A 72,089-nucleotide genomic window follows, 5' to 3' on the forward strand; every position below is an offset into this window, starting at 1 on the left:
ACCCATCTATAATGTATAGACAAGGGATAAGTCGGTTGTAACCCATCTCGATGCTTAACCATAGAATACATTTGACACACATAACAGATTTCAACAAAATGCGCTATGTCCCGATACATGTTTTTTCACCAATATTTTTCTTTGACTTTACTAAAGGTTCCCCATATGCCTCTATAGCCAGGCTTTCATGAAATTCCTTCATTACCTATTGTTGCAATCTTTTGTTACCTAAAACTCAGACAAGTGCTCCTTTCTTCTTCTTTGCGTGCTTCTATAGATGTCCTTCTTTAAGAAAAAATCCATAAGCTTTCCTCTTGATATGCTTGAACTTCTCATCAGTCCAAGTCTCCTTCTTCTTCATTGTGCTCAAATATTGGCCGATCTTCAGCCAATCTTCTTCAAGGAAATGAACTAGAACTTGAACAATGCAATGAGCATGCTGGCTTCTAGTTGAGCATCCTGCTGTTTTCAGCTTTGGACTAGTATATGTAGTAACTGAAAATGTATTTTTAGTAGCCATGGAATGAAATTCAGTAAGTATAGATTCTTCAGCTTCATCTTCTCCCATCAGCTCTTCTTCATTGCCATATCTTGCACGTGATAGCATGTCAGAAACTAGATTCGCCTTTCTTGCAATATGCTTTAATTCGGGGTTGAGAGACTTAATATATGCAATCCATCTTAGCATAGCAATGTCGGGTGTAGAGCAGTTGGCAATCATGCCCAAGAGTGGAAGACAATCAGTTTCTATCACTACGAAAGCACCTATAAAGTATTCACGATCACACTTTAATGCTGTTACAACTCCCCACAATTCCTTTTTTACTTGTGCATACCTTCTTTGACGTTCATTGAGAACTTTTGCTCCCAAAAAAATTACATATTTCTTACCTTCAAGATCCTCTTGGCCAACAGCCCATCCTATCCCAATGGGACTTGCATCCACAGTAAGGATGATGGGTTGACCATTTAAATACTTAGCCCTTTTTAGAGTGGGGGCTAAAATTAACAGCTTTTTTAATTTGCACATAGTGAGATTATTCTCTTTATTCCAAGAGAATATTTGGCCTTTTCTTAATAATTGATAAAGATTTTTGACTACATGAGAAAAATGTGGTATCCATATGAGATAGAATACACATGCGCCAAGAAATCTTCTCACCTCTAAAACATTTGTGCATTTTTCTTGCATTCTGCTAATGGCATCTATCTTCATTGGAGAAGGTTTGTGTCCATAGAGGCCACATATATAACCAACCACTAGGACTTCTTCTACTCCAAAAATTGACTTAGCTCCAGAAAGGGTAAGATGTACCTGTTCTAGCCTTGTCCAAATCCTATCACAATCATGAATATGGTTAACTACAAATGTCATGCAGCCATCTTTATCAAGCTCCTCATTCTTTTCATTAACTTCACATCCCTTGATAGGTACATCATCAAGAAATGGAAGAGAAAGTTGTGGAGCAAAGTCCCTTAACACTTTGTGTATGGCATTCATCATATGGGCTACGGAGTTTGTTGCACCTTCTGGTAGAGTGCACATGAGGACCAATCCAAGAGGTGTCTTCATTGTGGTAATGTGTTGGCTTTCTAATGAAATTTAAAATTGGTCATATCCTGAATATAGGTCACCCATAGAATAAATTGCTCTACCTGCAAAAGCTTCAGCAAACTCATCAATAATTGGACCTGAACCAACATTTTGGATTGTGACACGATTAATAGGTTGTAGATCTAAAATGAATCGTAAAGATCCATTTTTCTTGGGCACGGTAAACCATCGGTTTGAGTAGGGCACTGAAGAATGTTCTAAAATCTTCATTCAGATCTTTTCATTTAGAAGTTCTAGTAAGCTATGCAAGTGTGCCCTTAGAAAAGGAATAGGCTTGAGGTTCCAAGGCACATGTGGGACCATAAAAATGACCATGTCTCCACTTGTGCTTCAACCTTGTTGAGTAAACCAATGTCTTCCTGCTCAACAAATTCTTGAATTGTTTGATAAAAATCCAATGTACATACTTCTATGGATTGATTTTTTGCGTGATTTTCTGCATGAGCAGCTGCATATATTTCAGCCAATGTGTCAATAGTAATCAATCCAAAAAAAATGCCTGAAATATCTTCATTTTCAGCCATCATGTCATAAGCTTTTAGCTCCCTTTTTACATGACATAAATATTTTCTTTCAGCCTTAGTCATGGCCGAAAGAGACTTATAACAACCCATACTATTGGCTGTACATACATATAAATGTGCTAGAGACATAGTTTTTGTTGCATTAGGAGATTCAATATTTTTACATGACACACTACCATAGCCTCCTTTTATAGTAGTGCAACCCGAAAACCCTTGAATTCTTGGGCATTAGGAGGCACAGGATAATCACGTAGTCTGTAAAAGAGTAGGAATAGATGGGTAGGACACGGATTAGCATGGGAATACCCTGTTATATTGATAGGGTATATAAGGTGTTAAGAGACCCAATTAGGGCATCAGTGTATCAATAATCAAGTCTCTCTTTTATCCTTCCTTCTAGCTTCCATGGCTTCCCTCCTCTTTCTCTCCATTTTCATGTCTTTCTCTCTCTTCTGCTAGTCTTTCTCTCTCATCTTCTTCCTCTTTCTCTCTCCTCTCTGCAGTCTCTCCCTTCTCTCCTTCTCTCTCCTAGGTTTCCTTCATTACATATAGGTACCCATGTGTGTGTATGTGATTTATATTTTCTGTTATGTTTTTAATATGCCTTGATGTTAATTCCAATTATTGTTATTTTCTTGCAGAGATCATTTGGAATAAGCACTGAAGATAGTGATCTCTCTCTCACTCTCTAATTTTTCTTCACTATTATCTTTTCAACAAAGCATAGTGTTGGTTTTAATCCTTGTTGTTGTCTTATGATAGAGATCATTTTGGGTGAGTTTACATAAGTGATTGCATCTCTCTCCCTCTCTCTTTTTCTCTCTCTATATTTTCTACTTTTCTACTTTTTTAAAAGAATCTTTCATGTAAACACTAACACTTGCTATTGTCTTTTTTCAAATATCAATTTGGGCAGAATTGGATAAGTACTCATTACTCTCTCTCTGATTTACTCACACACATACTCTCTTTGTTCCTCTCTATGTTTTCTGTTTTCTACTATCTTTATAGTAGTATTGATGCTAGTTTTAACTCTCGAATCAATTGTTATTGGGTAAGGTTTAACATAAGGTAGACTAGACATTCGATAGCTCTAGATTTACAATAGGTTTTTATTTTTAAAAAATCAATCTTATGTTTATCAGATCAGCTTATAGATAAACTCACTAATTTTGTGTTACTTTCATTCATGTAACTATCTAGATATTTTTTTTAATGAATTTATCTATTAAACAGTTTAGTCATAGTTTTCTCGTATCTATGATTTTAATAGGCTTTGATGATCATAAGATTTTAATCAATTGTTGTTACTATAATCAAGAGAGTAGTATTGGTATTCTACCTTGTAGGTAAATTCTCTTTTTTATATTGCAAGAACTCATGAATAATTAGATATTTTGGCTATTATTGAAGTGTTATGTTTCTACAACATATAGGTATTATGCAAGGTCTAAGTAAAGCACAAGTTCAAAAATCCTCTAATTTATTGGTCCTATATGTCCATTTGGATATCCAAGCCAATTGGCAAAGATCCTTGAAACTCTTATATCATATTATCCATATAATATACAATGTGTTTAACAACTACTCTATAAAATTCACATTTCTATGCAATTTATTGAGTTAGAGCATACTTTTATTCATTACTATGCAATTTTTCATGCAAAATTCTTTGAGTATTCTTGTACTATATTTTTTATTTTATTTCACGTAAATGGTATAATTAAAGTGATGCCTTGAAATTAAATATTTAAGTGGTGTTGATATAAATATCTATATGCATTTTGATATCAATATTTATGTCTATTTACAAAAGTATAGATATATCTCAGTTCTATGTTGATTTTTATAGCATTTTGATGATTACTAGTTGGACCTAAGATGATAATTATTCAGGGTTTAAGACATACATCTTTGCATCTATTGCCTAGGTTATAATGCCTAAGAGAAAAAAAAAAGCATTCTCTTAATAGAAGTACGTAACACAAAAGATGAACAAGGAAATAAAATCACTTGTATATATCTTTGCTCATCTTGGATACATATGTGGTATGAAGAGAGCTTATAGATTGAAATCATATGCACTTATAGATATATCAAAGTGGTAGAAGGGTAAAATTTTAGCTCTCAAACAAAGAAAGGTTGATTCTTACCTTGTAACAAAGGCATTGGTACAATATTTACTTGTGAAAAGGCTAATACATATTGCACCTATTGTAACCATTCAAGGAAATATTGCAACTAGTAAGCCGAGAGTAAGCCTTTGTAGCACATTGAGAATGAGTAATTTCATGATATCTATGTAACTAAGTGTTTCATATTTATAGAAGTGTATCCTCTAGATTGTTGTGAGTCGAAAAATGTTGAGAGTTTCAAAGGTTCTTTTAAGTGTTAGTAGCTCAAAATTGATAGATTGCTCTTTGAGGGAGATGCAACCAAGAAACTCATAAAGAACCTTATATTTTTCATGACTCCAAGTACATGTTGCCTAAGGGGGGTCAAGAACATAGAACCCTTAAGTCTATACACATACCAAATCTCAATAACATAGAATAGCCATTGTGTATAAGTGATATTTTGCACGTGTATAACATAAATTTTGGTAGATATATTGAACTCTATTAAGCTAAGCATTAGGTCAAAGAGTGTACACCTAAGTTGTTGCTTATTAATAGTAATTTTTGCATATATATTCAAGAAATCTTAGAGCTTGACATGTACCAAAAATATATACATTATAAAGAAATACGTAGAGGAGTATGCAACAAGGACTCTTTATAAAACTTGAATATCCAGAATCACTACTAGTCCTAACATGGTAGAGTGTCTAGTCACAAAACAAGGCACATGGCTTTCAAGTAAAATTACTACTCTCTTGGTTGAATATTTTCTTACTTTTGGATGGATCAACTAACTTTCCTTCTTAGTTGTAGGTGCTTTTTCATATGACAGACTTTATGTCTAGTGCTCAAGTATTGTAGATGGAGGAGGCTCAATGGTGAGTGGTTGTGCCTTGATCAAGATATATATAAAAGCGTATCTATGGATGTTACTATCATCTGTGAGGTCTAGGAGCCCCAACTGTTTGAGATGGAGGATGATTGGCCCTTGAGTATAATGCACCACAAAATCACAATGTTAATACTAGCTTCTATTTTAAATTAGATGGACAAAAGGTTTGAAGTCAAGTTGAGGATACTATTTTGATTAGAAAGAGTGTGGCTCCAAGTATAATAGAAATTATAGAGTCTCCTAAAAATTATAACTCCACAAGTTGGAATATCTAACATTTGTAAACTTTTGGAATTTTTTGGATAATGGAATACTATCTCTTTGTAAAATCATACACTTGCAATATTTTAGATTTTTGTTGTTCTTTATCTTTTTCTATGTTTATGCAATCACATTGAAAACTATTACAACAGTGTATGTGTATAGGTACATTAAAATTTGAGATAAGATGTATATACCTAACTACACACTAGAAGAGAGAAACACCTATCCTAACTTTGATTCTTTTGAATATACACACATCTTTTTATCGAGATAAGATGCATATATCCAAGCATCCACTGGAGGATGGGGAGATGGTGCCTCCCTTCCAATGTTATTTGATAGAGTGTGTAATTATTATTGTAATTTATAATGAAATTTTTTAGCATACATAACACCTTTTTGTTGACATATGGCATACATGTGTATACCTATGTAATGAGGAGGGAGGGGGCTCCTTCTAGATCAAGGTTGATATAATGTGCAATTGTCATATCAACACATCTACATGTGCATTTTAACTTTACAAAATGTTAAGTAAATCTAGAAGTAAACATCCTATATAAATAGTCCTTTAATGGTTTAAAACTTAGGGTTTTTAAGGTGGAACCACCTTAGTTCTTGTTTTATTGTTTTAATTTATGCATTCTGTCTTTATCTTTTTACATCTACCATATATGTCCTCCTTGTTGGAATAGATGCTTGTGTACACTTTGATATGTGGATTTATGAGACTTGCTTTACTAGCTAAGGTGATAAGATCTTTGAGATATTCTCAAAGAACTTTGACCTTGAATGCATACTCTCACCATTGGATCTCCCCCTTTAGGACTTGGAAAACTTTTTGAGTAACATTGGCACAACTGGTGTATAATTGATTGAGGGATATGCTATGACTTGGTTTCTCTAGAATAGCTCATGGTATTTTAAACATGGAAGAATTACCAAAAAGTGGTAAATAGGCGTTTTGTCCATGTGGATCTTTCACACACATCATGCACTATTTCCATGGGTAGTATAAAAAGTACAATACCTTTGGACCTCATGGGATGCGATTGTGTGTTGGTGATTTACCTCATTGCATTGGATACACCCATATAAGAGGACAACAATGAACATACAATTGCATATATTATTTCTATCATGTACAAGGGAGAATAACAAATTAAATAGCTAATAAATATTCAAAGAGGAATGTTAAGTGGTGTCAGAGCAAGGGTTGGCTCTTACGGTGCCATCCTCTTTTAGAAGAGCCATAAGTTAAGTGGTGTCAGAGCAAGGGTTGGCTCTTACGGTGGCATCCTCTTTTAGAAGAGCCATAAGTTAACAAATCCAACCTTGCCTCCTTGATGCCCATTGAAATATATGATATACAGTACATGCTTCTATTGGACATACTATCATACTTTGAAATGAAGAAAGAAAAGTTATTCTCCACCTTGATCATGGATTTGATGGAAGACCTCATTGATAATGATTACGTGGATGTGCATCCGATGCTAGTGATAGATGGTTTTTGACACTGAGAAGTGCTTAAAAATAGCCAAAATTTTTGAATTTCAAAGGAAAATAGACTTCGTTAAAGGCGGCAGCTACAATTAGTACAATTTTAAGTGGCAATGCCCAAAAGTGCTTTAAAGACCCATTGAGCGGCAGTTGGGAAATTTTCATAATTTTTGTGACTATAACATGAGACTTCTAGAGATGCTTGAGAGTGGGGGACTTTGAGACAAATGCTCAATATTTTTCAGTGGCCAAATCCGAGGTCAGATGTGGGAGATAGGCCGGAAAGGAGGGCCAAGGCCAAATGGCCAAGTGGAAATGGACTTTGGAAGGGCCAAAGGATGTGACTTTTGGGGGGCCCTTAATTTTTTATTTTCGTGGGGGGAGCTATTTCTTTTTTGGCACAGATCAAGAAAACACCATGGATGACGCGATGTTTTTTTTGGGAGAGGGGTTGTAGACCTTCAATGCATTCCCCCCAATAGATTACATACCTGATCTCCCTCTTCTCTACGCTTCCAATCGCCGGTCTCCGCACATGACATGGCTGCCTAGATATGGAGGATGAAAATCAGTCTTTCTCTCTCTTCCCTCTCTTGCTTCCAAGAGGAAATTCATGTGGGAAGATCAAGAAGAGAACCAGTTGAAGAATGCTTGTCCGGCATGGTACTAGATCACCCTCGAATCGATGGAGGGCTAGAGTTGGCTGTTTAGAGGTGGAGTGAGCCTTGAATGAGGGCTAATCTGTAGTCCTGCATCAGATTTTAAAACCCGCAAAGAAGGAAAAAAGTGGTAACTCTATTTTACAAAGGAAAATTACTTGTTTTTTATATTTGATTAAGCCAATGTTATTCTTATGGTGTGAAAATTGGTAGACATGCTTTGTAGTGTTTGTTCTATGCTTGCATAGTGAAAAAATCAGAAAATATAAAGTCAAAATGGTGGAAATAATTTTTAGAAACCCGTAAACCACGGTCTTTATGAGAAAAATGAGGTTTTTGGTGTTTTCAGGTGGGATAAACCAATATACATGGGATAAAATGCCAATAAAAGCTATATTTTTGGTTCATAAACACTTTGGTAGAAAGAATATTAACATTGAAAAATGTGTTATCCTTCAACTATTTGTTATGGAGTGACCCGTATAAGGTGGCTTTCGAGGATGTAAAGCAGGAACTCGCAAGAGCACCTGTGCTAAAAGCAACGAAAAGGGGCGAAATTTTTTATATCTTTTTAGCAGCTACCATGTATAGCATTAGTTGTTGTTTAGCACAGATGTGGGAAGAGAAGTAATATTGTCTGATTGCTTTTGCCTGTCAAAAGCTTGGTGTATCCAAAATTAATTATACTTATATGGAAAAGTTGTGCCTTGCAATGGTCTTTGCGACTAAAAAGTTCAGGCACTACATCCTTTATGAGAAGGTTGTCCTTTATACAAAGGCGCAAGGGCTATGACTGCTAATGAATAAGCTACAACTGCCCAACCATTTGGCAAAGTGGTTAATCACTTTGCAAGAGTTTGACTACGAGGTTAAGAGCAAGCCAGCTAGGTTGCAAGGTATTGTAGAGTGCCTTGTGGACTTTGGGGAGCCAAAGGAAGCTCTAGCTAAAGGTAGTGACTAGGACTCATTGTTCAAGATTGACATGGCATCTATTCTCTCCTGTATGCAGTGATAACGCATTAATTGTCGATGGGAGAGACTGGAGTTGGTCTATCAAAGTCAAAAAAGTAAAAGATTAAGCAGTAGGATTTAAAATTCACAGTAATCGCAGGCACGCTGTATCGACAAGGGGTAGACGATATCTACTACCGATGCAGAAGCCCTGACAAGGTCCCTTTCATTTTAGAAGAGTGCCATGACTCTGCTTGCGGATGCCATTTTGTTGGTTGACTAACTGCGCAAAAAGCCTTAAGGGCAGGATATTGGTGGCCGGCCATCTTCCAAGATGCATTTGAGTACATTAAAAGATGCAATGTGTGTCCAACGACATGATGACCGAGAGAATAGAAAGCGACCACTCATTCCTATTATGGTGATCCTTCCGTTCGAGAAGTAGTGGCTCAATTTTGTGGGCCCTATTACTCTGTCGTCTATTGCACATAAAAGATATATTATCGTAGCGACTGATTATTTTACTAAGTGGTTGAAAGCACGTGCAACATGGAAAGACGATGCAAATGAAACCACCAATTTCCTATTAGAGAAAATAGTATGTCAATTTGGTCCACCAAAAGTAATAGCATCGGACCGCGGGACGCATTTTTTGAACAAAGTGATAAAAAGCCTAACTGAGGCTTGGTACATCAAGCACAATAAAACAACCCCTTATAATCCACAAGTCAATGGGTAGGTTGAGAGTATCAACAAGCAGCTTGTGAGCATTCTGTCTAAGGTAGTATCGGAAAAGAAATGAGATTAGGACATGAAGTTGTACATGGCAATGTGGGCATACAATGGGCATACAATACTGTTCAAAGTTGAGAGAGAGAGAGACAGGGAAACTCCATTGTCATGAGCCTTCAGGCTCTCAAAGTCATTTCTTCATGTTCCACACTCCAAACTGAAAAGCACACACAATGCAAAGATAAAGTGACCTAGTGTAAGTGTAGACTAGATAGACTAACTCTAGCCAGGTCACTAACTGACTACTAACCCGACTTATTTAATGTAGTCAAGTGTAGACAGCTGCACACTCTAGCTGTCATAGATGTCGGTCATAAATAAAGACACACTGACGGTGAGCTTGATTTCTAACACTCCCCCTCAAGCTCAAAAACAAAACTCAAATCATTTGCATCACTCCAAGTAGCTGTCTAAAGTGAATGAACTTATCTTTACCAAGTGATTTGGTAAAGATGTCTGCTACCTGGTCTTCAGTCTTCACATGCTCCAAGTCAATCTGATCTGCTAAAACCATTTCCTTGATGAAATGGTAGTGAACCTCAATGTGTTTTGATCTTGCATGATAAAAAGGATTGCTTGCTAACATGACACTGCTCAAATTGTCACAGTACAGCTTGACTTTACTGTCCAAGTGTACTTCCAAGTCATTCAGTAACTTCTGTAACCACTTAGCTTCAGAGGCCACTAAGCCCGCACCACGATACTCTGCTTGCGTACTGGACAATGCAACTATAGGCTGTTTCTTACTCTGCCAACTGATCATGCTACTATCCACTCCAAATGCATAGCCACTGGTTGACCTCCTGTCATACATGCAACCAGCCCAGTCAACATCAGTGTACCCCATCAAGTCAAGGGGTTTCCCATATGCATAAAATAGCCCATGATCTGTAGTACTCTTTACATATCTCATAATTCTCTTGACTGCATCCAAGTGTGGTTTCCGAGGCTTTTGCATGAGCTGACTGATCAGCCCCATAGCATAACTCAAGTCAGGTCTAGTGATCGTGAGATAGATCAAGCTGCCTACCATCTGTCTGTACATAGTAACATTCTCAATCTCTGTCCCAACATCAATCTGCAGCTTGACATTCTGCTCTAAAGGTGTATCCATAGGCTTGCAATCAGCCATACCATATTTCTGTAACATGTCATGAGCATACTGCTTCTGTAGCAGGCATATGACTTGAGGTGTAGAGACAACCTCAATCCCCAAAAAATATTTCAGCTCTCCAAGGTCCTTGACCTTAAACTCAGCCTGTAAACATGTCTTTATTTCAGCAATCCCATTTTCATCATCTCCTGTAATGATTAAATCATCAACATAGACAGCTAGGAAAACATAGCCACTATCTGTCTTCTTCACAAACAGACTATGATCATCAGCATCTCCCAATCAGAAACCATGTTGCTGCAAATAACTACTGATGCGAGCATTCCATGCTCTGGGTGCCTGTTTCAGCCCATATAATGCCTTTTTCAACCGACATACATGTGCTAGAAATTCTGGATGTACACAACCTTCAGGCTGTTCCATGTAAACCTCTTCCTGTAATTCTTCATTGAGAAATGCATTCTTTACGTCCATCTGCCATAGTTTCCAGCCTCTAGCTGCTGCCAAAGCAATCATTGTTCTAACTGTAGCCATCTTTGCTACAGGGCTGAAAGTCTCCTCATAATCAAGACCATACTGCTGCGCATACGCTTTTGCAACCAGCCTGGCCTTGTATCTTTCCAATGATCCATCTGATTTACATTTCACCTTATACACCCACTTGCATCCAATAGGTGTTTTGCCCTCAAGCAATTGTACCAAATCCCATGTACCATTTTCAGCCAAAGCCGAATATTCCTCATCCATAGCAGCACGCCAATTCTCATCTTCAACTACTTCATCAAACTTACTTGGTTCTCTAAAACCTGTTACTTTTGTCATGTGGTTTGACGCTCGAGAGTCAATGTACCATCTGTCATCTCTATCATGTCTCAATACATTTCTGGATACATGCTGCATGGAAAAGAGTCTATCAACTGGCTCATCATGAGCACCACTGGAAGATGCATAGTGCCCATGCTGTCTACCCTTTGCCTTCATATCTCCCTGCTTCTTGTAACAATCCTTTGCAATATGCCCATACCGGCCACAATAATGGCAATCCTTGTCCTTGTTGGATTGATCAGATGACTGCCATGAACCAGATCCACCACCTCTACCTCGGGGTGATCTCCCCCTACCTCTAAACCCACCAGATCCACGCTGGCCTTGTGTATTTGCACCATGCCAATTACTCTGCTGCTGCTACTGTCCATAAGCATTACGAGTGTCACCACGACCTCGAAATGAACCACGACCTCTAGATCCTCTGCCACGCTGGCTAGAGTATAACACAGTGTCTCTATTCTGAGATGCACTGGAACCTGTATTCAAACCAAGTTTGACTTCCTCATGCAGCAACAAGGCAACTAGCTCTTCCCAGCTAGGGGGCTCTTCTCTGAACAGAAATGGAAGTGTCAAAAGCTTTTTACTCTTTGCCTAAGCCATTCAAGGCAATAGCAATCATATCATCTTCTGATACACTTGAGCCAATGGTAGCAAGTTGATCAGCTATGGTCTTGATCTTCGTGGTATACACCTGGATGCTCTTGCCATTCCTAGACATGTTGTTGAACTGCTGTTTCAACTGGATCTTCCTTGCATGTGTCATGGTTCCATAATTTTTCATTAGTATGTCCCAAGCATCCTTCGAAGTCTCACATCCAGTGATTTGAATTACCATAGCATCAAATATACATAAATAAAACCAATGCAGCACCTTGCATGCTCTTTCATTCCATAGCCTATAAGCTCTTTTCTGTTCATTTGTTGGATTGTGTGCAGGCAACTCAGGAGCAGCCTCATCTCCTGTACATAGATCCCAATAACCTCTGCCAACCAGAAAGTTTTTCATTTTGAATTTCCATAATGCAAAGTTCTTGTTGCCCAACTTCTCTCCAACTATCTGAGTGATATTGTCACTCCCATGTGCATTAGCCATGATGCAATAGACTGTCTATCAAGTGCCTGACTCCCTGCAGACCAATAAGTATGACTGACCAAGTTCAGTCCGTAATAGTTTATGACAGTTTTCTGCACTAAATTTTAGAAAAAAAAAAGGTATTTTAGTCCACTGACACCCCCAAAACCACCCACAAACAAGTGGTCTCAACTGTAGATATAACTGTCAATACATAAGCTATGTGTTTGCTTCAGCTTAAGCTTCTATAACCTCACTGCCAGGGTACATACATGCAGTCTAAAAACTGTAAACTGTGAGTAACCAGTAGCAATTTCAAGTCCAAAAATTGAGTGGTAATCATGTCATACATGTTCCAAAAACTCCCCGATAGCTGCTAGTACATTTGGCAGTCAAGACATGAGCATAGAGGCACAGAACAGTGCATAACCAGCACATATAAGTGTCAACAAATTCAGTTGCAGGTTGTAGTCAACCAAAATTCAGCATAATAGACTCCACGCAGCTCCAAAATGTCTTCCAATCATGTCATACATTTACTTTGTAGTGGCAAGTTTAATACATGAGCATCTGAGTAGGCAGAGACAACCTGTCTTCGTTGAGACCAATGGCATAAAATTCATGAACTATTTGTAATTAACCAAGACAGTGTGACTGCATTTACTTCAGCTTCAGAATTCAGTTTTCAATGATTCTCATTGCTTGCTTCAATCCTCCATACATTCAGCATGTATAGGCCAGTTCATATAGATGATAGAACCCCCAAGATGACCTGTATTGCTTCAGTAACACACAATGCTTGTCATTGACAGTGTATGACAGTTTTCAGCCACTAACATACTTCAGATCTAAGTGATTTCAGTGAGCAACTTCAGCTCAAATGCATTACATCCGGTACATATGGCTTCTTGACATACATCTTGGTTCCAGTGATGCTTCTGGGTATGTATGAGTGCTTCAAGCTCATGCCAGACAAGTGTATATGCTTTGTACTGGCTGTATACAGTAGGCCACTGTTTATGAAAGACATGTAATCTCTGTTTTCAGCTCATAAGTGAGCTCTCACATAAGCATTCACACCTTGTACTCTTCAAGTACTTTCCACTAGTCTCTGTCAGGCATTTATCCCACTCATATCACTTGCATGTGATGTTTCCAGCCCACAAAGATGTCTGCAGACTCAAGCGCAATTTGCACAGATCTATCCTCTGCTCCAGCAGATTGATTTGATGAGGTTGATCCTGATGGAGCACACACTAGTGCTTAATACCCCCTTCACAAGGCTCTAAACAAGCCACAACTTGTAGCTTGAACCATAGAGTAGGCAATCACTCAATGCATACCTTCCAGTTTACAATGGCATTCAGCCTGTTTTACAAAATGACACAAGTCTTCAACTCTACAGATCATCTTCACTCCCTCCAGCTCCAAGAGCTCCACCAATTCAAGCTGTGATACCATGTTCAAAGTTGAGAGATAGAGAGACAGGGAAACTCCATTGTCATGAGCCTTCAGGCTCTCAAAGTCATTTCTTCATTTTCCACACTCCAAACTGAAAAGCACACACAATACAAGGATAAAGTGACCTAGTGTAAGTGTAGACTAGACAAACTAACTCTAATCAGGTCACTAACTGACTACTAACCCGACTTATTTAATGTAGTCACATGTAGACAGCTGCACACTCTAGCTGTCATAGATGTCGGTCATAGATAAAGACACACTGACGGTGAGCTTGATTTCTAACAAATATGACATTCAAACAAGCTACTAGTCACACCCCATCCAAGTTAGCATATAGAGAGGAGTGCATCCTACCTCTAGAGATCGAGTTGCCGACGATAAGATTCACGATCAATCATTCTTTGGTTGACAGGGATGCTCTCTTAGAGCGCTTTACGACTCTGGCACCCCACCTCAAGGAGATTAAATTTTAGAGCTTGCTACATCAGGAGGTGACCAACCGCCGGATGAAGCAGCTCCATGACCTAAAAGCAAAGAAATACACTTTTAAGAAAGAACAGCTAGTGTTGTACTATGATGCGCATAGAGAATTATTTCCAGGAAAGCTGGAGCCCAAATGGGATGGTCCTTATAGGATTGTCAAGATCAGGAAGAATAAATTCACAGTATTATTGGCAGATCTTGAGGGTGTGGAGTTTAAGAATAATGTTAATCTTAATAAGATTAAACCTTATTATTTTTTGACAGCGCTAATGACATAAGTGCCTTGCAGGTCTATGCATGATTATTCAGACATCTGCAAGGAAACATCGATAGAGCTTGATGGGTCGACTGATCCCTTATTTGGAGCACTCGTACTTAGAGCAGCGATATCATCAGGGAAAGCTCATCTGGTGGAGTAAAGCTATAAAGTGATTGAGCAGCAAGACGACAGGACATTTATTTGGGAGATTAAGGTCTTCTATCATCACTATTTGCAAATTTTTACAAGTGTATAGGTAGTTTTAAATGATGAAGGTGGGATGGAGCCGTTAGTTCATCCTCTCAATATGTTGAACTTTGACTATCATAATTACGAATAGGGGAGTTCTGGATGGCTGGCTGTGTAAACCCATTGTGGGCATACACATTATATTTTGATGGGGTGTCCAGGGGCCCTAATAAAGAATGGAGTATTGGTGTAGTTATCGAAGATCCCCGATGTAGAGTTATAATAAAATTAGCTGCTTATCTCAGGGTAGGACTCACTAACAACATGGCGGAGTATAAAGCCTGATTATGGGACTGAATATTGCAAAGAAAGGTGGTATTCGGCAGTTGTTAGTAAAAGGGTGATCTTAAATCCACTCAATGAGACATATACAATTTGGAATCCTATTCTTCATATGTATCATCAAACTGCTATAACCCTACTTGATGAATTTGAGAGCATATCTCTTCAGCTGATTCCACATTCTTGGAATCAGTTTGTAGATTCACTAGACAATTTTGGTTGTGAAGAGGACCTCTTCTTCAACGGTGGTCCTAGTGCGAATGTTGCTCTTGATCATGAGACAGGACTTGGTCATTTGTGGGAAATGTTATCAGACCACGCGCTATATGACAAGTGATGGTTGATATGGGTAATGCGAAGAGGAGCCCAGACTCATCTACCACTATTATCCTCGACCCATAGGTTGGTGAGACGACATGTTATGCGTATGCCTCTTGCTATATGTGCAGGAGGTATGGGCCACAATTTGATGCATTTAGTTTAGGGTTGAGAGCCCTATTTTTCCCCTTGGAATAGAGCGTATTTTCATATATTTTCCTTCTTCCAAGGAGGGATCTATATGAGCTGCTTTGTTTGATTTCATTAGGCCAAGAGGGCCAGTTGTTTTAAGGTTTTAATGTTTGACTTCTTTAGGCCAAGAAGGCCAGTTAGTTTGCAGTAAAAATGTATTATTTCTTTAGGCCAAGAGGGCCCTATGTCTGTTTGGTGCAAGTACGGTTAATGGTTTGTTGTTTTAGTGATTTCATCATACAGGTTGATGAAGTCGTTGGAGGGAGCCTTTGTTGCAAAGGAGCTTCTTGTGGCCATTCTAGGTGGTTTTGTCCCCTTTCCCAGTTTTTTTTTTCCCTTAAGCAAATAGCAATACATGTGTAAGGGGGTACTTTTTATTTGTTGGGGACCGGCAATCAAGGCATGACGTCCCAGGTTTAGGTTTGGTATGTCTGAGTAGTCGTTGCCTCCTGCAAAGGAATTGTCAGGCAGTGAAAGACTTGTTTTCGAAGGAAGTTCTAGTGACTTTGTTTTGCTAACCTACGAGGCAACCATTCTAGGAGGTCCTGTTAGTGTGAGGCAGTTAGAGAAGCCTACTAAAATGATGATATAAAGAAATAGAACCCTAAATATGTGAGAGAAAATCTATGAATATATGGAGGTGTGTAAAGAGGGGTCTAACCCCTATTAAAAAAATATAGAAAAAGAAAGAAAGAAAAATCCTTGAGCAGTTGTTTATCGCCTTGCAAGGCCTAGTAGGTTCCTGGGGACGAGTTAGACCCAAGGCCAATGCCTTGTCTTTCTAGGGGTGGCATCTAGCTAGAAAAATAAGAATAAGATCAGAAGGTTGGAGCGAAAATAAAAGTGAGCATTAGAAAAGGATTAAGTGTCACCTCGTGAGGGCTTGGTAGGTTCTTGGGTACTAAGATAAAACCTAAGGCTGATGCCTTGTTCTCCTTGGGTCACTATGCTCAACTCCCTCCTTTTTACACGCCTGAGTATGGAAAATAAGAGGGTAAAGGACCAATGTGCTAAAAGATCATATTTGTTGATTAGGCTATAGGAGTCCTCGCCTAGTAGGAGCTCCTAGTTGAGTAGGTAGTTTAGACCACCACTTAGGATGCCCTCTTTGATAGTTCTTTTTAGCTTGGCTGTGTTGGAACAATTGCTTAGTGACTAGCTCTAGGATTTTTATCAGATTATGCTAGGCCTACTCCTCGTGGATTTCATGCCTTGGTTTTGTCAAGGGGTAGGGTGAGAGCTCTGGTGTGTTTTGATGCGTATCTATTTTGTATCAGCTTGATGCATCCTTTTGTTGTTTTTGTGCAGATCTGTTCGTGGGATTCGACGGGCTGAGTGGCTCTATCCCGTGGTCGCCAATGACATATGATTTTTTACACCAAGAAGTGCTTCAAAATAGCCAAAAATTTTGAATTTCAAAGGAAAAATAGACTTCATTGAAGGCGCTAGCTTTAATCAATACAATTTTAAGTAGCAATGCCCAAAAGTGCTTTAAAAACCCATCGAGTGGCAGTTGGAAAAATTTCATAATTTTTTTGACTATTAGACGGGACTTCTCGAGATGCTCGACAGTGGGGGACTTCGAGACAAATGCCCAAAATTTTTCAATGGCCAAATCCGAGGCCGCATGACGCGGGAGATAAGCCAGAAAGAAGGGTGAAGACTAAATGGCCAAGTTAAAATGGACTTTGGAAGGGCCAAAGGATGTGACTTTTGGGGGCTCCCTTTCAGGGCCCCATAATTTTTTATTTTCGTGGTGGGGAGGGGCTGTTTTTTTTTTTGGCCATCTCGCAGATCAGGAGAACGCCATGGATGAGGGGGATTGTAGAGCTTCAATGCACCCCCCCCCCCCCCAACAGATTACATACCTGATCTCCCTCTTCTCTATGCTTCCAATCGCCATGGATGAGGGGGGGTTTTTTTTGGGAGGGGGGTTGTAGAGCTTCAATGCACCCCCCCCCAACAGATTACATACCAGATCTCCCTCTTCTCTATGCTTCCAATCGCCGGTCTCTACACATGAGATGGCTGCCTAGTTATGGAGGATGAAAATCAATCTTTCTCTCTCCTCCCTCTCTCTCTTCCAAGAGGAAATTCATGTGGGAAGAATCAAGAAGAGAACCAGTTGAAGGATGCTTGTCCGGCATGGTACCATATCACCCCCAAATCGATGGAGGGCTAGAATTGGCTGTTCAGAGGTGGATTGAGCCATAAATGAGGGCTAATCTGTAGTCTAGCATCAGATTTTAAAACCTCCAAAGAAGGAAAAAACTGGTAATTCTATTTTACAAAGGAAAATTGCTTATTTTATATATTTGATTGAGCCAATGTTGTTCTTATGGAGTGAAAATTGGTAGACATGCTTTGTAGTGTTTGTTCTATGCTTGCATGGTAAAAAAAATCAGAAAATCTAAAGTCAAAATGCTGGAAATGATTTTTAGAAACCTGTAAAACACATTTTTTATGAGAACAATGGGGTTTTTTGTCTTTTCGGGTGGGATAAACCAATACACATGGGATAAATTTCCAATAAAATCTATATTTTTGCTATTCTAAAAATCAAGAGTCGAATGCCCAAAATTTTTTAGATGTCAAATCCGAGGCCGGATGCGGGAGATAGACCAGAAAGGAGGGCCAAGACCAAATGGCTAAGTGGAAATGGACTTTGGAAGGGCCAAATGATGTGACTTTTGGGGGCTCCCTTTGGAGGCCCCTTAATTTTTTATTTTCATGGGGGGGACTTTTTTTTTGGCACACATTAGGAAAATGCCATGGATGAGGCGATGATTTTTTTGGGAGGGGGGTTGTAGAGCTTCAATGCACCCTCCCAATAGATTACATACCTGATCTCCCTCTTCTTTACACTTCAAATCAACGATCTCTGCGCGTGAGATAGCTGCCTCGATATGGAGGATGAAAATCAGTCTTTCTCTCTTCTCCCTCTCTCTCTTCCAAGAGGCAATTTATGTGGGAAGAATCAAGAAGAGAACTGGTTGAAGGATGCTTGTCCGTCGACATGGTACCGAATCACCCCCGAATCGATGGAGGGCTAGAGTTGGCTATTTGGAGGTGGGTTGAGCCTTGAATAAGGCCTAATTTGCAGTCCGGCATTAGATTTTAAAACCCGCAAAGGAGGAAAAAATCGGTAACTCTATTTTTCAAAGGAAAATTGCTTGTTTTTTATATTTGATTGAGCCAATGTAGTTCTTATGGAGTGAAAATTGGTAGACATGTTGTGTACTGTTTATCCTATGCTTGCAAAGTGAAAAAATAAAAAAACATAAAGTCAAATTGCTGAAAATAATTTTTAGAAACCTGTAAAATACGGTCTCTATGTGAAAAATGGGATTTTTGGTGTTTTCGGGTGGGATAAACCAATACACATGGGATAAAATGCCAATAAAATCTATATTACTGCTCTTCTAAGAATCAAGAGTCATGGCTCTGAAAATATATCAATATTTTTATTAGAAAAATAGAGTGAAAGGGAAGAAAAATAAGAGAAAAATAGAAACACGCCTTAGAAAAATACGAAAAAATCTAATAAGTAGTTGTGGATGTATGGTAGTGGGAAAGCATGAGGTTTGTGGCCTTAGTTTGCCCTAATTATTCAAATAAGGTCCTAGCTTTCTACTAGGGAGTTTGTTGATCTCTCTACCTAGAGAGGTGTCTCTTTAACATATGAGAAAACAAAGATATAAGAAGATTTTAAAAAAGTAATATTTTTTACTATCATATATTTTTATATGATAAAACTTGATGGTAGGGTGAATTGGATTCCTTGAGTCCATCAGTGAAATCATGGTAAAAAATAATGTCTACAATTGTTCTCTATTTGAAATCTAGCATCTAGGGCCACTTTTCTATTAAAAAAGTTGCCCTAGATACCAAACTTCAAACAAGGTAGCTGCATGCATTATTTTAATGGCCCAACAGATATCAAGCTTAAGACAAGGTAGCTATATGCATCATTTTTGGCCAAGATTTCACCGATAGATCTCTAGGGACCCGATGCACCCTACCATCAAGTTTCATCACATTACAATAACTCTAGGTTTGTTTCTTATCATGTTTTTAAACTTGATTGTTTCATTCAAGATGTACTATATATAGATAAGTTTGCATCAAGGCAAGGAGAATCTCTTATGTAGATCCATGGAAGATTTCAACTCTATAGGACTACATTGGTAATCTTATTGCTAACTTAGTGGTCTACCACAAGAAGTGCTCACCACAAGGAGAGGAAATATCATGAAAATTTTAGGCCTAACCAAGTTTGTAAAATTTTAAGTGATAATTCTAACATCTAGCTTAAGAAGTAGTACTATCAAAGCAATCACTCTACTTTATGAAGGGCACGACAAAACAATGTATGTGCTCATTAAATTAGATTAGCTGGAAAAATATCAAATTTCCTTCTCTTGAAGGGTACATAATGTCTTCACGGGGTTGACACTAAGTGTTATGTAATTTTCTTTAAAATGTGAGCACTATAGAGAGAGTGGAGGAGATCCCAATTTTGTATGATGGTGATGTGTTGTACGAGCTTCCACCAGTAGTAGACAATATGTGTCCAATGGAGAAAAAGTACGATGGCCATTGCTTGACAAAACCCGCATCAACATCAATGGCATTTCTTGGTACTATTTACGGAAGCAAATGAATTGGAGAACTAGAGTGTCCAATAGAAATTGTATTGGTCAATCGATTTCTCGCTCCCAAAACTAGGTGGCATGGATAGGTACAAGATTCTTCACTCACTCCACTACAATTAAAATGATTGTGGAGTCACATAACTTGGTTATGTACCTTATTAGAAGTAAATCATACTAATCAAGTCCTCGGGTAAGTTACTCATGAATATATAGATGCATCACATGGGTTCAAAATTAGATATATTTAAAATACCATTTTTATACATTTTTTTACATACAGAAGGGCATAATATAAAGGGGTTATTTACAAAATGAATAGAAAATGGCTATGTTTTATTCAAGAAATATTCACAGATAAGGATATTTAGAAATAGGACTTGAACGCACGTGATGTAGAGGATATACATATAGTAACTTCCCCGAGATCAAGTCCCCATACATGCCATGATAGTAAAATTAATATATGCATACAGACTATCAAAATGTTAGTCGATGGTCTCAAAAGCCTTGGATACTTCTATTATAAAAACCCCCCATCCCACTATCCCGGTGCGAGTGTGTAGTTTATTATGTGATGTGAGTGAGCCTAATGTCAAGAATGTTCATCCATCAAGGCACACATAACTATGAGGTGCAAAGAGTCATGTACAGAGCTAACAAAGTGGCGTGAAAGAGCATAGAGAAAATTGTAAGAAGAGTGACTAGACCTTGACATCTACAAATGAGTGTGGCTAGAAGGCTAGTGACGAGGCCCTGTTCGTGAGCAAGGTGTTCCAAGGTCTAACATTGAACTCTCGATGATTCTCAAGGAACTCCAAACCCTCAACAAGTAACATATTATTCCATTCGCAATACATCCCAAAATATCATTAAAAGCCATGCATATGAAGATAAATATTCCATGTATGTATGTTCAAATATATGGTCCATGCACCATATGATAAGAGCAATTAGGGGATGGAATGTTGTCTTCTAAAGTAAAAGAAATATTGTGCATACAAATTTTTTCATGGAAGCCTATTTTCTCAAAAGGCCGTTGAGAATGATAGTAGGTGCTTTATATTCAAAATGTCAACAATTGGGCTAGCCTCAGGGATTGACTTAGTGAATTGTATATGAAGGAATCACACTAGGGACCTGGGGACCTATGCCATACCTCAATATTCTTTGACTGTGTGCATTGCATTAATGATTGGACCACCATAAGAGCACATGTGTATGACCCAAGGTAGTTTCTCTTACTCAAGTCTACCATCACAACATGAACTTAATGAACATAGTTCTCCATACTCTTTCATTCCTACTTATCTTTCTATAAGATATAAAAGTTGATGACTCTAGCAGTATGTGAGATGAAGAAAGAGGATAGATACACAAGCTCGTTTTTGGACAAAGATGAATGAGGTGACGGAGAAATGTGACCACCCAAGCACTTATTTTCAAGGATTCATGGTTGATGAGATAGCCACCAATTAGAGGGCCATGTGCACATTGTTTAACTGTGGTCCAAAAAACCTAATGCAAGGAAGGGAGAGATCTTGCTTATCTCATTGGAAAAAATGTCTCCAAATAAACACATCATAGTATGTGCACAAGAGTTTCCAAGATGAGCATAAGGACTTGTGCTACATGTGGAGGTGTGCAGCCATGGAAGATGATGCAACAATGAAATATTGATTCATTCGAGCTTGGTGGGCCTCACAAATGGTTGCCGATTGCAATATACCAACAATGGATTGTTGGCTTAGTTGGTGGCATATCAGATATCAACATTGGAGACAATGCTTTGCTAGGGTAAGAGTATTTCATAATAGTAGGATGTGATGTGTGGTGCATTTGTTTTCTTATGCTCCATACCCTCTCATGTTGTATTTTTGTCCAGGTGGTGGAGGACATTGCTCATATACCAACCACGGATCTAGCAGATCCATGCATAATGCATGCAAGTTGATTGGTAGGGGAGGGATTCAAGGGCTCTAAGAGCTTAAACAATGCATTTGTGAGTGATTTTGCCAAAGCTCTACTACAAGAGCACATAGCAACATGCATTCATTGGTGGAAAGTTCCATGGTATAGGACCCATAGTAGAGAAGCTTTTCAATTAACTAGAGCAAGGAATCGGCCTCACACATGGGGCAACAGCAAGGATGATTGAGGAGGTGCTAGGGGGAACTAAATTGCATCAACGTCCTGATTTTTTAGGGGAGAACGTGACTGTAGCCAAAGAATGTAAGATTAATGAAAAAGTGGGGTCGAGAGGAATCCAACACCTCTCATAGCCATGACTATGTGGCTAAAAATATACCTAGAAGAAAGGGCACAAGAACACTAAACTCTAAGGACACTTTGCCTTTCGACCAATCAAGGGTAGTATCACCAAATTCTTCAGAGGAAATGGTTGCAGAGACAGTCCTTCATGACATTGTTTGGGCTACAAGAAGGATTCCACTTGATAGTCGTGTGCAATGTCAAGGATGGTTGAGAGCTAGAGAGGGAAAATGCAAAAAACCAATAAAAAAGAGAACACATGGGATGCCTGCACCTTTGTTTTGGGGCATCATGGAGTGGTCGAGCTCAAGAGAAGAATCTAGCAATCAACATGGAATGTGGTCCGTGCCAGTTCATGTGGTTTTGTAATGATAGTATTGACCATATATGGAACATTTATTCTTCCATTCATCATGCACTACCCAAGATTCCACAAGTATGGCCAGTGACACAAGGCACAAATTTGACTATTGAATAAATCCACATGTTGGAGAGTGGTGGATGTTAACCTCAATACAAGAAGAAGCACAAAAAGTGGGAAAGTGCGAGTCGGGAATTGAAAGAGGTGGCCTAGAAGAAAATCAAACCTGGAAGAGCCCAAAAGCACAGCCATGGCCACAAGAAGTCAAAGGAACAGCAAGAGCCAAAAAAGTGCTAAAAAAAAGAAGGCACATCTTTGAATGTAAAGGCGCAACCAAAATCCTTGTAAAAGAGTGCTAGACGGCCTCTTGTGCACATTGCAAGGGTAGACAGGCAATAGAAAGAAAGCTAGGAAGATAAGAGGACAGTAAGACAGAGGGCCTAGGCCATGGTCAACCATGTCCTTCTTCTCTCATTCATGCTTTCTTGTGGGTGCTTGAGTGAGTGAGTGAGTGAGGGTGAGGGACCAGGGTGGAGAAGATCCCAACATCTCCTCTCTTCTTCTTCTCTTGTCTCATGCGCCTATGGAGGATAGAGCTTGAAGGAGAGGGATTGAGGTTGCTTGTGTCTACATAAAAAATAATGGAGCTACCAATGTGCATGAGGAAGGAGGGTACTCAATCGGGCATTGAGGTAATCTCACTACACTCGTAAACAAGGATAGTGCATCGGCTATGTGAGAGGTGGCCATTAGTGCTCAGCTTGAAACACTTGAAATAAAAGTAGTCTATGGGTCTTGTCGGTCGAGCGTGAGCTCCCAACATTTTGGTTATGTTGCCATGACCAACAAATTCAAGCCTTGAGTTGTTGCGTGCTTCGAATCGAGCATTGAAGTAGGGTTTCACCCCTAAACAAATGCTTGATATAGGTAGGACATTTAGGCTCTTGATGTTTAAAATAAGTCTTCGGAGTTTTTTGATGAGTAGGTAAGTAGATTACTTTAGCCTAGAAGTTACCTTGTGATTTTTGGTTGCATTGAGGTAGATTAGGACTAAGAACTTACAAAGAACTATAGAGTTTTGCTACTATGAAACAAGAAAAACAGGTAGAAGAAAAGGGAAAAGATGAGTTTTGTGGTTTAATGCATGCAAGATATGGAATTGAAAGGTTAAGGATTGATAGAGAGGACCCTAAAGCCCAAAACTAATAGGGGGAGCTCATTTTTGCACCCATTGGTGTTCGACTCTTAGAGTTATACCAGTGGAAGAGTCCGAACTGGTAAAATTGGGATCTTGGACTGGTGAGTTGAACCAAGCCGAGTGAGTGGATTGCTATCCAATCAAACCATCTGATCAAACTGGTACTACTAGTTGGATGACTTTCTATCCAATTGAACACTCCATTCCGACCACTTTTTTGTCTTGTTGGACAAGACCAAACTTAGGAATCAGACCATCCTTGTCAAATCACTACCATCCTATCGGACATAGCCACTTGGACTCAAACCGTCCAACTGCCAGAGTCTAACCACAAATAATTGGACCATGCGATTTTTGTAGTCAGCCCCCAACAGGGCAAAGCATAAAGAGAGTGACAAATCACCGAGCCCTCAATCAAAACTAGTTGAACTAGACCATGGAACAACCTAGATAAATGACTCAAGTTACAAAATCCAAGAACACACGAAATTGTGACCTATGACCTAGAGGCAACCTCTAGTAGCCTAATCGAGAGTCCAATCCCACTTAGAGCCAAAAACCAACTCATAGCCCCCATTACACCTTGACTGAGCATAGAAGAGTAGTAAAAGATCTTAGAAAAGTCTTAGGAACAACTAGAGAATATGCTTAGAGCCACACTAGGATGTGAACGAAAAGGGGAATAGTGTGAGATGCATTTTCCATCTTGCATTCGCAACCCACATTGTTTTTCAACACTTGAAGTGTACTCGAAGAAGAATTGAAAGCTTGATTTCGCACATAGCACACATAAATAGAGTGATGGTGACTTGAGGATTGTTTGTAAATATTAAGAAATTCACTTAGACTTAAGAAACTAAACGAACCCAGTAGTAGGAGAAGACAATGAAACTTAGACGGGTAATCGAGAATCCCAAGTAGCTAGGATAAGGGAAAGAGTATTTACAAGAGCCAAGAGCTAGCACAAATGAACATGGAGCTAGTGAGACTATAGGAGATCATGAGGAGACCTACGTGCCCACACATCCAATGTGTGTATTGTGGCGAAAACCACCTACTAGGTGAGTGTCAAGACCTTAGGTCCCAACCATGTGCCAATTGTGATAGCACGATACCATGCATTGCAAACTGCTGCCCAGGAGACTCCCATATTCGCAACTGTACAACTAGCCTTACCTACTAGGGAACAGGCAACCAAATTTCTTTGGGAGGGGAGCCCCATTGGCTCTTGGTACCTCTAATGATGCTAAACCAGCCATTCCTAGGATGGAGATAAACCCCATAGGCATACCCTGGCCACCTAAACCTTTTGTAACCCATCCATCGAGCAACATGCTAGTCGACTATGTGGAGGAGGCGAATGACGAAAAGCCCTATGTGAACCCTTGTGTCTCGTATGACCAACACGGAAGTACAATCCTAATGGATTATTGACTAGTAGCAGTGATGGCACTAGATAGACGTAGACGAAAATGCTTAGGAGGGCAAACCCAAGAGCCAATCTCATTTTGGATTTGCGGTCACCTAGGACACATCTCCTCACGCTACCATGAAATGGAATAAGAAAATTGAGACAAGACTGATCTTAGATGCGCCAAGTATGGAATCACACATCTCTTCTCCAATTTTCCTAAATGGAAGCCATCCACTAGCTCGGTAATCATGCCATGAGTCCCATTGGGGTTGTTTGGTGTCGAAACACTCAATGGTAAGGCCACACCCATTCCATTGCATGTCATGACCTGAGCGCACACAAAGTAGGCAAGCTTCACTGCCAGGGTCTAGTAACTTAGACACAGCCTCAATAGGGAAAAAGAGCCGTAGGCAAAGGAAGAAGAATAGGGAGACCAAGGTCACGCTTAAAACGGAGAGAGAAGATGACAGAGAAGGGGAGTGGCAAGATAGGAGAGTATCCCAACCCAAAATGCCAGCTCAAAGCCATAGACAAGGTCACGGAGTGTGTGAAAGAGGCCCAAGAACACTTGAAAGATGCTAGCCCATCCTAGAGGATGAAATTGATGAGCTCTCTGGGATGAGCATACCAGTTTCACCTACAAGGGTAAAATCCAGACACCTATCAATACCACAACCGGTACTGGAGAGACAAAGCTTAGAAGCACGGGCCAGTGAACTAGACAGGGCCAATGGCTAAGAAGTGTTGAAATAGGAGAGATGCAGATAGCTGATAACCTCCTCACTATGTTAGTGACAATCCCTGTGACTTTGTTTTTGGGAGATCTGCTTAGGCAACATCCAACACTATGGCAAGGATTCAAGTAGTGGGTTGCAGGACCAATGGAGCAAGGGGCAGCTAACCTACATGATCATGATGCAGTAACTCAGATACCCAGTCTAACAACGCACTCACTGCCCAAGTCGTTACACATGAATGCTTTTGGGAGGGCACAGAGATGCATGTAGTCCTATCGGTCCTAGCATTAGGAGATACCACATGAAAAGGGCTCGTGGACACAGGGGCAAGAGTTAGTGTGCTTAGCCATGCAGTGCTCCAAGCTTGATGTAACCCACCTATTGATAATGCTAGGTTTAATATTACATTGGCCAATGGAATGAAGGTTAGATCATTTGGAATGTTGAAGAACTAGAAGTTGAAGATCGTAGGTGTCCAATTTTCTATGAACTTCATTGTCATAAAGGGAGTGGACTACAATATCTTGGTAGGCTTACCCTGGATGAGGAATGCGTGAGTCATAGAGAACTGGGCCAATGGTGTGATCTTCTTAGGTAATTAAGCGGAAGAAGTGAGAGTGTAGATGGATACCTCAAAGACCAGTTAATTTTACTTAGATGCCATCTCTTCCATGCTCAAGGGCGATGCACAAGGAACTCTTATGGGCCACTCACAAAGTATATCCCTTGTCATGAGGATGAGTAAGATTGGACGCACATGCTAGCCACAATTGATCTGCCATTCTTGGATAATGAGGAGTACAAACAAGCCACGAAGGCAATTGGTAAGCCTAGTTACATGCCCTTGGTACCAATTTCGCATGATGGCTAGGAGCTCCCATAGAAACCCAACCCTATCAATGTACGAGTAGCCACTATCATGGAAATTGAAGATGAAGATGAGGAAGCAAGGGCTCCGACTTACGTGCGCATGACTGTCACTACCAAGCAAACACATACATTTGATCCATTGATCAATAAGGGTTTTGATTTTAATATATTGTCTTGCGATCAGTGGGTTCAAATTGGTAAACCACAATTACAACCCACTAACCCCAAACTCAACCCATATGGGGACCGATCATATGCACTTTTGGGAAAGTGCAAGGTTGCTATCTTCATCAAGTTTGAAATCCTAGAAATAATATTTTATATGTTGCCAAATGCAAAGGACACAAGTATGGAATCATTATCAGGACATACATTTAAAAGGCAAACACTTCGTAATGTCAACTACCAGTCACAGCATTGTTTCACAAGCTTCAAGGAAAATATTGGATCTAGATAAAATTGTGAAGGGCCATATATTGGTGAAGCCCTTAAAGCACAAGGTTTTCAAACTAGAGACACCTTACTCAAGTTTCTTCTAGGAGTGTTATGATGTGCACATTGCAAGGAATCCAACATGTAAGTGATGGGATTTTATGGATTGTGTTGTAGAAGAAAAATTGTATTTGGTATGCAAGCACCTATACTATATGCCCCTGAGTGTTTCGAATGGATGCAAATGCCAACATGTTTATACACCAACCTGTACTCACTAAAGAAAACTTACACATTGTATTTGGAAGCAGAAGAACTTTTCCAACATGACCTATACTATCACCAGAAATTTAACACCAATACTACCTCCTAGCACAATTGAATTTTATTTTGTCAAGAAAGTACTATTGTACAATTCAATTTATTAGCTTATGCCAAAATTTTGACAAGCCTTTGGTGACATTGTTTCTCTTAAATTGTCAAGAAAACTCATGATTGCCAAACTTAACGCAATATAAATGTAAATTTGTACTTTGGATTTATTGTATGAATTGCCTTTTATCAAATTCATTCGAGGGAGGAGAGAGGGAGAGAGGGGGGAGAGAGAGTTATCAATCCATTGCAATTAAAGTTCTAAAAGCATAGAGTGGCCGCACATGCATCCACATTATGAGAGAGAGAGAGAGAGAGAGAGAGAGAGAGAGAGAGAGAGAGAGAGAGAGAGAGAGAGAGAGAGAGAGAGAGAGAGAGAGAGAGAGAGAGAGAGAGAGAGAGATAGATATGTGTGTTTAGGATTTAAGAGAAGTTTTTGTTACAACACATGTCATAATTGGATGTCATGCATTATTATACAGTGTGGACTGATCATATACATGAGACAAACATGGAGAGTGAGTGAGGGACTGAGATCTATAAACACACACATACACACACACACACACACATTTATGTATGTATACATGCATGCATGCATGCATGTGTGTGTGTGTGTGTGTATGTGTGTATGTATGTATGTATGAGCAAGACATAATGTAGAGTGAGAGAGAGAAATTGCATGTACAAACAAAAAGTCAAAGAGAGTTATGAGATGGAGTGATTAGAGAGAGAGAGAGAGAGAGAGAGAGAGGTATGTGGGCCATGGTGTACCATTCTGGGATGATTGCATGAATGTACCCAAGTTACGTGCTAGAGAGAGAGAATCATTTACATGAGATAGAATGCTATTTGAGTGAGTGCGTTAGAAAGATAAAAACATAATATGAAGAATGGAGTAGATATCATCATCAAAACTCTTAGGAAGGATCTACTTTGAGTTCATCTCTAAGCACTCGACTTTGAGCTGAGGATGTAGTTGAGGATATTGAGGGGGGGATGAGATATGCTCAGTGTCCCACCCTTGTAAGATGCCACCAATGATCCATGATGCTCTAAGTTGTAAGGTTTCCATTATGAGGAGAAGCCATATGTGAGCATGGACATTGGTTGGGTCCTGACTTGTATAAAAAAAAGGTGACCTTTATGGATCTAGCCTTTGGGTTAGATAGAGTCGTTATGCTGGTAGCACCTCCAAGCATAACACATTAAGTTGCAACGCTACCCTTGATTCGAGGGTAAAGAAAATATCTCTTTGAATATTCCCTAGCCGATAAGGGAGGGCTCATAATATGGTCAGACAAGTCGACTAGACTACCTTCATAGGCTATAAAATCCAAAGCCATCATTAATCTATCTTTCACCCAATCTGAGTTCTTCTAGTTACCCTTAAGCTCTTCACATGTTAACTATTTGGATTTCCATCTATGGTCCAAAGTGAAACCGCATGGGTGGATAGAGCCATGCTTATATAAGTTCATTTGAGATTAAAGTAATTTGTATTCTTTCCATACTTGTTTTGTGTTCTCTACTCGGGGGGGGGGGGGGGGGGGGGGGGGGATCACTCATGAATATATGTATATATAACATGAGTTCAAAATAAGGGGTTTTTAAAATACCAATTTTATACATTTTTTACATACAGAAGGGTGTCATATAAAGGGGTTACTTACAGATTGAATAGAAAAGGATTGTGTTTTATTCAAGAAAAATTCATAGATTAGGATATTTATAAATAGGCCACGAACGCACGTTATATAGAGACTATATATATAGTGAACCCCCCTTCCCCCCCCCCCCCCCCCCCCCCCCCCCGAGGTTCTCTACTTGTTGCTAAGATTTTGTCCAATATGCCATGTAATTTCTACACAAGGCATGTAGAAAATGCAAGGAATCAACCTAAAAGGAGTACATAAACTACCTTACTACTTTTGATATGGTCATCTACTAGAAGAAGTGCTCATGTGGAGTGGATGAGACAATAATGAAGACTTGTGTGTTGATAATATTTACACAATCCCACACTATGCCTAAAACCTCCAATAAGGAGAATTGGTTCTCGTGAAGTGTGGAAAGCTTCTGCACTTGTTTGATGAAGCACGTGGTGGAGAAATCTATGGGGTCAATGGTTTGGGTGAGCTAAACCCATCCACTTGTCATGCAAAAAAGAGTTGAAGGGCAAGTGTCATGTTTTCAATTCAAAGAGACCACTCTTGTTTGCATATGAAGGCCACTAGTCTCTACCCCAAAAGAAATGAAAGATACATTGAGTCTCTTCACTTAGGGCATGCATCAATTTTTCTTGTATTAGTAATTTTCAATTAAGCTTTTTGGATCTTATGATTAACACAAACTACTTTACTTTGTTTGAATAATTTTGGATTTATTTAATAAATGTGTGGTGCATATGCATATGATAATAATGTGACATGCTAATAGATATCTACATGCAATCATGCATGATATGTTTTCATACAATAGCATAATGCAACTCCATTACATAGACACATGGTACATTTAGTTATCATGTGATTGAGAACCAATTAGGTAGATGTGTGTTACTTGTGTACATGATAATGTAACCTTAATTTTATTGTACATAATTCATATTTGTATAAAATTGTGTGGTTACATGGAATGCGATCATTCATAATTTGTGTTAGTATGGCATGTGGTGGACGCATGCGCTAAAGTATGCTTGCTAGTGGCTATGTGTGGAAATTTACTCAAAATGAAAGTAATGAACACACAAATATGTGAGACATAAATATCAATATAAAATTCATTACAAAGAGTATTGTACAAGGCAATGACTTTCAATATCTTCTTAGCATGCTGATACATAGAAAAATCTCATATCTAAGTACCATGAGATCTGGGTCCCTTACATTGATGAAAGTGAACGATGAATTTCATATTCTTTTCAATCACACAATGTCCTCATTTTCATAGACAACTACTAGATGCATGTCATTGAAGAGGTCGAGGAGATGCAACAACTATAGAGGATCCTTCACTTTATTGTTGTCTTTTTATGGAAATGCATTTATTCATTGCTTGCCCATTGTATAAGCTTCACATGGTTTTTCGATTATAGCACATAAATGAGCAACCATACCTTGCTTATGCATCTCAAGGCTCTCTTAGTAAGCTTAAGCTTTCCTCTAAGGGTCAAAACTATGTCCCTTCACCTTGTTTTGTTATTTCTAGTAAGATATTAGTATATATTTATTGTTTTACTTCCATTATTTCTTCCACAATCCTTATTTCTCTTTTTTCTCAATTCCTGTCACAAAGATTGTGTTGTATTCATGGCTAGCTCCACTGGACCATTTTCTCCTTAGATTGCTCTAGTTCTTTGTTCTACTAGGCTATTAGAGTTTCCAATGTGGAATGTCACTCCTTCAAGCTTGAATCAGCTTCCTTCTTTGTTATAGTCCATAAACTAAACCATTTTTGGAGTTACTCATACTCTGTGGCATCATTTCTACTTCTTTGGCCAACTCTACTACCTTTCTAGTTTCCACTTCTATCTCATTTTTTCTTTTCTTTCTTCCTCTAGCTTCCTTTTTAATTGCTCTTGTAGTTGTGTCATTATGTTTGGATATATTTCTACTTAGACTTTCTCCCTCATTGTAATTACAAAATTACTTATCGACTATTATACTTGATTCTCTCTTTCCACTTACATTGTTTCATACATTTTTCTTGTATCTTTCCTAGCCTTAAAAGTGCTACTTATTATTGTTTCTAGTTCAAAGGCTCCCTAATTGTATTTTGCAATTATACTATATGGGACTATTTCTATTTTTCAAGGGAGGTTAATGGATCCTTCCTTCCCTCATATAATTAATTTTTCCGATCCTCTTGCTCTTTTAATAGCTCTTTGAATTCTTCTATAGATCTTTGCAAGATTTGGGATACAAAAGTTTGAGGATGTTTCAAACACTTGATACTTAGATAACCTTTGTTTGGATTCTATATTTACAAGAAGAATTAACCTCTTAGCACTTGTAGTAGTGACTTTCTTTGGTTGACCTCACTCGGGAGAGGGCTATAGCTTACACTTCCAATCCATACACCCTATCTTATAAATTTCCCTTGGAGCTTTCCTCAACTTTGGTTGCTAGAATGGATGGTAGAATGGCGATGGTTGGAATTAATAGGCTTCCAAAGGTATCTTACATTTGCTTATATACTCATGGAAGATGCAACCTTTCTCCTATTATTAGACTTGTATCTTGGTTAGTGTATTGCTATTAGATTTGTGAGATTAGTATGCATGAGTGCTCCTTCCTTCTTTGTCCCTTTTTGACTAGTCAATTGATCCCCTAATAGTGAGGGCTAAGTCCTCTACTTTTGTTCTCTTGAGCCTCTCAACTTCCTCCTAATCTCATTTCTTCCATTCCTCCTCTTTCCTTTGTGAATTCTCCTTAGGCTTTTCAACATCCTTCTCCTACTCAAATATAGTGTTTCCCTTCTTAGTTGCTATTTTAATTTAAAAAAATTCTTCTTCATCTTTAGACACTACAACATATACATGCTATAACGATGTTTATAACGATGTTTTCTTTATATATAAAAAGTATCCCTGTCGTCGGTATTAGCGTCGGTATTAGCATCACGATTTGCGTCGCTATTTACCGATGCAAATACCGACGCTAATACCGATGAAAATAGCGACGGTTATAGAGAATTTGCGATGCTAATACCAACGATTGCAGAATAATTTTTCGATGCTGATACTAACGGTTGCAGAGAATAAAAAATTTTTGTGGCAGAGCTGCATCACAGTTAGAGCCACATAGGGCTAAGAGACAATTCCTGCTGTCAAAGAAGTTAGACAATCGATCCCAAATAATTGCAAGACTTTGCAAACAAGTACTTTCATGACATTAATTAACAGAAATGTGCACTACATTGATAAAGAAAATAACAGAACTTAAATTGAGAAGTGCTACTGCAACAAAGCAAATATGGAGTCATGCTACAACATAGAAGTCCGAATCATATATATTTTGCTATTACATATGGAGGATAGAGGCCATAATGCCATACATAATACAAGATGGGGAGTAATCCTATGTAGCCTAATCTGCTCTCTACGACTCATCCGCATCAGGAAACTCCTCTCGCTGTAGTGGCATATCGAAGGGAGTCTGCAACAGCAAATGCATATATAATTCGGAGTACCAAATACAAACTGACATATAATGACAGATTTCTCAAATTAGGAATGATATTTATTACTACTTACTGGTCCTCCGCGAGTATAGAGCTTCTCAATCAGGGCACTCAAACCATGCTTCTCCCCGTATGTCACCTCCAGTGCAGTCGGGTCGCGATTCGTAAAACCTTACTGTGGCACACAAACATTGAAAAACAACGTACTTGAGATTCATGTTCGAAATACATACATCAATATGGATGTCATTAAATTAGAGTACTCTACCCTATTAATACTTACAAAATCTGCCACGAATGTTGCGTGGCCGCCGCTACCAAGGTGATGCACCAATCTGCGTCCAAGCGTGCCTTTGTTGCGTCCTTCTGCTGCTTCCACTTGTCTTGAGTGGATGTCGCCTCATCCTGGAGATTACTCTAGTCCTCTGTATCCAGCCACTCCGGCGTCGATTTTGCCTGCTTGACTGCTTCACGTGTATTAGACCGCCTATGCGACTGATAGTCACGTATACGAGTCATCATCCACCCTCTCGAAAATCTATCATTGCTAGAGGGCTGAGGGAACTCTCGATACAATGTATCGATTATGTACTCCTTGCTGGCATCTAGGATCTCCTTCCACTTGTCTGTAATGTTGTGCCGAAATACTTGTTGGCACAACTCATGCATCCTAGAGATGTCAACTTTTCCATCATCATTCATGTATCAATGGCCAGAGGCCTTATCTATGAGCTACGAGTAACCTGCAAGATTTTGCAAACGTGTACTTTCAGGACATTAATACAAATGTGTCAAACAAAATTTGAATTGATAAGTGCTACTACGAAAATCTTCATGCGAAAATACATACCTCGAGGAGTGGGTTTCGTGTACTTCTTGTCGGCCCTGGGAGTGATCGATGGGGTGCGTGAAGGAGTGGGAGCAGTAGACGTCTGCCCACCACCGCTAATGAAAGACGGTGTCGACTCCTTGGTGGCACTGCGAGTGGGAGAGACTACATCCGCATCCCCACAACAGGAGCTACCTCCTCCTCGACCACGTGATTTTGAAGCAAAGCGAGACCTGCGACTGCATCTACTGGAGACTAAAGCATCGGACCGTCTAGAGTCTGGTGATCGTGCTGAGGTGGAACGGGAAAGCTATGCATCGGCTCTATCTCTGACCCGTGCTAGGTACTCCAGTGAGAAATGCGCTAGCATCGCATCAATGTCATCATCTGTAAAATCCAGGCTCATCCTGCCGTCCGTGCCCAAATCCTAATTTTGCACATACAAGGAAAAATAATTCAATTAGATAATGAATTGCAAGACATAATAAAACTAAGACTTAATTTGCAAGACTTCATTTTAAAATAATAAAAAAATTTAGATAATACAAAACACCATACTCCAAAAACATACAAACTGTCCTAACCGATTTGCAAAAAGTGGACATCCTGCGATCAAACTAGCTCAATGCGTTCATGACATGACCCTCTGGCAAAAAAGCCCGATGTCCCTCAAATACCATCTTCTTCATAGATTTTGACATACGAGAATCCAACCTTCGTCCACACAGAGGACATGCATGGTAACCTGATGTGACTAGCCCTGCAGAGCACACATGTACAATGAGGCATGTCATAACACCAACATCGCTCAAAGAAAACTAGCAAAATAAGAAAACATGCTTTACCAGAGCATTCTCCATAACCTAGAAAGTCATGCATGGTCCACATAAGAATTTCCCTTATAGTTGCGGATTGCCTACCAATATGTTTGCTCATGTCCTCCACTACAATTCCCTCCCACAACTCCTTTAGCACGTTCTACAAATTGCAATGAAGCATGTTATTAGAGTGCTATATAGCACATTTTAATGGCTTTCAATAAAGAATCATACACATCATAATATACCTGAATAGATCTGTCACACTCGCATCGCTCCATCCATACTTTGTTTGTATGCTCAACATTGCAAGACGGGATACCCGACTCCCATCATACAATGGAATGGCAGCCTCTGCAATTAAAGGATCTTGGGATTCCGAGTCCATCGAAAGCAATGATTCGATCATGTCCTCTAACTCGGGCTCCAAAAAAGTAGGAGGATCGTCCATGTCTCCAGCATTCTCACCCATAGAAGGGGGTTGAGAGTTATCACCTTCTATGAGATAGTTAGTTATCTCGGATGGCATTTGTATAGAGCACGGACGAACCCGTCTTACTGGACGCAAGAGATCTACGGACTGCAATGTATCGACATGGCCCCAACCCTTTAAAGGACGTTAAGGAGCTAACTTCTAAGATAACCCCAAACTCTTATACTTAAATCAATTACATGTCATATACTTACCGCAATCTCGTAATTCAAGACTGCTTGGTCGATTATCTCAACTCGAAACTCTCCATACCATTGCACATGCTCTATGGACAAATGACGTTTCCGACGAATGGCCAATTTTCATTGCGTGCATGGACAGGGGACACGTTGATTGAGCCAAGCCTCACGATCACCACCATGTTGGTAGTGAGTGCTAGATATCTTGACTGCGATGTAATGGAATGATAATTTAATAAAGATTCTATATTGTATATTGGGACCACTCCACTATATATATTTCAGGTCTTTTTTTTTAAATTTTCATACCTATCTCTTTGAGTTCGGCTCTAAACTTATCTATCTTTGAGGTCGGCTCTAAACTTATCTATCTTTGATGTCGGCTATAAACTATGCTCACACACATACATTTTCGTACCTACATTATCTATCTTTGAGGTCGGCTATAAACTATGCTCACACACATACATTTTCGTACCTACATTGCAAAGAATAAAAACCAACACAATAAAAATTTTGAGAACACTCGCTTCCATTTCTCTCTCTTTCAATACTTCCTAACCTACATTGCAAAGCAACACAAAGCAACACAAAGATCGAAGACAAACCAACACTTTTTAACCTACAATATTGCAAAGCAAAACAAAGATTGTAAAGAAACCAAAACAGGGCATACCGTCGTGCTCTCTTCTTCTTCCACAACCTCTTCGTGCAAGCAACGCTCCTCTCCTCGCATGCGGCTCGCAGCTTGCTTCCTTGCTCACCTCCCTTTCTCACCTCCCTCTCTTGCTCACAATTCTTTCTTTCTCTCTGCCTTCATGCACTCATATGAAAGAAACGTTCGAGTTTTGGCAAAATTTTACCGCAGTAAGTCGTCACTATTAGCATCGATATCTGCGTCTTTAAAAATGTCGGTATTTGCATCGCTAAATACCGACGTAAATACCGACGTTTTTAAAGACGCAGATACCGATGCTAATAGTGAGGCTAATACCGATGCCGAAAAAAAACATCGCTACTTAGCATCACTATATGTGTGTACCCTTGTAGTGAGAGGATAGCTAATCTTAGTATCTATAGTTGTGTTTCTTGCTCACCTTGGATCCTAAAATCTTTTGCTTCTCTCCTCTAGTGGTCATTCTAGTGCTTGAGATTGAGAGGTTTATGTTGCTATATGTTCTAGCTAATTCACCTCTTCTTCTCTAGATAGACTTTTTGAGAGGCTTGGTTCATATTTTCTTATTAGATTTTTCTATCTCTTGAGCTTCTACTATATTCTGGCAAGGTTTGTTGTAGCTTGCTCTATTTCTTATTACAAATTTCTTACCTTCTCCTGTTCTAGATCCTCTACATGTTCTTTCTCTAATGTTTCTTCAAGGGCAAAAGATACTTCATACACTAATGCACCAGCAAGATTCGGGGATATTGACATCTTTTTCACTTGTTGCATTCTTTGATGGTCTCTTCTATGATGGTAGATAGGATGCTCTCAAAGCCCACCTTACAACTCTTATTTGCAAGAAAGATTTCATTAATCACATATTATAGGTTGGAAAATGACAAGACTGTGTCATTTCAGACTATATGTCTCACATTTTCTAGTAAGATTTCATCCGTCACTTCCTTTGAACCTAATGCACACTTATTAAGCTTCATCCATTTTGATAACTCTAAGTCAATGTTTAATTTCTCTCACACTCTTTGTGCTATCTCCATGGCTAGGTCTAGCATAGGAGTTGTATTCTTCTTTTACCCTTGGTCCATTTTCTCCTTAAGCTACTCTAGTTCTTTGTTCTACTAGCCTATTAGGATTTCCAATGTGGAATGTTATTCCTTTAGGCTTTCTTTCTTGTAACTCATAAGCTAAACTATTTTTGGAGTTACTCATAACTATGTGACACCTTTCTTCTTCATTGGCCAATATAAAACCTTTCTTGCTTTCAATTCTACCTCATTTGTTGGGTTTCTTACTTTCTTTAGGTCCCTTCTTAAGTACTCTTGTAGGTTTGTCATTATCTTTTGGCGTTTTTCTAGTCATGGCCCTTCTCCTTGATGGCAATCCAAAATTTACTTAAATTTAGATGTACTTGATTCTCTCTCTATTGTCTTATACACCTTTCTTGTATCTTTCCTAGCCTCAAGTACTATAATTCTTTTATTGTGGTTGAAAGACTCCTTAATTGCCTTTTGCTAGTATGGTATAGGGATTTTTTTCTGGTTTTGAAGGGTGGCGAATGTAGTGTTGGTTTTCTCATCTAATCAATCTCTTTTATCCTCTAGTTCCTTTAATAGCTCTTTGAATTCTTATGTAGGGATTTGCAAGATTAGTGGTAGGAAAAGTTCGTTCAACCCTTGATACCTTAGATACTCTTTGTTTAGATTCTACATGTATAATTATCAACAATCCTGATTGGCAACCAGAAGTAACATTCATAGATTTTCAACTAAAGTGGAAATCAATGCTAATAGTAGCAACATAGGGATGAGAGATAGTGGTCTAACCAATGATTGGAGAAGAAGGACTTCAAGACACCCCAGGTAGCCAAAGACTTTAGAAGGAGTAGCAAGGAAGTGATGAGGGTTTCACATGTATAGTTGTGACCCCCATTGTTACTTCATATTCTCCCCTTTGTCCTCATCATATTGTTGTGAGTGCAATCGTGATATTTTTATGAATGCCTTATATTTCTCTAAGGCAACTACCCTTGGAAATGTTGTTGGGACCTGGAAAGGGCCCAATACTAGCTCTAGGGCTCTAGTCGGTGGGTCTCCTATGCTCACCAAACTACCTCATGGCCTCGCGGCTAGGATCGTGTGGAGGCTATACACTAATCTAGCTAAATCATGCATTTGTATTGATTTGTAGTCCAATGATTTTTCCCATCCTAACTCCAATAGAGGAAGTATCCCACACATACAGATGACTAACGCCTTGTTGCACACACATGTAGAGCACCTCCTAGCCAATCACTGTGGCTTCAATAGCTCTTCTACACCCTAACGATTGGCCTCAAGTTGTGTTATCTCAAACATAAAATAGAATTGTAACATTGTCCACTCATTTGATAAAGCATTTCAAGATATTTTTGTTTCCTCACTTAATGAGTCCCCAAAGAAATCATACTATCCTATAGCTTAGGATCCTCACACTTTCATCATTGGTTAATAGTTTTAACAACCAATTGCAATGCATCAATAAGACTTCCTCTTTTTGGATACCATGTATAAGAATGCAAAGGAAAGGTATAATGCCATATAGTGCTCAAACAAACTAACCATAAATCAGCCAATATGTCATGTAAAAATAATCTTTTAATTATTTTCTTTCTAATGTATTTTTCTTCTTAGAAACAACGCATCACTAATCCATATTATCGTCCCTTTAAACTTAAATAAAATAAGTATTATATGTCATTATATGCATGGAAATCAGAATTGAATTGATACTTAACTTTTCACATTTCTTTTTTTCCTACCATTTAGGTTTTGCAATTATGCATCGGTTTAAGAGAGTGTTTCATGTCATTTTTTCCATGTAAAAAAGCAATAAATACACACTTTCACATAAAGATATCATGAGTTCTATATACCGTGATGTGCATGCGGATGAGTCCTATATGTCATGATATGCATAGAAATCAGAATTTTAATTGATACTTAAATTTCCACAACTCCTTTCCTCCTACCATTTAGGTTTTGCAATCGTGCACCGGTTTAAGAGGGTGTTTCATGTCATTTTTTCCGTGTAAAAAACACTAAAGACACATTTTCACATAAAGATGGAGATATGTTGAGACAAATCCCTACGCCCTACCTTCACCATATATCCATACATATATACATAATTTATGGTAAATTTTTTACTTATGAAAACTAGATTTTTCATCAAAATACTTTTTTTAATTTTTTTAATATTAATTATTGGTTTTTTAAATAATTAGATTTATGAAGCTTATGTAGATTGTACTTTAGCACTACACTCCATATAAGTCCATAGGAATACTATTTAAATCATAAAATTCCATGAAATTATTATTATTTTACTAAATTTCACATTGCAAATTTTATGGTTTAAATTTTTATTACATGAATTTCTTAAGCTGATTGATTATTTTATAGTTTCAAACATATTCAAGCATATTCAACTATTTGCAATCATTTTTTATAATAAGGATAAGAGATTCATCATAAAATCCAATAAAAGACACTTATGCTATAAACCACATATGTAATACATTGTATTTCAAAGATGAGAGGTCGCTAACGCTCTCTTATAGCTGTGCATGTATTCTTTTGTGCCTCCTTATTCCCTTTCTTGTGTCTCATCATGAACTGGCACCCATTCCCCCTCATCCTGTTAGCCTATATGAACAATGTTTATGGCAAGGGAGAAAGAGGAGAAAGGAAAATTGAATTTCTATCTTTTCATAGTATGCAACATTGAATTACTTTTTGTTTTTAATCAGGTGGAGCATAAAATTGGAGCATCTTAGTCCCAACAGGAGAATGCTTGATGCCAAGAGAAGTAAAAAACTAAATTTTTTATCAAATTGAGGGGCATAAAAAAAAATGTGCCCCTCCCATTCATAATGTTTTATGGAGTCTCATGCTTCTTTTAATCATGGATTAACTTCTAACTGATAAAAAAAGCTAGTTCACTCTAGTATTGTAACATTGTTTCACAAGTGCTTGCCAAAACAAATGGCCAAATGACCTTGAAATCATGATCAGACTAGATCAATGGCTTTTTGGCATCAAAATCTATTACAATGGCTTTTGTCACTAGCTTTTTGGATTTCGGATCAGGTAGCTGCTTCATAATGCTAAATCTAGTGACCATTAAATAGGGGTCAAATGGACTCTAATCGATAAACATACACTTTCATTGGATTCCCTGCGTCAAAAGGCACTAATGAAAAATCTTGCTCCTTCATTTATGATCATTACATTTTTGCCAAAAAGCCCCTTTTATGGATCTAGGACCATTTTTTCAATTTAAATGTGGCTCTAAAATTCGGTTCTCATTGGCGACCCCACAAGATAGGGTGACTCAACCCATCAAACCCACAAAGTGACCTGCATAAAGATGAACCATAAAGAGTATCAAGATGCTTCAAATAAAAATATGCAATAGAGCACAAAAATAGCTCTCATGCTACCCCGTGACAAAATCAAGGCATGAAGTCCCGAAGGGACAGGGCAAGCATAATTTGACAAAGATCTAGAGCTAGTCACTAACCAACTGCTCGAGCCAGCTAAAAAGAGTTGTCGAAGAAGTCATCCCAAGTGGTGGTCTAACCTACCTACTTGACCTAGGACAACTAGACTAGGAACTCCTACTAGGCGAGTACACCTATAACAACCTGTCTCATTGAAAATCATATATATTTTTTAAATCACATTTTTCTCTTCAATACTTTATACTCAAGTATATAAAAAGGAAGGAGCTGATTGTATTATGACCCAAGGAGAATAGGGCATCGGGATCTCAATATCCAAGAGCTTACCAAGCTCTCGTAAAGGCAACATGATATTCCTTTTTTGTTAGTGCTCACTTTTATTTTCACTCCAACCATCCTTTTTTTTTTTGGCTAGACACCACCCCTAGGAAGACAAGGTATGAGCCCAAGGTCATGACTTGTCCGCAAGAATGTACCAAGCCTTTACAAGGCGATGATCATCTACTCTTGGAATTTTTATTCCTTTATCTTTTTATTTTAGGGATTAGAACCCATTTTTACACACCATATTATATATATTCCAAATCTATTCATTATTTTTATCTTTCATTTGGCAAACATCTCTAGTTGTCTCACAACTAACAAGGATTCTTACAAACAGATGCCTAACACACTAACAAAACATGATCACTAGGACTACCCTCTAAAACAACTCTTAAAGGCCCAACAATGTCTTTATTGGAGGAAAACCACTTCTCAAAACTCCCCAAACACACCTAGCCTGAACTTGGGACTTCATGCCTTGAATGCCCATCCTCAATGATAGAAAAAAATCCCACATACATATACTCATACAACATAAAGGGAAAGAACTTGTAAATGAAGAATATCACTTGGAGTGACCACAAGAAGCTTCTATACCCAAGAGCCTCCCTCCAAGTACTCCATCAAACCTGTTTAGTGTAGCACTAAAACAAAACGCATTAACCACACCTATACCAAATAAATAAATGGTCCTCTAGGTCTAAGAATATCAAACAATTGCCAACAAAAGAATAAAGGGCCCTCTTGGCATAATGAAATGTAACCATAAAGCACACCAATTCAGCAACCTACAATGAAAGGAAACCCGTGGTCCCCATATAAACCTTACTTAAGCAAAAAATTAGACCAAGGGGATGGCCATTTATCCCTTACACTAAATGCATCAAATTATTAGCCTAACACCCTATATAAATGACAAGACGTGTCCAATGAATATGCTGTTGAATGATCCGATGCATCCAAAATAGAATAGGAAGATGGTCAATCGCTACGTGGCTTATAACCCATACTATCCATTGGGAGCCAAAATAGGACATGTTAGTAACAAGGAGTCCCCATAGTAGCCTTAGAGTAACATTAAGAGGCAACTATAAAAGCCCTCAAGACCAATGCGGAGAAAGACATCTTCAACAAATGCATAATTAGCCACACAGTTTGAAAAGTCATTCCATTATCGAGAAATCAATTGGCAAGTCATTTCCTTAAAGATCTCAAGGGTGTCCAAGGCTGCATGATGGTATATTCTTAGAATGGGATCCCTCACACAATAGGTCCCATTCAATTGGTCCATCACTAGCTATTAGTAACTTTTCACCAATAAGTGATGAATATCACTATGTCTGGCCTGATTTAACCCCATAAGTAAGGCCTTCTTTTCCTCCATGTTATTCATAAAAGAAGTGCCTGAATACATGCCCACTTTCAAAGCCACTAGATGACAATGGTCTTCTATGACAACCCCTACACTCACATTCTTAGCAAGAAGCTCCATCAAAATATAATGTGTAAACCACAACTTCATTGGTATAACTTACCATGGAAACCAAACTATTGGCACTTATGATAATCAAATTCTAATCAAGAGTGGGTGTATAAGATAGGCATGGTTCATCCTTCCTCACTAAACTCAATAGGGACGCTAGTAAGTACCCTATGGAATTTGTGGCAACAGACTCAAATATCCCATGTAAAAGAACCATCTTGCCACTAAGTAATGTGATAACCCTTACTCCACCAAATCACCTTGCCTTTGTGGTAACGCTGCACTAAATATGGATGCTTGAAAAAGAATGACTTTTCCCATCTAATAGTCTTGGTACCTTCTGCAAGTTTTAGCTAGATCTGGAAGTATTTGCAAAGTCACCAAGTCTAATGTCAACCCCTACACATAATAGAGCTTCAATTTATTTGAAGTTTACTTTAGTTTTAAGCTCTATCCCTTATAAATCCGCTATAAGGAGTATAGAGCCATTCTTTCCTATCTGAACGACCTTATAAGAACCATCCCATCTAGGTTACAACATGCCTAGGAATAGTTCACAATGGGCATCACAATATAGGACCCATTGACCCTTAGCAAATTTATGCTTCTTAGCATGACGATCATGAAGCATTTTCATCCGCTTTTTCCCTAATTCTTGATGTAACAAGGCTTGTAATCTAATATCATCAAGATATGCAAGGGAAGTGAGCTTTCTTGGAATGCTTTCTCTTCACCGAAAGTCTAATTTAAAGAAAACCTCTCTAATGGTAAAACACACTCTACCCCATATTCTAATTTAAAAGGGGTATGGCTTGTAGCTCTTTTAAATGTTGTATTATAATCCCAAATAGCCACATATGACTATTTATCCCAATCATGCTTACTTTCGAATATAATCTTCGATAAAATACCCACGAGCTAATTATTAGTACACTCTACTTGCTCATTAGCTTGGGGGTTTTAATGCATGGTCTTATTATGTTTAGTCTTAAGAGCTACCATCAAAGCCTCAATTGGTTTATTCAAAAAATGTGTCCTATGGTCAGACACAAGCTTCTTAGGTGGACTAAAGCAGCAAATAATATGTTCCAAAAAAAAACTAATCCTTCATCATAGTGTAGGCTTCAAACCACTTCATAAAATAATCTATCGCCACAATGATACAACACTATAGTGTAGTTGATGAAGAATGTATAGGTCCAACAAAATCAATGTCCTACTTCTCAAATGGTAGTATAGCCATGATAGGAGTCAACGGGGGTGCTTCCTATTCTCCCTATTGCCATGTCTTTGACATGTATCACATCTCTTGATATACACAAATGCATCTTGGAAAATGGTCGGCCACCAATATTCCGCTCTCAAAGCTTTCTGTGCAATCAACCGTCTAGCAAACTGCCCTCCACAAGGAGAGTTATGACACTTTTCCAAGATAAATAGAACCTCATCATGCATGACACATCAGCGATAAATATCATCGATCCCTTGCCGATATAGTGTTTGTACAATCAAGGGAAATTTCAAGGCTTGGTGTCTAATTTTCCTCTTTTTGGCCTTTGACAAAGCAACGCCAGTCTCTCCTCTAGATAGATAGTGCATTATGGCAGTATACTAGGATGGAATGTAGACCCTATTAATTTTTAATAGAGCTTTGAGGTCACTACCTTTAGCCAAGACTTCCTTTGGCTCCCTAAAATCCTTAAGACATTCAAAGATGCCCTACAAATTTAGCAACTTACTCCTAATTTTATAGTCAAACTCCTACAAAGTGATTAGGCACTTCGCTAGGTAGTTTGGCAACTACAACTTATTCATTAATAGCCTCAACCCCTTTGACTTCTATAAAATACCACCTTTTTATATAGGATGGAGTGCCTAAATTTCTTCATTGCAAAGAATATTCCAAGCCATAATTTCTCCATGTAAGTATAATTAATCTCAGATACACCCAATTTGCAACTAGCAAACACAATCGGATGGTATCAATAATCCTCCCAAATTTTAGCTAAACAATAGTTGATACTATATATCCTAACCTGTGAATATATATATAATATCTTAGCCCTTTTATTTGCTTTCAAAACTAGCACTTTTACCAATTCTTGCTTCACATCCTCAAAGGATACTTGATAGAGATCACTCCAAACAAATGAAATCTAAAGGACAATAGATTTGTCAATGGCAATGTCCTCTCACCTAGTGCATTAATAAAACATTGATAATATTCAATTGATGACAAAAACCTATACATATCTATAGGAGTACATGGTGGACTCATAGCAATGATAACCTTTATCTTTTAGCCTCATTTTTTTCAAACAAGATGGCTACCTCCTTTAAGGGAATAGTATGCACAACTAGACTTGGAGGAATGCCCCTCAGCTCATCATAGCTCTAGGTAAAAATATCACAAAATTCTTAGATCACGGACACGTAGCCCTTCCTCTCTTCTAGCCTAAGCATAAATCCTAATTTAATCGATCATGGCTCATTCAATATATTGAGATCTATCTCAATCACATATGTGTCTTTGATTTTTTATTGAGCTTCTATCAAATCATTCATTGTCACTTGGTAGACATCTTATGTAGTGGACCCCTCTCTTGATTCATCACTTGACAAAGTCTCATTGCTAGAAGGATCTTGTAATGTATCTAATTCTGTCAAAGATAAGTGTACTCTCTCACTTTCAAGAGATTCAGGATATGCATCCACTATTATGCGTAAGTATTTTTTAGCTCAATAAGGGAGATGATGTTGGTCGATAAAGAGGTAGAAGTAAACGTCATCTTCTACTAGTATGGGATATGCTAAGTCAACAAACAGTACATCCTCTAGTGAGGACGAGACGTTGCGTCTTCACAATTGAGACGCTTGGCTACGACGGAAAATCAAATGTATGTGTGATCATTGTCGAGGATGTTTTTTTCGAGCACGTCGAATCACAATGTCACGCCTCAGCATGTACGAAGAGTGGGACCAAGAAAAAGACCCAGTAATTTTTACTGCCTTATTTGCACAAATATTATTGGTCTATGTTGCGTCTTCACCATTAAATAAAACCACCTTTTTTGAATTGAGCAGGATGCAATACCACATCCTCAAATGGCATCTCTAGGGCGTCGAGAGATTGCGAAGCGTCAATGCGAGGAGGCAGAGTCCTCAAGAAGAGTAAAGACTGATGACGATGATAGCAGCCCTCTTCAAATTCCCCATCAAGTTTTGGAGGAAGAGATTTTGGACAACATGGTGCACGATTTATTTTTCCATGAGGTTCGAGGGGAGGGCGCCACTAGAGAGACAGATGACCCGCTACACATAGCGTCGAAAACTCCATTGTACAAAGGTTGCACATATTTCATTCTACGTGCATCTCTCGAGATACTGAACTTACAAACCATTTATGGATGGAGTAATACTAGCTTGAATGCATTATTGAAGTATGTATCATTTGATATTAATTCATAAATTCTTCTAGACAATGTTTGCAGTTTGTTAACTCTGTTTGCACAATATATGCAGGTTATTGTCACAAATGCTTCCAAATGGAAATAAAATGCCAACTAGAAGGGAGCAAACGAGGCATGTGGAGGTCTCGATTACGTTAAATTCCATGCATGTGTCAATGATTGCATCTTTTTCGTGGGGATCATGTATCTGCACGACAGTTTCCTATTTGTGGTGAACCAAGATACAACCAGGAGATGAAATCAATGGATGTGCCTCGTAAGGTTTTGCGACATTTTCCTATTATTCCACGTATTCAACTTATGTTTAAGTGTGAATCTTTTGTGAGACTCATATCATGGCATGCTAGTCACCATTCAAGTGATGGAAAGTGGAGAATTCTTTCAGACACAACAGCTTGGCAACACATAGATCATTTGTGGCCTACTTTCAAAGAACAGCCCAAAAGTTTGAAATTTGGTCTAGGATTAGATGGAATAAATCTATTTGGCATCAAAAGCACCCCATATAGTGTATGGCCAGTGGTATTGGTGAACTATAATATCCCTCCATCCATGGCAATAAAAAAAGGACATGTAATGTTGTCCCTTTTGATTCCTGGAAAACACAAAGTAAAAAACATGGACGTTTACTTAGAGCCTTTGATCGAGGAGCTAGAAATGCTATAGAGAGGTATTGAGATGCAAGATGTGAGTGCATCATTGTCCTCTAGAGATTTCACTTCAAAGGGTATGTTGTTGTGGACCATGCATGACTTTCTAGGCTATGGAGAGTGTTCAGGTAGTTGTGTAATCTATTTTATTCATTCTTACCCTTAATCAAATATATGTCATCATTAACCCAATTGTTTCTACAGGTTTAACTACATCAGGATATCATGCATATCCAATTTGCGGTCCCTCTCTGGTTTCTTCTTGACCGACACGCTTGAAGAAGGTTATCTATGACAATCATAATCGTTTTCTTCCTATTGACCACCCCAAATATGCACCCGACACTAATGGAAGAACTCCACAATCTCTGACCATTGAAGATTGGAAGGACACTTGGACACACGCCAATGATCATCCTCCACTCGGCATGAGTCGGTAACTAGTTTACTTCTTTTGTTTGTCTTTAAAGTACAATCCAATATAAGAACAAGAAATAATATATTTTTTGTGCCTTAGATTCTCTATATTTTTTCGTTTCCCATATTGGACTGAACTCAAGATCAATCACCTGTTGGACCCCATACATATATTCAAGAATGTTGCCTCTACATTATGGGATCACTTAATCGGGGCTCGTGATTCTACCAATGTAAGGGAGGATTTATGTAGCTTTGGACGTATGAGACGAGCTTGGCCACGCATCGGACCCAGAGGAAAGATCGAGTTACCACCTGCACCTTGGATGTTGTTGACTGAAGAAAAGATGGTGAAGCAGCAGATATGTAGCTTTCGAACTCCCACAGGATATATGAGATGCCCAAGGGAGCCTTCATAAAGAAAAAGAAAAGAGGTATGGAGCAACTATCCGGTTTAAAGTCTCACGATTGGCACAAAATGATTCAAGTAAGGATTTTCATAGCCATAAATATATTAATTAGTGGAGAAACTATGTAGACTAATTAACAATGTATGAATATTTACATACAGTTCATCCTTCCTACTAGCATATCCCATTGTGTTTCAAAATATGTGCGTGATATCATTTATAAGATGGGTGAGCTCGCGAGATATGTATACTTTATACTTATTTTTTAGTTTACATATTACGTCCATCACATAGTAAACCCGCTTGAATTTATAGAAAAAACTAATCATCGTTCTCAATTGCATGTTGGTGGATTTGTGAGTTTGAAGGAAATCGATCCAAATACATTCCAAGAGGCTCGAGTATTGTCCATTGAGGTGGTTTGTTTGGTGGAGGAAACTTTTCCTTGCTCCATTTTGACAACTCAAGTACACTTACTCATACATCTGATTGATGAGATCACAATTTGTGGGGTAGTTCATGCAAGGTGGATATTTTTTCTAGAGTGCTTTATGAAAACCCTAAAAGATTTTGTAAGGAAAAATGCACAGCCCGAGGGAAGCATGGCTGAGGGTTGGTTAGTGCAATCATCCCTTGTACAAATCTCTAAATATCTTACTAAAGTGGACCCCTCTTTACCATGACTATGGAAAGATGATGAATATTTGAGGATGACCTCTATACTACCTCAAGGAAAAGGAAGGAGCAAAGTGCTAATGAAAGAGAAACTTTGTAAGTTAAATGTATTTTGTGTGCTTAACATCAAAGTAATGAGCAAATGGGTGACACTATATAAAGAAGCAAGGGCAAGAAGAGTAAGCAAAAGGCAAGCATTTTGTGCTAGACATGGACGTAATGTCCCAAATCCAGAACATTTAAGTGCACTTCCATGTCATATTGATATAGATTGGCTATATGAAGAAATGGAGAAGATGGAAAAAGAGGAGGCGATGTATATATCTCAAGAGGAGTGGGAATACGCACGAGGTTGCTTATCAAAGGTGAGACATACTTATAATTAAATTATCTTTAGTTATATATGATATAATAATTTCACATGTTTCATCTTTAACTAAATCATTAATATGATCTCAACAATGTACTACTAGTGCACATTGTTCAATGCTATTTGGTGTGAAGCCAAACATTTTCAAACTCAATGTATAGATGATAAGAAAAATACCTAGGATTGTGGTATCCTTGCAAACTTCCAGGATACCAATGGCACCATGGAAGGTTATTGTGGCTTGATCCAAGATATTTTGAAGCTTTACTTTAGGCAATTTTTTATATATATACTAGATGTGAAGTGATTTAAAGAAGTAGTAATAACGGGTGAGCATTGCACAATTAGATGTCATCCAAGTGATTTTGTAGTGATTGACTCTACAAAATTTCACCAAGGCAAGAATGACACATTCGTACTACCTCAACAATGCGAGCAGGTATATTAGAAGCTATGTATTTTCATATATATTACTTCTTAATACATTCTCAAAATACAACAAATATCTAAGTTGCTTACTTTTTGTTTTTTAAATGCAGGCTGTGTATCACCCAATGGTAAACAATAACCGATGGTGGCACGTCATCCCCATATCTAATAGTTCAAAAACAATATATGGCAATGCTACCAACATAGAGATTGTTGATGACAATCCAACAATCAATGATGATGCACATGATGATGCCATGATTGATGATATACATGATGCAGTGCAAGATGATCCCCGCAAGGATGTTCAAGGAAGCGCAGAAGAGGATAACAATATGGTTGCAAATGATGATGAAGAAATTGAGCATAGCAATACATCTGACAGTGCGATAGACTTATTTATTTCATTGCCTATTGGTAATATAGACCTGGAGGTAGATAGTCTATCAAGGGCCGATCTCATTGAACATGAGATTGATAATTCATTGTAGCACATATAATTAGCTTTGAATGATTGGATATATATTTGCAATACTCAGAAATAAGTAAAGTTGGTAATGTATTCAAAAAAATACTAGCTGTTAAGATGTTTGGTCATATTAAGGGACTTTATGAGAAATGAAAAATATGTGCGTTTATTTTCACATCTATAAGCGCGTTTAAAAACGTGGGTATATAGATGTGTTTTATATACTAGCACCAATAGACGCGCTGATAAATGCGCCCGCTATTTTGCATGTACAGTGCACGTCTATAGAGCCTTTCTCTTGTAGTGAAAATGCATAGCAATTGTTTGAATTATAGTTGACCCACGCTTGAGAGGATGAGATTCCCCTTGCCGTAGGTTAGTCGTTTGTTTCTTAGGGAAAATTATTGGTGAGAAAACATGGTATCTCATGGATCTCGTTGACAAAGAGAGGAGTCTTGTGCGAATATGTTTATATGTAAAAGTAGCATATCTAGGGGCCAATCCCCAAGACAGGAGAGCTACAGTGGGGCCACAGCAATCAGCTAGTGGGTGCCTTTAGTGTTTGTGATACATGGCACTTATTGCCAATATGTGTGGAATACCCCCTTTGAGGGGTTTTTGGGAAGGTGCCATTGGATTTTTATCCAGCTATAAACACAATATTAGATGTATCTAGTGAGCATTTAGTTATTATAGATGCTCTTGGCCCGTGAGGTCGAGTGGTGATGGAGGTGTCTATTGTGTCCATGAGGTCCGGCTCTAGTGTCATAGCCAATGCCAGCCCATTTTTTTGTCCCATCAAATTTGCATGTTTATTTTCAACAATAGTCTTAGAAGAAGGTTGATGATTATTTCATTCATTCTTGATTATCCATTGGGGAATCCTTTTCTTAGATTAAGAAATTGCAAGAGACTACTACTAGATTTTAACTTGGACTTGGGTAATAATGGTCCTTTATATTTTGTAATTTGGATGTCTCACATAGCTTCTTATCAATGTTCGATGGCTCTATCATGTTTTTCCTTAAGCTTTCTATCTGAACTTGAGCATCATCACAAATATGTGACTAGTTTGTTTCCTTCTCTTGGGTTCACATAGCTTCTTATCAATGTTCGATGGCTCTATCATGTTTTTCCTTAAGCTTTCTCTCTGAACTTGAACATCATCACAAATATGTGACTAGTTTGTTTCCTTCTCTTGGGTTGATTACTTCTGAGACACCACATGTTCCTCACTCAAATGGTTCCTTTTGGAATTGTGGGCTCAACTATCACACAAACTAGTTGTTCAATTGCTAACTTGTTTGTTTTTGTCTCCTCAAGCATCTTGATTCTTGATCTTGTTTTTTGTTTATACCTCTTAATCTTTCTCTTTGATTTTGTTGAAACTTGGCCTACATTCAATGGAGGTGGCTATGTGAGTAACTTAGATAACTAAATCTAATGATTTTTTTGTTGAGATATCGAGCTCCACTCGTGATACGCCAGGGTGACCGTTGTGTATTTATGTCACCGACTTGTCAGTTGCAGACGCGGTTGGTACACCGCCCATGAATAATAGCTACATGATAGCTATCCTTATCTACTCTAGTTCGTGGCTTAGTTAGTATGCCACCTTAGTTAGTTGAGTTTGGTTTGAGACCCATATATAGGGTTCTTCTATTTCTTTGTATGAGAGTTCTTTTGGCTTACACAACTAAGAAGAGGAAAACTGTTTTCAGCCTCCACCCTTGTGTGTCTTCCCCCATTGTGCAAGCAAGAAAGCTTCAAGCGAGACTCCTTCCTTCTCTCCCACAATCTTGACATGGTATCAGAGCCTTGTTCGTGGTAAGGAGCTCAAGAAAGCAAGCCAAGCTCGCGGTGGTCTGGTAAGAGGAGCAGTGTTGCTTTCATTTTCTGTTTTGGGAGCAGATCTCTGCAGGTAGCACAGCCGGAAATTGCAGGAGTGCATTGTCTCAGGTTGAGACGCCCTTCGCGGTGAAGCAAGAGGGCAGTATATGCTGCGGGGGAGGCTTTAGCCCCTGGCGACCTTGTTTTTTTTATTTGAGGCCATTTCGGGGCCTGTATTGCAGACGGAAGTTTTCTACACGCACTCAGGAAAAGGCTCAGTTTTATGCTGTGCAGCCACTATTCTACAGGTCGGTGAAAAGTTACTGTAGAAATTGCATCGTATGCTAGTGTGCAGAGACATTGGGAGTTTCAGAATCATCCTTGGTTCCTGTTTATGCAAAATCGTCACTAGGAAGTGACTGTGTGGTCAAATACCACTTTCGCCAGTTTTGCAGATTTGCCCTTGTGAGGGTGAAGCTATGTTTTTTTGCAGTAACAGAATTTCTTGCAGTATTCTGTAATGGCGTCTGATTCTCTTTCACAGATTGTCACTGAAAAGCTTGACAAGAACAACTTCCAGGCATGGAAGTTTAGAATGACAAATTTCCTTATGGGAAAAGGATATTGGGAATTTGTTGCAGGAAATGAAGAAGAACCAGTTCTTCCTGATGTTCCCAATCAACAGCAAATGCAGGCATTCAAAGCATGGCATGAGAGAGCCAGGAAAGTTATGTACTGGCTGTCTATCAGCATTTCAGACTCTATGATTGTGCATATTCAGGATGCAAGTACGCCAAAGGAGGCATGGGATACTCTGTCAAAGATGTATAGCACAAATACGCAAGCCAGGAAAATGCAGCTCAAGCAAGAGTTGCACAATGTGCAAAGAGAAAATATGAGCATCAATGACTACCACATGAAGGTGAAGAAGATTGCAGATGCACTTGCTTCCATTGGGTCGCCAGTGGAAGATGATGATTTAGTTTCCGTGACCTTGAATGGTCTAGGAAAGGATTATGCAAAGTTTCGAACATCCATTTCCGTTCGTGAAAGATTTCCTGACTTTGAGGAGTTAATTGCTCTTCTAATTTCTGAGGAGCAGAGAAATGGTGGTGCATCTTCTTCAGGAGGAACTTCAAAAGAAGCTGTCTTCTACTCAAATGCTGGAAGAGGTAGAGGCAGAGGTAGAGGAGGCCGATTTGGAGGCCGTGGTAGAAATCAGAATATGCAACAAACTCAAGAAAATCAGTCCTATGGAGGAGGACGTGGTAACTCTAGAGGCAGGGGGAGCCAAAGAGGTCGTGGTGGATGGCAAAGAGGTCGTGGTGGATGGCAAAGAGGCCAAAATGCAAACAGTAATGTTGAATGCTACTATTGTGGTAAAATGGGTCATATGGCTAAAGACTGCTACAAAAAGCAGAATGACATCATGAATGGAAAACTGCAACAAGGAAATTATGCATCTTCTAGTAGACAGGGTGATGACAGAAATGAGCATCTGTTTATGGTGCAGCACATGAACAATTCTGTGACAAGTGCAGAAGAAAGCAATGATGTATGGTATGTTGACTCAGGTGCGTCAAACCACATGACAGGTCATGCAGAATGGATGGAGGATGCAAGGAAAATGGAAAAACCAGGATTTGTGGAGACTGGTGATGATACTGCACATCCTATTGTGCAGATTGAAAAAATAACTTTGTCTATGCAGGATGGGAAAAAGAAATACCTCTCCGATGTATTTCATGTTCCGAATATCACCAAGAATCTAGTTTCTGTTGGTCAAATGGTTGAGCAGGGCTTGCAGGTCAGATTTAATCCTCATGGATGCTTTGTTGAGGATATGAAAAATAAAGGTCGCTTGATAGCAAAAGGAAAGAAGAAGGGCAGAATGTTTACATTGGATGCAGACATGTCTGAATTGAGTGCAGCAATGTTTGCACATGGGACCGGTGTAGTTGCAGATATTGATATCTGGCATAAACGCATTGGTCATGTTAATGTACAGCGACTTAAATCAATGCAGGCCCAAAATATTGTTGCAGGATTGCCAAAATTCAAGGTTGCAGAAATGCATAAGGTATGTGAAGCCTGTCAGTTTGGAAAACAGGCAAGGAAACCATTTCCTAGACATGTTCAAGACAGTGAGAAGCCATTGGAATTAATCCACTCTAATGTGTGGACTACTAAAGCTGCATCTCTTGGAGGCTGTCATTATTTTGTCACTTTTATTGATGACTATAGCAGAAAAGTTTGGGTGTATTTTATTAAAAAGAAAAGTGAAGTTTTTGGGCATTTCAAAACCCTTAAAGCTATGGCTAAAAAAGAAACAGGTCTGCAAATAAAATGCCTAAGGTCAGATGGAGGGGGAGAGTACCTCTCAAATGAGTTTGCAAAGTTCTTGCAGGAGCATGGCATAAAGCAGCAATATTCATGCAGTTATACCCCACAACAAAATGGAATTGCAGAAAGGAAAAACAGGCATATTGGAGAGGTATCTCGTGCCATGCTCAATGAAAAAGACTTGCCAGATTTTTATTGGGCTGAAGCAGTTGCTACAGCAGTCTACATAATGAACAGGACTCCCACTGCAGCAATACATGGAATGACTCCAGAGGAGAGGTATACTGGTAGGAAACCAGATATTTCTCATTTGAAAATTTTTGGTTGCATTGCTTATGTACATGTGCCAGATGAGCTGAGATCCAAGTCGGATCCAAAAGCTGAGAAGTGCATCTTTATTGGTTACTCTCTGCAGCAAAAAGGGTATAGATGCTATAACCCTTCTACTCGTAAGTTTACAGTGAGCAGAGATGTTGTTTTTGATGAGATGAGTAGCTGGTATAAACCAGTAAATGTGATTGATGATGTAGATGCACAAAATGGTAATGCTGCACATAATTCACAGCAGCAGTCACAAAATATTAGTGGACCTGGAGCGTCCTCTAGCAATGGTTCACATTCTTTGCCATGGACAGGCAGATTGAGATCAGGAGAATCTTCTCAAAGTAATGCAGATAGTGGTATGCAGGTATCACGAAAAGGAAAAGAGAAGGTTGATCAGCCCATGTTTGATGTGAATGCAGGTCACTCTTATGTGGATGGTGAATCCAGTGGCTCAGAACAGAGCATTGATGATGAGTTGGGTATCCCTTCTATTGTTACACCTGGAGTAAGGAAGACCAGGGATGTTTTGAGAGCACCTGGGAGTGAACCTACTTTGCGCAGGTCTACGAGAGCTAGGTATCCTGTGGATAGGCTGAAATATGATGGATTTACAGCCATTCACTATGCATATATGGTCAAAGTGATACAGGAACCAGAACCCACATCTTTTGAGCAAGCCATGGAAAAAGAAAAATGGGAGAAAGCCATGGATGAAGAAATGGATGCCTTGGAAGCAAATGCTACATGGGAGTTAGTACCTTTGCCTAAAGGTAAGAATGCAATTGGCTGTAAGTGGGTTTATAAGGTGAAGCACAATGCAGATGGTTCTGTGAACAGATACAAGGCAAGATTAGTAGTCAAGGGGTATGCACAAACATATGGCATTGACTATGAAGAAACATTCAGTCCAGTTGCAAGGATGGCAACTGTAAGAGCAGTCATTGCTATGGCTGCATCAAAGGGATGGTCTTTACATCAGATGGATGTAAAGAATGCCTTCTTGCATGGTGATTTGCAAGAAGAGGTCTATATGGAGCAGCCACCAGGTTATGTGCATGCTGTTCATCCTGAGTTTGTTTGCAGGTTGAAGAAAGCCTTGTATGGCTTGAAGCAGGCACCTAGAGCATGGTCTGACAAGATAGGACAGTATCTTGTCACTATTGGCTTTCAGATTTCCAAGGCAAATTTCTCACTTTATGTGAGAAAAACAGAGAAAGGTATTATGCTACTTGTCATTTATGTTGATGATTTGATTATGACAGGTGACAGTGATGAAGATATCCTTCATGTGAAAATGCTATTGAAGCAGAAGTTTGAGATGAAGGATTTGGGAGAGCTGCGTTATTTCTTGGGCATTGAGGTGATTAGATCACCAAGTGGGATACAGCTCTTGCAGAGGCAGTATGGATTGGACATGCTGTCCAAATATGGGATGACAGGCTGTAAGCCTATTTCAGTTCCTTTGGAGCAGAATGTGAAGCTGAGCACAGATGCATGTGAGCTTCTAGAAGACCCTACTATGTATAGACGCATAGTAGGAAGTTTGATTTATATGACTATTACCAGGCCAGATTTGAGCTATGTTGTTGGATTGGTAAGTCAGTTTATGCAGGCTCCAAGGAAACCGCATTTGGATGCGGCTAGACGCATACTCAGGTATGTGAAGTCCACATTGCAGTATGGACTATTTTATGAGACTGGGGTTCAGATACAGTTGCATGGATACACTGATGCTGATTGGGCTGGTAGCATTTCTGATAGACGATCTACCAGTGGATATGTGTTCTCCTTCGGGAGTGCTGCAGTCACTTGGAGCAGCAAGAAACAGCCTACAGTTGCCTTGTCGAGCACAGAGGCGGAGTACAGGGGTGCAGCAATGGCTGCATGTGAGGTAGCTTGGTTGCATAAGCTACTTTATGATATGCATCAGTCTACAGATGGGCCAGTTGTCATTTATTGTGACAACATGAGTAGTATACACTTGGAAAATAACCCAGTCTATCAGGCTAGAACAAAGCACATTGAGGTGCATTATCACTATGTGCGAGAGAGGGTTTTACTAGGTCTTATTGATCTAGTTTATGTCAGCACAGAGGATCAGGTAGCTGACATATTCACGAAGGCATTGGGTGCAGAGAAGCTGCGCAAGTTCAGAGACCTGCTTGGTGTGCAGGAATTGGGATTGAGCTCGAGGGGGAGTGTTGAGATATCGAGCTCCACTCGTGATACGCCAGGGTGACCGTTGTGTATTTATGTCACCGACTTGTCAGTTGCAGACGCGGTTGGTACACCGCCCATGAATAATAGCTACATGATAGCTATCCTTATCTACTCTAGTTCGTGGCTCAGTTAGTATGCCACCTTAGTTAGTTGAGTTTGGTTTGAGACCCATATATAGGGTTCTTCTATTTCTTTGTATGAGAGTTCTTTTGGCTTGCACAACTAAGAAGAGGAAAACTGTTTTCAGCCTCCACCCTTGTGTGTCTTCCCCCATTGTGCAAGCAAGAAAGCTTCAAGCGAGACTCCTTCCTTCTCTCCCACAATCTTGACATTTTTACATAGAATGGTTGAGAATGTGGCAATGCTCTGGAAATCTATTGTGTCTTATTGCTAGCTCTTCCTTGACACATTTGATTATACTCCAGGGGTTTCACTATATATAAACCCTCTATATCATGTGTGTTAAAGGCCTACATAAAAATACATTGATTTTTGAATTTTCTCTAAATAAAGCATACCCTTTTCTATTGAATACATGAATAACACATTTATATGTTACGTTTTATGTGTAAAAAACACCTATAAATGGTATTTTCAAAATCCCTTATTCTAAATCTGTGATATGCTTACATATTTTTTAGTAATCCCGCCTCTCTCTTTATCTCCCCCTTTGAATAATTATATACCTTAAGGACTCTCTTCCTTCTAGATAAAGCTCTTTTTTTGACTATTTGAAAAGCTATTATATGGTTCCTAATCACTTAGGAGTTTGCTTTGGGTCTAGAATAATACACATTGAGTGTTTCCTTCAAAACTTTCTCACTATTCTCATTGGGCTTTTAGTTTGACTCTAAGACACATTCTGTATCTTCTCCTAGAGAAGAGACAAGATTGCCTTTACTCAAACCGATGAAAATCTTAACACTTTACAAGCTCAAATTTATCCAGTGTGCTAAGTAGTCAACTTTGCATTTGGTTGCTTACTTGAGAGCTCTTCCAAGTACAAATTTGTTTCTAATATCCTCTTGATTTGAAAGGCATATAGAAAATTCAAGATATGCTTTCAATTTCTATATCTAAGTGTCGGGACCAAAAATGGGCCCAACATTGACTCTAGGGCTCTATCCAGGCCTCCTAAACTCACCTAAACAACCCCATGGTCTCACCACCAAAAGTGTATAGAAACTATGAGCAGATTTAATCAAAGAATGTGTTTGTAGATAACATCTCCATATTATAGTCTAACATGATGCCCTTCCCAACTCCAAGCAATTGGATTACCCAAACATAATGGTATCTAGCACCTCATAACACAAAGAAAGGGAGGACCCCCCAACTATTGTTGTGGCCCCACTACGGCTCTCCTATACCCAATGAATTAGCCCTAGCATGCCTCGTTTCAACAGAAAGCACATATACAACACAGTCCTCTCTTTAATGAAATGTTTCAAGAGATAATATAATCATTACCACATCACACCCCAAGGAGACGATAACGCTAGATCTACAACTTATGGAACCTCACACTCAATGTGGGTCAAATATTCAAAAACAAATGCTATGCATCCAAGAGATAATTTCCTTAATACCACGTATGGAAATGCAAATGTAAGGTGAATTCCATGGAGTGCAGAAACAAGTAAGTTTATTAATTAAATAGTTTGGATGTGCACAAATATTTCTTTTCACGACTTCACTCTAATGCAGTGCATCATTGCTAAGGTAGCACCAAAATAATTCGTACTACTACCCTTCTAAAATCTTAAATCAAGTGAGTCCTATGTGTCAAGATTTAAAATTAGTATTCAAATGATATTCAACTTTCCACAGTCCCCTACTATTGAAATTTTGCATTTGTTGATAAGTATAAAGAGTTTTTTTTAATGAGTTTTACTTGTGTGAAAAGCAATCAATACATACTATAACATAAAGAATGGGAATAAGATGAGACTAAACCTCATGCTTTACCTTTTTTATTACATGCACAAATATATTTTAAATTTTTCATAATTTTTTGAATGTAAAAACTACCTTTTTCTTATTTTCTCTACCCAAAATCATATTTTTGGAGTATATATATATATATATAATTTAATTTTACTCCATAAGATATTAAATCACCCTCTAATCCATCTTTACAATCAATTTTATCCCACATGAACATCATTTGATTGATCCAAATATTTTCTTAATAAACCACTTTGTCAAAATAGTAAAAGGGCACTCAAATGCACTCTATTTATAGGTTGTAATAGAGCTATCAACTATTTGCAAGCATTTTTTAAAGGAAAACTGGTATAACTAAGCCTTCAACTTGATGATTCCCAATTGTTATACATATGAGACTCTTCAACCTTGATTCCAGTAAAATATTTTTAAAATTTCCCAAGAATTCTCATACCTTTGTAACATTAAAAAAACGTACTAATCTATCATTCTCACTATTCTAGCCATTGTATAAGTCCTAATTTTGTTTTTGAGGACAAAATTCTTTTTATGGGGATGGAATGCAAATGATGGGAAATATTAGCATTTATTTGGGATAATAAGAGAATACCATTCATAGTAACTATGCATAAAAGGGTGCAAGGGATCTTTTTACTTTTATCATTGAATAATACAAGTCTCTTCATTTTTTACTTCTTATAATTTCATGGTTTCTCCTTCTAGTATTTTTCTCTGCTTATTGCTGGGACACTCCATCTCCACAATGGGAAAACTTACATGTTTCATGTAAATACTATGTTATGTGCCATTACAAGTGGTTGGCACAAATTATTTATAACTTGACAAGTGTATGACAAGAAGTTCAAGATTGATCTATGTCTATGATTACTCCATGAAAAGCAAGGATGATTGGAGTGCAAGAATTCGCTTGTGTGTGGAAAGAAAAATCTAGAGTTTATAATTGAAAAAGCATGGGGAAAGCGGGGTGAAATAGGGGCCCTAGTGAAAAAAGAGTGGTTGCCAAGATGGTCGTACACTCTTGACCAATGTAATCTCACTGTATGAGAGTACACAAATCAGTTTATGAACTTCACCATCTATGTGGAGATCATTAATGATGATGCCAAATTTCATAAGTACATCTATGCATTGAAATCAAGCCTATCAGTAGACATCATGGCTCAAAATCCTACCACACTATTTGAAACAATTGAATTGGCTGAAAGATATATGTGAAATTAATGTAAGAATGAGAGCTTTCAATAACGTTATGAACAACCTCATACCCCATTGAGGTAAGCCCCATATGGAGGTGGTTTGAGAGGCAATTCCATGCCTAATAGTAATCCCAAAATACCCATTTACACCCCCTTCCATGCTAAAAGAAAACAAGACACTTTTGGGATAGCACTTGGCTCTAAAGTTGAGAGTAAGTATACTTAAAATAGACATTCCATTGCATCACCCTCCAATCGAGTAGTCAAATGTTCATTTTTTTAGATATTGTGAAGGAATATAAGGAAAAAGACTTATGTTTTAAATGTGGGGATAAGTATGCTACGGAGCATGCCTCCAAGTGCCCTTACAAGATAGCCAAGGTCAAGGCTCATAGCATGTATGCAATGGATTGGCACAATGATGAGGATGACTTACATGTTGACAATGATGAGTATGCTAAGGATGTGGATCACGAGCAGTTTTATGACCTGGAGGATGAGTTCTCCTTTGACCTGGGAAATTGTCCATCCCATGCACTTGATTTGACATCCCACTTGACTACCACCTCCCTTTGCTCTGTCTCCTTGGATTCTTGGACATGTTTTAGGAGCCCCAACACCTTGTGCATTGAAGGTAGTATTCATGGGAAGCATGTATATATTTTGGTGGATAGACTGGGCTAAAAATTTTATGGCATCGATTGACCTAATTGCATTAGAGATGGGCCTGATTGATGTTGTCTTGGGTTGTGATTGGATGAAAAAATTGGGAAATTTTGCTATGGACCTCTCTCAGCTCTACATGGAGTTTATGATGCATGGACAACTCATCTACTTAGAGGAAATTCAAGACAACGGTGATTTTCAACTCATTATACCAAAGCAACTCAAACGGAGTTTCAAAAATGCTTACATATCTTTGTCTTGCACTTAAATAAGGAAAATTTAGATCAACCCTTGAAATTATCTAAGAACTTAGCTTGTAGGCCTTCTTGAGGAGTATAGTGTTTTATTTCACATGCCTACAGCCCTTCCCTCTAAGAGGCAAGTTGAATACCCACTTGATTTATAACCCCATTTCAAGCCAATGAACACGCCACCTTACAGAATCTCCAAGTGTGAATGTAAAGAGGTTGAAAAATAGGTAAAGGAGTTGCTTGAGATGCACATCATTATTAAGAAAGAAGAAGAAGAAGAAGAAGAAGAAGAAGAAAGAACAAGAATAAACCTCTCTTTGTTTCTCTCCACCCCCTTGTGTTTTCTTATTCATTCTCCTCTCTCTCTCCCTCCCTCTCTCTTTCTCTGTTTCTTTATTATGTTTCATGTTTATTTCCTCTCTCTCTCATTCTCTCTTCCTTTTCTTTTCTTCTCCCTCTCTCATTTCCTCTCTTTCTCCTTCAATGCACATCATTCTCAACAAAAAAAACAAAAGAAAAGATGAAAGAATAAGAACAAACCAAGAGGGAGCAATGTACTCACTGTAAATGCCCGATGATGGATTCTTTGTCTCCTCATCAGGATGGCCCCTCTTCTTCCTTCATGTACTTCCTCCTCTTCTTGGTGAGCATCGACAGCAGTGGTGACAAGCTCTTATTCTATCTCATTCTCTCATTCTCTCCCTCTCCCTCCCAAAAGCACAATCTCTTTCACTCTTTGAGGCAAAATTCCATGCTTGGGTTTCAGCCACTTTTTTTTCTCAAAGTACCATCCCTATTTCCATCACATTTGCAACGCAAATAGCAATGCCACTAATATGCATCACAATCGACCATTGCTATGCCCCTATATCCTTGTAGTGGAAATAGATACATGCATATTCGGTATCCCATCTAAGCAAAAATTCTTCATGGCCTTCCTAAGAAAAATCTTTTGGAACTAAAAAATGATGCTCAGGATGTTGAATAGCAATAAATATAGCAAACTGATAATTATAAGCCATGAAACTCTTATAGGTTGAAAACAAAGGTTCATGGACATAAAATGCATGTAGCAATGGACTAATAATTAAAAAATGCAAGGTGGAAAATAGGGAATACCGGACCAAAGATTGGACACAAAATATAGGCTAGCTAACAAGTAGTAGTAGTAGGTTGTCTGATTAGAAGAGATAAAATAGACCTCTGATCAGTAGAAAAACATTAGCATGAACATAGATCCTACAATATGATACCATGGATGTAGCAATGGAAGTGTATACATGTGTTGAAATAGATGGTTGGACACAAAATAGAGATATAAGAACATTGCAAATGAAGAAAACTTAGAAGAATTCTTGAGAAATGAAATCCATATACCAAGAAATGAGGTACTAGCACCATCTCCTCTCTCCAATAGAACCTATAGATGAGAGATGAATAATGATGACTATGGATAACGAGAACCTAAAATAGGTAAAAATGAATGCCAAGGATATCTTAGCTCAACTAGCATTAAATACTAGCCGATTGGTTGAAAATTGCCAAAAAACACATCATAATGGCCAAAGAAAAATGCCTACATACACAAGATAATATCTTGGTGACTTAACTCACTGAATCACATTTACAAACTCAACCATGAATTGATATATCTATGAATATAGACTCCATTAAAAGAAAGCTTCTACTTCATTACTTCATCTGTGCTTGCTCATTGGAATCATGAAATATTAACATGATAAATCCTCCATCACTTTTCTTTCAAGCATTCTTTTATTTTCAAAAACCCTAATGGTAGATAGGTCTCAAATGAAGCAAGGATAGCCATGTAAATGAACAAATATTAACCAAGTTTTTTTTTTCTAGCTTGAGGACATTAAGGAATCTAGTGTAAACTATGCAAGTTGATAGTCTATCCTTGCTTCATTAGGGTAGAACAAGTTGGTAGTTTTAATGATTAGAGAAATCAATTTTGATAGCTTGCAATCTCAAAAGGTAGAACAATAGGACAATAGAGAAGGTATTCTTCTACAAGCTTTGATATTCATAGAGCTCACTTTATTTAAGTATGTCAATCCTTCCTATCCCTTCTATAACATCAATTAAAAAATGGCTTGTGAAATGGGCAGTAATCTTCATCATCCACCAACATTTCTTATGGAGCACAAACTTATTATCAATTCTTAAGGAGGTTGTTAGCCATGGCTTCAGACATCATGCATTATGTTTTCCCTTAGCATGGTTAGTACTTTATTCATACTACTTCTATATCTGGGTAAATCCTTAGATGCAAAAATGTGGTAGGCAAACAATATTGTTTTCCCTCTGAAAATGTGGTAGGAAAACAAAGTATTTTGTATTGTGAGGCAAAAATGTCTTAACCAATAGAGAGCTCAACAATATAGCATTCAAAGAAATCATAATGACCATTTCAAAGAAGTTCATGACTTGTTGAATCATTCAAAACCATGGTGATGTCCATTTTGAGGAAGTTCACAATTTGTTGAAGCATTTAGAGCCACGGTAATGACTAATATGAAGAATATTATGACCTGATGATTGCTTCTATCTAGCAAGAGCCATGTTTTGAGAGCTTAAGGTAGCTCTTGTAGGTTCCAAAATAGCTTCAATACACAACATTGTTCTCACTCTTGCAATGTGGTAGGCAAACAAAGTGTTCTCCATTGTTAGAGAAAGGTGTTTTGACCGATAGAGAGCTGAACAGTATAGCATTGAAAGAAGTTCATGATAGTAGCTTTTCACTCTTGCAACGTGGTAGACAAACAAAGTATTCTCCATTGTTAGGGAAAAATGTTTTGACCAATAGAGAGCTCAACAGTATAGAATTCAAAGAAATGGTAATGACCATTTCAGAGAAGCTCCTGAAAGTAGTTTATAACTTGTTGAATCATTCAAAGCCATGAAAATGTCCATTCTAAAGAAGTTCATGGCCTATTCAAGCATTCAAAGCCATGGTAATGACCATCATAAAGGAAGATTATGACTTGATGATTGCTTCTATCGAGCAAGAGACATGGTAATGATTATTTCTACAAGCTTTTAGCTTTTGCTATGACTAGCAAGGATCTCTAGGCTATTTCTATTCATTAAGAATACTAAATCAAGGTCTATATCCTCAAACATGACACAAGCATGCCTATGAGAAGAAATGTAGTTAATGCTTTTGCTATGGCTAGCAGGCATCTCTAGGCTATTTCTATTCATTAAGAATACTAAATCAAGGTCTATATCCTCAAGCATAGCACAAGCACCCCTATGAGAAGAAATGTAGTTAATGCTCTACTATAATGGGTAAAGTGGACAAAGTATCTATTAAGCAAGTTGTGAATGATGACAATGAGTTCTAATAATGTAACTAATTAAATATGTGAGCTCTGAATGATGGAACCCAATTCCATTCATATAGCTAATTAAATTCTCGAGGAATCTAGCTAGTTAGAGTAAGGGAAGATTGAATAATTGCTGACTTCTCTTGAAAGAACCATTGCTTGCACTAAATGAGGAAATGTATTTTTGTGACGTGTCCGCTCATCTGCTTGTGGGACACATCTTAGTAGCCCATCGAGAGGAGGGTCTAGAAGGATCCTCCTGGCACTCGCAAGGAATGACACAAGGTTTGCAATCTAGGTCTTCCCGAGTCTGCCCCGAGCAGAAGTGTCCGACCGTTCCCACTTGGGATTGACCTGAGGTCAGGATTCCCTTCCTATTAGCAAAGTCTCTAGGAAGAAGCTAGCATCAAGCTCCAGATGAACCACTTTGCATAGAACAACAGAATCGAAGTGGATTCATGCTGCACTTGGTTCATGGAGAATGGGAAATGAGAGGGATGCGAAGCTCAACTTCTCTGCCATACGGCATAGTCCCATTCCTTTCCCCTAAAATAGAATAAACCGGGATTCTACAACTACTGACACTAGGTCTTCATAGTCTTGTTATCTCATCATTTGAGAAAACTTCCCAGCTAACCTGGACCACCCTTTTGTACGACGGACCTAAGTCACATCCATCGCACTTTCCTCACTTTGCTTTAGTTATCTAATAACCTACCACATTATGTTTTGACATGCAAAAGCAACTTCCTTAATTAATCAAATTAATCACGGGTTCCTTCACGTAACTTAAGCACTAACACAAAAAAAACTCAATAAATTCCCTTTTCTCCAATATCTGTTCTTTATTTCTCATAATCTTGGAGTACATCCAATATCATTCTCAAAGGCTATCCCAGCAATCTACAAGATTGCTGCTCCAAGTTCTTCCCGTTGACTAGTACACGAGCCTCGAGATCCCATCTCGAGTCATGTCAGCCTCTTGTGTAGGATTCGGAGCCAAGGGATTTACAGCGAGAGCCTCCCCTCGCACCCAAATGTCCTCCCCCTCCAAGCAACACCCACAGAGAGACCTCTCGTGGCGGATTAGGTCCATATACTGAGCACGAATAAGGTTCCCCTTGGATAGGGCTAGGCAGACAGTCAGAGGTAATTGTTCCTGCCTCTCCCTCCAGGCCTTTAACTTGAAGCATTAAGTGTTTTTTCTTGAATTAGTTCCTTCAGAAAAGGGGATTAGATAATGTACCTAAGTGTACAATCACAAGCATTTCGGAGGCTATTTGTATGACCAACTGCTAAGGTGTGACTCCTTTTTTCCGGATGCTCCCAGCATCCGTTCCTGGGTCTTTTTCCCAGATGCTCCAGCATCCAATCCTAGATCGTTCGCGACTTGGCAAGATCCCAATAATCTAAAACAAGATTACGTAAGCAAATGTTCTTGGTAAGTTAACTTATTTTGACTTGCCCTTTTCCCTTGGGTTTTACCTTATGGTATCTTAACCCTAACTTAGGCATTAGCTGGTCAATCAAGGAAATAGACATGCCTTATTCGCAACCCAACCAAGGGTCTTTTAATCTTCTAGTTCCAACCAAGTTCAGTTAACACACTTGGCAACACAAGATTCTTCATTTAGGCCTTCAAGATACAGTCTAGATGCATGTGTTCCTTCCATTCCTCTTAATGCGGTTCTATGTTGAATTTTCCAATCAACATTATCTATCATGCACATGGTGCATTTAGTATAGCTGTACATCCTAAACGACATTTATCTCTCTTCATTCCTCGCAACGAATACTTATCCCTAATGCAGTGGATCACAAGTGACTTGCGTATATGAAAGTCTAGGTTTTTATCCAACGGTGCGAATGTATCTCATGGATGAAAACTAACATTTCATGTGTTTCTTTTAATCATGATTGCGAAACATGAATTCTAAATGACTATTCATGCACTGAACTGGTTAAAAAGCTATCATTTTATGTGAAGTAAGGTGATAACCTTATCATTTTATGTGAAGTAAGGTGATAACCTTATCATTTTATGTGTGTAAAATCTATCATGCATATAAACTTATGCGAATTCCATACTCTACCACATCATGCATGCAACCTAGCACTTAGAGTAAACAAAAACCCTAAGACTCATCCTTGTTCCATGCAGGTAGCTAACCCTTTCATCTCTTCCATGAGAAATAATATATAATTAATCATAACGCTTAAAGAACCGGGGTTTGATTTGTGTTCGTAGGGGCATTTATTGCATTGGCCGCTCCGCTCACCTCTCCCGTATTACTGGTTCCAACGGTAGCTTTGGCACCTACGCTTCCTACGATTTTCTTCTTGGGAGCCATTTCTACTCGGGGTTTGGATAGTCCGGGCCTTAGCGACCTTCAAGTTGACTAGTTCGAGAGAAAAAGGTCGTGGGCAAGGGATCCTTTGCCGATGAGGGGGTAGCTTGAGTGTGGCTCCTCAAACCATCTTCACTCTCCAACTCTCTTCCTCTCTCTTTCTCCTTCTCTCTCTCTCTCTCTCTTCTTCCTCTACTCTTCTCCTTATTTCTCTCTCTCCTTCCTCTTCTTCTTCCTTTTCTACTTCTCTCTTCTCTCCTTCTACCTCTTCTACTTCTTCTTCACTTCTTCTCCTTCTCTCTCTCTCCTCTTTCTCTCCTTCCCTTCCTCTATTCTCTCTCTCCTTCTCTTCTTCTCTCCCTCTCTTCTTCCTTTCCTTCTTCTTTTCCTCCTCTTCCTCTTCCTTCTCTCTCCTTCCCTTCTTCTCTCCCTCTTTTCTTCCTCTCCTTCTTCTTTCCCACTTCTCCTTCTCTCTTCTCTCCTTCTACCTCTTCTTCTTCCACTTCTTCTTCTTCTCTCTTCCCTCCTTCTCCTCTTCCTCCTCTATCTCTTCTCCTTCTCTCCCTCTTCTTCTCTTCTTCTCTTCTCTCTCCCTCTCCTTCTTCTTCTCTCCTTCTCCCTCTCTTCTTCCACTTCTCTTCTTCTCGTCTTTCTCCCTCCTTTCCCTCCTCTCCTTCTCCTTCTTTCCCTCTACTTCTCTTCTCTCCCTTCTTCCCCTTCTCTCCTTCCCCTTCTCTCCCTCTACTTCTCTTCTCTCTCCCTCCTTCCCCTTCTCTCCTTCTCCTTCTCTCCCTCTACTTTTCCTCTCCTCATCTCTCTCCCTCCTTCCCCTTCTCTCCTTCTCCTTCGCTCCCTCCACTTCTCTTTTCTGCTCACGGGGGAGTCCGCAGTCGAATGGCAGTCGAGGAAGGAGGTGGGGGGGTGGCTTTGGTCGAAAGCCATAGTGGGGGAGGCGCTGTTACTACGAACAAAGGGGGGAGTCCTTCAGTCGAAGGCCCAGGGGCGTGCACAATTGCTGCCGACCTGAGGGGGGAGGAAGTTATCGTCAGAGCCTCAATGCTGTTGCTGCTGCCGCAAGTGGGAGGAGGTGGCGGCGTAGGGAAGGGGGGGTGCAATATCCATGTAGACGAGGGAGGGTAGGAGCCTCCCCTTATATAGGAGGGGGAGGAGGTGGATGGCATGGCCACCCCTCCCACCTGGGGGGCTGCATGCCCCCCCAACACCACCACATCACTCCCGGTGTCTCTCTCCCTGACGTGCTATTGGCGGGGAGAGAGAGAGGGGAAAATTTTTTGAACTAACCATAATATATATATATATATATATATATATATATATAAAATTAAGGGGGGATTTCCTATGGGGGGGAGCACGGGCATGTTACATCCTCTCCCCCTTAGAGGATTCAAGATGTCCTTATCTCGAGAGGACCTTAGGGTATTGTTGGTTGAGAGTATCTTCGTCCATCGAGGTGGCATCCTCTTTGGGATGATATTTCCATTGGATGAGGTATTCTCTCAAGGTCCTTGACCTCAAATGTCTCTCCCTGACATCTAATACTCTATCAGGCCATAGCTCAAGGACTCCTTGGCTAGGCATTACAATTTGCTGATCATCAAGTACATGGTTTGGATTAGGTAGATATTTTTTCAATAGGCTAATGTGGAATAAATTATGAATCTTTAGGGTTGCGGGCAGCTGTAGTCTATAAGCATTAGGCCCTAGGCACTTAATGATCTTATAAGGTCCACAATACCTCATATTTAGCTTCTTGTACTCTGCCAGGGATAGTGAACTCTTTTTAGGACGTACACAGATGAAGACCATATCACCTTCAACGAAGGATCTATCTTGCCATTTCAAGTCCACGTAAGCCTTCTATCTATCCTTGATAGCTTGGATGTCTTGTCTTATTAATTTGATTTGATCATCCATGTCTTCCAGCATCTGCCTTGAAGCTTCTACCCTCAAAGTTGGATCCGAGAAGCTCAAAGGGGTACAACAATCGTGCCTATACAATGCTTGAAACGGGGTCATCCGAACACTTTGTTGGTAAGAAGCATTGTATGCAAACTCAACTAGTGGCAAATATTGAATCCACTTTTTGGGTTCGTGATAGCAGTATACCCTAAGCATATCTTCAATGACTTGGTTGACTCATTCTATTTCACCATCAGTTTGGGGATGGTAAGCTGTACTGAAACAGAGTTGAGTCCCAATAGACTCAAAGATAGCCCTCCAGAAGTGTGATGTGAATAGAGAGTCACGATCACTAATGATTCTCCTGGGTAACCCATGTAGTTTGAATGTAACGTGTCCCCTAGTATCATCCAAGATACGTCTTAGTAGTCCATCGGAAAGGATGTCTAGAAAACTCCGCCCGGCACTCCCATGGAATGTCACGGGTTTTGCGATCTAGGTCTTCCCACATCTGCCACATAGCGGAAGTATCCTGGCCGTTCCCACTTAGGATCGACCGGAATTAGGGTTTTCCTGATTGGTCATTAGCTAACAGCAACAACTAGCGTCAGACCCAAGCGAACTACTTTACGCAGAAACGAGAGGGATGCAAAGCTCAACCTCTTTGCCATAAGCATAGTCCCATTCCGTTCCCCTAAAACAGCGTAAATCGGGTAAGACGTAACTCTAGGTCATCATTCTCGTTATTCGTTTTGATGATGATGATCATCCCTCTGTTCTTCGAGATTTTTGAGAAAAGTTCCCGGCTAACCGGGACCACCCAACCGTAGGACGAACCCATGGTCCATCCTCCACACTTTTCTCGGTTTGATTTAGTTATGTAATTATCTAACACATTAATTTGACATATAACAATCAGCTTCTTTAATTAATCCTGTTAAGCACTGGTTCCTTCACGTAATATTATCACGTGACATAGAAAAACAATATCAAGCAAGTTATTTTTAACATTTCATCATTTTATCTTTGAAATACAAGGAGTTCCACAGGTAGGCTTGTCCATAATCCGCCCGAGGGCTATCCAGTAATCCCCAGGGATCACTATTTCAAGCTTTCGCCCGTAAACTAGTATGCGGGCCTCAAGATCCAAGCCCATAAACAGTAAGGAAAGTAGTCAAGTGCTTAGGGTATGAATATTTCTATTTCTAGATTGGTTTAGTTATCTTTTGGAAGGTAATATCAATCTTCTTGTCACGGTTTTGCTATCCTTGTGACAATTTACTTTTCAGTCAATACAATTTAATTTAAACTTCCGTTTTCCTTACAGATGAACTCATGCCAAATAACAACATTTGCCTTGCTAAGATGTGCAATTAGCAAAGATAACTTCCTAGTAATTTGAGCATCGAAAGAAACCTTTCATGAATTTAACCATTTACAATGATTCGTTGCGAAAGGAATAAGACTAATGGTGCAAGATATAATTTCTACACCTTTAGGATTTAACTAAAATATACTACTATAGTAAATGGATAATCTTGCTCGTAATTTATAATGCTTGACGCAACTCGAAGGAAGCTAAGTTCTATTCATTATCATTCATTCAAATAAGCTAAACTCCTTTACTACAAATAACTCGAACAAATATATCCTATCCCTAACAATTTCTCTTTGCATGATCGATTTAAAACCGAATTAAAGCCAAGACGAAAAACCTGGTTTTGGGGTGCGATATCCACATGGATACCGGGAGATGACCCTCCCGCGGCTATGCCTTGGACTTTCTTAGAAGGCATCGCAATTGTAGTTTTTCGAACGTGGAAGCAGCTTTACAACTCCTCCTAGGAATTCCATCGTCGCTTCCTTGCACCGCTTGTCGATAGTAGTTTTGGAAGGCTCCCTCCTTGGAAGTCAGGGAAATTCGAAAGGGTGTTTCAGAGTCTTCTACGATTAAGACCCATTGAAGCCATGGGGAAGGCTTAATGGTCTATTAATGACTCGCTCAAACGAGGAACGAAAAGGGATGGAAAAAAACACAAGGTGTAGGAGAGAACTTCAAAGGGGATATAGTAACCGTAAAGGTTATAAATAAGGTCGAAGGACCCTTAAGTCAAACTTAAAGGGAGTTTCAATACGCCACAAGGGGGAGGGCTGGGGAAGGTATAAATACGGAGGAAAGAGGGGTGGTTTCCAAGCCAAGGGCCTCTCTTGTTGCCCAGAGACACTGCTCCTCTCCCCTCAAGGCTACTATCAGCAGCAGGGCGTTTTCAACCTCTCTCCTTATAGCAACAACAAGTGATAGCACTCCCCTTCAGCCTGTGCCCCCTTGATTTAAATAGGGGAGGGGAGGGGGATCCTCCCTCCCTTGCTTGGCATCACGCATGCCTCTCCCTTACTCCAAGCTCAACCAAGGAGCTTAATCACTCCTTCTATTCCCCTCCCCCTCCAGCTCGTCAGTCGGCTGGGGGGATAAGAGGAATTAAAATTTTTTCATTTATCCAATTTCATTTTTATTGAGGTAGTTCACACGTGCCTTTGGGATATTACATTCTCTCCCCCTTAGAAGAATCGAGATGTCCTCATCTCAAGATAAGCTGGGGATACTGATGGATGGGAGTGCCTTCATCTACCCAGGTGGCATCCTCTTCGGAATAATATTTCCATTGGACGAGGCATTCTCTTAAGGTTCTAGATCTTAACTGTCTCTCCCTAACATCTAAGATCCTATCCGACCTTAGTTCAAGGACTCCTTGACTAGGCATTACAATTTGTTGGTCATCAAGTACATGATTAGGGTTGGGTACATATTTTTTCAATAGGCTGATATGGAATACATTGTGAACCTTTAGGTTCTCAGGGAGTTGCAATCTATAAGCATTGGGTCCTAGGCATTTGAGGATTTTGTACGGCCCACAATACCTTGGACTTAGCTTCTTGCATTCTCCTAGGGATAGAGAACTCTTTTTAGGGTGTACACGAATGAAGACCATGTCTCCTTCTTCGAAGACTCTTTCTTGACGTTTCAAATCTGCGTATGCCTTTTGTCTATCCTTGGCCGCTTGTATGTCTTGTCTTATTGACTTTATTTGATCATCCATGTCTTCCAACATCTGTCTTGACGCTTCAACTCTTAGGGTTGGATCAGAAAAGTTTAGGGGGCTTCGACATTCATGACCATACAATGCTTGGAAAGGAGTCATCAGAATGCTCTATTGGTAAGAAGCATTGTAGGCAAATTCAACTAATGGCAAGTATTGAATCCACCTCTTCGGCTCTCGAGAGCAGTATGTCCTAAGCATATCCTTGATGACTTGATTTACTCGTTCTGTTTGGCCATCCGTTTGGGGATGGTAGGCGGTGCTAAAACAGAGTTGAGTCCCAATAGCTTGAAAGATAGCTCTCGAGAAGTGTGATGTGAAGAGAGAATCTTGATCACTAATGATTCTTCTAGGTAACCCATGTAGCTTGAATATCTCCTTGATAAACAATCTTGCAATGTCGGGGGCTTTATAGTTTGTCTTTATTGGAATCAGGTGTGCAACCTTGGTAAGCATGTCAACCACAACCATAATGGAATTTTATCCTCCTTGGACTTTGGGTAAGCCCACAACAAAATCCATACTGATGAATTCCCATTTCATTTGGGGAATGTCAAGTGGTTGCAGTTTCCCTGGCATCATGACATGTTCGGCTTTGATACGTTGGCAAGACAAACACTCAGTGGCATATTTGAGAACGCCACCTTTAAGCCTCTCCCAATGATAGCTCTTCCTAACTGTATTAAGAGTCTTAGCATAGCCACGATGTCCTGCGAAAGGAGAATCATGAGCTTCCCATAATATCTTCTGCTTAAGTGACTGGCTTGCTGGTATACACAGCCTTGTTCTGTAGTAGACAAGTCCATTATCAATGGAAAATTCCTGATACTTAGCTTGCAACTTCTGATTCTGCTCCTTGGTAGATATTTCCTTTATCATTGTTTGGTAGGCCAAATCATGGCATACTTCCTCTCTAGCTAGTTCAAGTATAGGGTTGTTTGGCATAGATACTTTTGTAGCAGAGATCTGGCCGTTGATGGATTCTGCAAGATTAGGGAATTTAGGAATGCCTTGCGCGACTGAGTGCATCAGCAACTACATTCTCCTTCCCTGGTCGGTACTTGATTTCAAAATCATATTCCTCCAATACTTCAATCCACTGACGTTGCCTCATGTTGAGCTCGTTCTTGGTAAAAATCCATTTGAGACTCTTATGATCCGTTACTAGAGTAAACTTGTTACCCAACATGTAGTGTCTCCAAAGCTTTAGAGCATGGATGACAGCTAGTAATTCCAGATCATGCGTAGCATAGTTCTTTTCATGACTCTTCAATTTCCTTGAAGAGTATGCTAGTGGATGACCTTCC

The sequence above is a fragment of the Lygodium microphyllum genome, chromosome 17 (genome assembly GCF_053477565.2).
Source record: "Lygodium microphyllum isolate KBCC chromosome 17, Lygodium_microphyllum_v1.1.10, whole genome shotgun sequence".
Taxonomy (NCBI): Eukaryota; Viridiplantae; Streptophyta; class Polypodiopsida; order Schizaeales; family Lygodiaceae; genus Lygodium; species Lygodium microphyllum.